Below are 72,089 nucleotides of genomic sequence, written 5' to 3' on the forward strand. Positions count from 1 at the left end.
AGTTTTTATTTCTTCTCCATGGATGTTAATTCCTATTGCGAATTTTTCTTTTGTTTCGTTTACTGCTTGCTCAATATACACATTGAATAACATCGGGGAGAGACTACAACCCTGTCTCACTCCCTTCCCAACCACTGCTTCCCTTTCATACCCCTCAACTCTTATAACTGCCACCTGGCTTCTGTACAAATTGTAAATAGCCTTTCGCTCCCTGTATTTTACCCCTGCCACCTTCAGAATTTGAAAGAGAGTGTTCCAGTCAACATTGTAAAAGTTTCTCTAAGTCTACAAATGCTAGAAACATAGGTTTGCCTATACTTAATATATTTTCTAAGATCAGCCGTAGGGTCAGTATTGCCTCAAGTGTTCCAATATTTCTACGGAATCCAAACTGATCTTCCCCGAGGTCGGCTTCTACCAGTTTTTCCATTCGTCTGTAATGAATTCTTGTTAGTATTTTGCAGCCGTGGCTTATTAAACTGATGGTTCGGTAATTTTCACATCTGTCAACATCTGCTTTCTTTGGGATTGGAATTATTATATTCTTCTTGAAGTCTGAGGGTATTTTGCCTGTCTCATACATCTTGCTCACCAGATGGTAGAGTTTTGTCGGGGCTGGCTCTCCCAAGGTTATCAGTAGTTCTAATGGAATAGTGTCTACTCCCGGGGCCGTGTTTCGACTTAGGTCTTTCAGTACTCTGTCAAACTCTTCACTTCATCTACATCTTCTTCCATTTCCATAATACTGTCTTCAAGAACATCGGCCTTGTATAGACCCCCTATATACTCCTTCAACCTTTCTGCTTTCCCTTCATTGCTTAGAACTGGATTTCCATCTAAGCTCTTGATATTCACACAAGTGGTTCTCTTTTTTCCAAAGGTCTCTTTAATTTTCCTGTAGGCAGTATGTATCTTATACCCTAGTGATATACGCGTCTACATCGTTACATTTGTCCTCTAGCCATCGCTGCTTAGCCATTTTGCACTTCCTATCGATCTCATTTTTGAGAAGCTTGTATTCGTTTTTGCCTGCTTCATTGACTGCATTTTTTAATTTTCTCATTTCGGCAAATAAATTCAACATCTCTTCTGTTAACCAAGGATTTCTATTAGCCTTCGTCTTTTTACCTACTTGATCCTCTGATGAAGCTACCCATTCTTCTTCTACTGTATTTCTTTCCTCCATTCTTGTCAGTCGCATCCTAATGCTCTCCCTGAAACTCTCTACAACCTCTGGTTCTGTCAGTTTATCCAGGTCCCATCTCCTTAAATTCCCACCTTTTTGCAGTTTGAAAATTTCAGTGGCTTCGAATCGAGGCTACGATGACTAAAAGCGTCTTCACATTCCGCTGACAGGAGACTGGCATAATTTCCGTGTCAGAAACCTGAGGTAATTAAACAGTCAATGGAGAACTGCATTTTTTCACCTTATCTAACTTGTAAGCTACGCGCATGGTATTTCACGTCACAATCAGCTATGTAGCAAGTGTGGGCATCAGTGGCGTGGTGGCATAATCCACGCTTTCTAGATGTGCGGAAGGGGCTCTAACAGGTCATCTTCGCGTCTAGTAATGCTAAGTGTCCCGTTGCACCATAGTTCAGAATGCGCGTTATAAACACCATATCCCTTCGTCAACAACTGCTCAGATCCGCTTTAGGTTGAGCCATAGCAGAGGTACAAGTCGTGGCAAACAGAAACGTTGTGGCCATTGAGTCTCCTTACATTAGAAACGTTATTGAATTTAATGACCCAATGATCGTTTCAGATCAGTGGTGTCTTATTTTATTTGAACTTGAGACATCGAAAAAAAAAATTTCTGGACTGGGATTCGAATTCGGATCGCCTCTTTTGTGATAACTGACCCACGTGGAATGATATAGTTCAACCATTTCGTTGTTTTACCAAAGACTAATAACTCCTGGATGTCTCCAAGGAAGGCACATACGTGAGTTCGAATCCTGTTCCGGCACAAAAATATTCATTGTTTCGTTTCAACCCCTATCATTTGTACATCGAACAACTAGTGGTAAATAATTTTCATTGTTAATATCTCTTCATGTGTTGTCAACAATAGGATAGGTGCCGTTATTTCTAGTCAGGTATGGACGCATCTCACTACTGGCGAGTAAATAATTCGTGGATGGAAAACAAAGCGGTGGATACCGGATTTGATTCGCGGTGCGCAAAAACATAGTTCGATACGTAATATCTGATTTTACTTAGTTAACAATCAGATTGAGTACTTTGTTCGAGTGCCAGTCACAAAACTTTACATTATGACACTTCGTTTTAAACTAGAGCAAAATTTGTTACTTGAAATTAGATTAAACGTTTTTCGTGATTAGTTAGCAGGGAGATAAGGGTCTTGGCAGGTTTCCAGGTAGAGCAGAAAAATTTTCAAGGTCATATTTGGTATCTGATACTGGTGGAAATTTCTATACTTCACAACTGTTTATGCACAGTCATCAGTGACGAGCAGCGCCGGATTAGCCGAGCGGTCGCTCTGCAGTCATGGGCTGTGCGGCTCATTCCGGCGGAGGTTCGAGTCCTCCCTCGGGCATGGGTGTGTGTGTTTGTCCTTAGCATAATTTAGGTTAAGTAGTGTGTAAGCTTCGGGACTGATGACCTTAGCAGTTAAGTCCGATAAGATTTCACACGCATTTGAACATTTTGAACCAGTGGCGAACTTTAGTGTGATCAGGACTCGGCAAGGCACAGAAGTTTTACTTAGTGCAGTGGATGTAGGTGCTTGGTTTCAATCCAGATCCAGAACAAAGAAGTTCCTGATGTCGTTTAATGTTCAGACATGTCGACATATAACTGATCAACTATGAGTACAGAGAAATTACTGGTGGTGCGATGTTAATTTGAGGTTTACATAGGGCTCCTGTCGCTGTTAATCGCGTTGTTTTTAACTGGTTGGCTCAACGTCCAGTTTATGACAAATCACTCTCATCAGATGCGACGTTTCACAGGTACGGGAAAACCTTTTAAAGAGCCAAAATACTTCTAACTGCCAAAGAACTTTAGGAGCCCAAATATTGTCTCAAAATATGTTGTTCATAATAATAATTAATTTAATCTGAATGTTGCTGGAATGACTTATGCGACGGAGTTAATTAACTCAAATTCTAATGAGTGTGGTAGTGATCATGAAATGTCACTTATGTAATAAAATTGAGCTTACAGGCGTTAAGGAATTTGTCATCTGTAGTAAAGCGTTTCATAATATTTGCAATATCGTGGTTTGTATTTGCATCTGCATTGATTACCTTAAGGAACAGTGCGCACTTAGTGATCTCTTGTTGCATCCATTTTGTATAGTCAAACGACTGTACTGCAAATAGTTTAGAGGACCTGCAAGGTAGCTATGTTATGTGGGCTGCATGCAAATCAGGCGAAACGCAATACAGGTCGCTGGGAAACTTTTGGATATGATAGTACAAAAGGCATGAGGTTAGAGAAGTGGTGAGTGCCAATCATTTTCTTTATCCGCATTGTTTCTAGGGCATCAGGATTGGCGAAAATCAAATGTTTAATACAGTATGGTCCAACATACAGGCAGAAATAATTCTGCCTTTTGTTCTTCATTTTGCAGGATAGCTTGCGATTCTTACTAACACTTTTTACCCTGGGAGAAGAACCGCCTCTTCGCAGTTCTCTCGCAACTCCTCTGCCATTGCTTTATTGCTCTTTTGATATTTGCAATAACCTCTTTCATAATCTGCCGACGAGACAGATCATTCTTTGCGCATTTTAATTTTTGCTGCAGGGATGCAGAGGTTGTTCACACTCCTCACATCTCTTGAAACGTCCCCTTAGAAAAATTATACAAGACTGTGCTTAAACTCACACACAATATTTTTAGCACAACGCAATCTGACTTTCAAAAATCCCTACAAAAGAATGGCCCTGACTAACACTAACCTATACGTTCCACAAATCACTTACCTCACAGAAATCTTGGTTACTCGAACTACTGCAATACAGCGGGCGCCATACTGCCAGCTAACTAAAAGATTCAAACTACGGAAGGCACTAACTACTGATAGGCATAGTTAGCAAATGAAAGATTTTAATAGAGAACAAACAATGTATTTACCTTAACGGTCATTATATATATATATATATATATATATATATATATATATATATATATATATATATATATCAGTTCATGACATCCATTCTTACAAATTTCAAAACTCCGCCATCTCTCTCCCCACGTCCACCACCGCTGGTGGCTCACCTCCAACTGCGCAACGCTACGCGCTGTTAACATCCAGCTGCCCAACACTACAATGGCGAGTATTACAACAATGCCAACCAGCCACAGACTGCACATGGCACAGCCAGTGATTTTCATACAGAGCGCTACGTGGCGGCGGCGTTACCAATAAAAAAAACCTAAACAGCTTACTTACACTCTTAACTCATTGTTCGTCGATTTCTGCTGTAGTGGAGAGCACAGAAGTTACATTACGCCTCTCACATTCGTGAGATCATTAAGTGTCGAGTTGTGCAGGTGTTTCAATAATTGTTCCACAAACGTCTCTGTAACGGTCGATACTGGGCCATTCAGTTGTGCACTTCCACATGTACTGCGTGCATCTTTCATGTGAAACCTATTCTCCGCTACAGATAACAGTGGCTCTACTACATACATGTATTCCGCATCTCTTTTTAACTTTTCTACATCACATTTTAGCGAAATATATTCTTCAGTCTCAGTTAGCTGAACCGGCTCAATTATTTCAGATACTAGTTTTTCCTTAAGCGTTTGCAGTATGTCTGCTAAGTTTCTTTTTTTTCACATTCAGTCTTCTAGTTTCTGAATAAGATAGGTGACCTTTTTAACTACTCTTCCTATTTTATATTGCGCTTACACCATTGCCTATTTTTATAGCTCTCTGACCCATTCATGAAAAGACTTGAATGTGTAATTCTAACTGTGCATCTCATCATCCACAAGTAAAGAATCCTGGCAGAGTCGCCATGAAATGTTACCTCCTTCTAGATTTCTCTCTTGTATATTTGTTTTGTTATGCTATAAGACATTCTTGGGTTTCGCAGTGGTTGTGCAGTCTGCCTGCAATACTCCTTAACTTACCAAAAATTAAAAGGTGAACTCTCCCACTGATTTCATGCTTCCAAAATTCGCATAGAATACAACACTCAAATGTTTTCACTAAGAAGTCATCAAATTGATCTCAGTGGGGTCACTTGTTTGGCCAAGGGTCGCCAGCACAATAAATAGAGATTGAAACATATCAATATGTCTTTCAGTAATAGATTTTCAATAATGAAGAGTCGCCTGTTCGAAGTTTTGAAGTTGAGCGAAATAAGCTAAATTGATCACTATTAATAAATCTAGTTGATGTTGCTGATGCAGATTATACAGTATAATCTGAGGTCAATGACACTCATGACAAATACAATTTGTTACAAGAATGGTACAATAAGGAAAAACTAGCTTGAACCTAAAAATCTTGAAATCTTAAGTATCCATAAAAATGCTAAAAAAAGCTTGAAACTTAGGTGTGCAACACCATTAAATTAATTATTAGCCAAAAAACTCGTCACAAAGAAGATCGATTTATCAGACCAGGTTATACCCCAATTATTTATAAGCAACTAATATGAGAAAAATGTAAGACTGTTAGTGGATGTGCAGATGACATTCCAATATGTATGAGCAGCACATAAATTTAATTAAAGGAAACTATTCAATACGAAATCCCAACTCTGAATTAATACAAATTAAACACAAGTGGTAATTTAAAGGAGATGTAAGTTGTGAGTTGCTTAGAGGCAAAAGGACTGAGAAACTTCGACACTTCCTCAAACAGTAAACACCTCCAAGGCTGCTGACCAGCGTTTCGGCGATCGAATATCAGACTTTGCGGATCCACGCACCACTCTACACCCTTGCTACTACCACACTCTCTCTACAGAACACCCCGTCGTCGAGGGAAGGGTCTGTCACGATTACCAGCCTAGCAATCCTGGATTTCTCTTTCCAGCACAAATCGCCCACTGCATATCCTTTAGTTGTTGGCACACCAATTACTATCTCTTGGCTAGCGAATACTTCTGGGACTCAACGGAACTTCTTGAGTTCAAATGGCGCGCTTTGTCCTGGTGACAAACAAGAACGGTCACAGGCTTCATACGTGTTCTTTGAATTTCGCGGCCCTTGCGAAGCTTGGGAAAAGAGCCCTCTGTTCTCAGGTGTGAAACTGACTCCCCTCTGCTGTTTCACACAAGAAAAATTGTGACTTGGCTCTCACAATCACATCATGTGTCAGTTCTCCCAGTACAGTTAAGAAAACACAGATATAATGAAAAAAATGAAATTTTCACTCTACAGCGGAATGTGCACTGGTATGAAACTTCCTGGCAGATTAAAACTGTGTGCCGGACCGGGACTCGAACTCGTGACCTTTGCCTTTCGCGGGCATGCAAATTCTAGAAACATCCCCCAGGCTGTGGCTAAGCCATGTCTCCGCAATATCCTTTCTTCCAGGAGTGCTAGTTCTGCAAGGTTCGCAGGAGAGCTTCTGTGAAGTTTGGAAGGTAGGAGTCGAGGTACTGGTGGAAATAAAGCTGTGAGGACGGGGCGTGAGTCGTGCTTGGGTAGCTCAGTTGGTAGAGCACTTGAAAGGCAAAGGTCCCGAGTTCGAGTGTCGGTCCGGCATACAGTTTTAATCGGCCGTGAAGTTTCAAACAAAAAAATCGTTCTGAGCACTATGGGACTTAACTTCTTAGGTCATCAGCCCCCTAGAACTTAGAACTACGTAAACCAAACTAACCTAAGGACATCGCACATATCCATGCCCGAGTCAGAATTCGAACCTGCGTCCGTAGCGGTCGCGCGATTCCAGACTGTAGCGCCTACAACGGCTCTGCCACCCCGGCCGGCAGTTTCAAACACAGATATTCTCAGATAGTACAAAGATATCTTGGCGACATGCAAAAGACCAGTTATGTTAAAAGTTGTCCCGTGTGCAGTGAATGTGGATGAATTCCTATCTTTTACAAGTACTGATGTAACGCATTCGAGAGAGGACATTGGTACTTCCTTGCAGGAGAAGTCGTTTTGGAGGAGGTGTGAAACTGAACGACATTATGTTTTGAAGAATTGAAGACGAACACCTGCACTACACCTTATTCAGAAAGAGAAGTTCAAACCATGTGCACATGGCATAAGCAGCACAAGTGGTTCAGTGCTTACCCTACAGAACGAAAATTATTCTGCTGGCCACGTTTGCTGTTAAGCACATGGAAAACTGTGTAGTCCACTGAAAGATTCAACAATCTGGTGAATCCTTTAAAAGGTTTAGCGCGGCATGCTTCTTCGAAAGATCATCTAAGTGGTTTAATTCCATAAAAAGCAGTATCCAGGCAAGTGTCTCGTATTTCAGATATACTTAATTAACATCATAAGCTGATGAAAATCAGACACAACAATGAAGCGGAAACGGACAGGGCCATCATGAAAATTCTAACTGATGTCACATGTAAGCAGGAGGTAGCTTTCAGAGGTCATGATGAGACATCAAATTCCCTGACTCGCAAATTTTAAACAGAAACTGGAAATCTGAAAGCACATTGGAAGAAAATTAGCTATTTCCAGGGATTTTCAAAAACTATATAGAACGAACTGGTTGAATGTATTAATGAGGAGATTTGTGAATATATACGTTCAAGTTCGCATAGAACCTTATTTTATGCCTACATTGAGGATGAAGCAACAGAAATCTCAGACAAGCCACAACACTCTATTGTTGAGAGACTAATGGACTGCAACGGCAACATTAAAGAACGTTTATTTGGTTTTAATGATGTTAGCGAAGCTAGAACTGCTGCTGCTTTATTCACTGTACCGACAAGGCACCGTTCCCAGGTGCCAATAAACGCTCTTGAAGAAACTCGGCAGGTGTGTAGAGGGGGAAAGATAGAGCAATATGTATTTTTTGTTCATGCCCAATTTCTCTTTTAAAGGGTAAAACGCATCCCAAAAGGGAAACGATGATATATAAAACATGTTTTCCGTATAAAAGTTGATATGTAGTTAATGTTCATGAAAACTGTATAGTCAACTTTCGTATCATTTTGAAATTCTGTAAAATACTTCACCACCACTAACTATTTCCTAGCACAATAATGAGTTATTTTTCATTTTCATTAACAAAATATACGTATTTGAAACAATAAACTAAAAAACAAAATAAAGCAAGGATCTATAACTATAATAACTAATTAAAAGGTAAAACGATAATAAATATCACAAATACTTGGAACAGTAATGGATGTTTAGATATTTTAGCTATGCATCTCGAAAATACTCTGACAGCACGTTAAGTTGGTTGGTTGGTTGGTTTGGGGAAGGAGACCAGACAGCGTGGTCATCGGTCTCATCGGATTAGGGAAGGAAGTCGGCCGCGCCCTTTCAGAGGAACCATCCCGGCATTTGCCTGGAGTGATTTAGGGAAATCACGGAAAACCTAAATCAGGATGGCCGGACGCGGGATTGAACCTTCGTCCTCCCGAATGCGAGTCCAGTGTCGAACCACTGCGCCACCTCGCTCGGTCGTTAAGTATAGCTTATTTTACAAAATGGTGTTTAACAAACCTGCTTCATTACACAGGTGTATCTGTGACTTGAAAACTTTTTGATTTATGTTATAACAAAAGCTTTTGTTTCAAAATTTATTAATGGTGGTGGGGTATTTTCCAAGATTTCAAATTATTACAAAAGTTGATTATACATTTTTCATAAACATTAATTACATATAAACTTTTATATGAAAAACATTTCTTTTATATCATCGTTTCGAAAATATTTCTTCTAAATATAATATGCCGGGGCCGGTCGGGGTGGCCGATCGGTTCTAGGCCCTTCAGTCTCGAACCGCGCAACCGCTACGGTCGCAGGTTCGAATCCTGCCTCGGCCATGGATGTGTGTGATGTCCTTAGGTTAGTTAGGTTTAAGTAGTTCTAAGTTCTAGGGGAGTGATGACTCAGAAGTTAAGTCCCATAGTGCTCAGAGCCATTTGAACCATTTTTATAGAATGCCAAATTATCTTTTAGTGTGTGGTTTACCCCTTTAAAGTGGAACTGGACACAAACAGGAAAAATACGTATTGTACTATTTTGTCCCCTCTACATATCCGCCAAGTTTCATGAAGATCGTTTATTGATGCTTGGGAATGTTTACCTATGACGGTATTTTCGTTCTGGCAGAAGAACTACATGGCCAAAAAGCTAAGGGCCGTGAAATTGCTCCCCAACCTCTCTTTGCTCACTGTTGCGCACATCGTTTAAATTTAGTTTTGCATCAGAGCTGTCCTTGTATGAAACCGGTAAGAATTGTTTTCTCCGTGCTTCAGGGTATTCCTACTTCCATCCACGGGTCTTCGAAACGCACAGTATTGTTGGTAATGCACTCCTTCGAACAGTGAGATGGAACTGTAACGCCAGAATAACATCTGCCATTCACGAAAATCGTCCGAGTTTAATTGAGTATTTAAATGGAATAATTAACGGTCCACGCTGTAGTGCAATGACTACAAGAGAAGTATTTGGTTTCAGAAATACCCTCCTAGACTTTTACTTTGTTTTTCTTCTCCCTGTTCTTCAAAACATATTTTTAAAGACTGCTTTCCAGCATTCTTCAGAAAAAAACAATGATGCATAGTTTTGCAACAATGATATCTCAGAGTGCAGAGCTTACGTGAAAAACATAAGAAATTAAGACAATTTCTTTTCAGTTCCACGAAACGGTCGAATCCGCAAGCTGAAATTTCCTCGAATAGAGCTGAAATGATGGATGAATACATTGGCAATGCATTGATGTCAGAATGAAACAATATTTTCACATTGTGATAAACTGCTTTTTTCTTAAATTAGGCGATAGTACTCAGTTCGACAGTTATGGTAAGCATTTCCCTGTGGACGGTGTGGATTCATTATTACAAACCCACGAGTCGTTTGCGTTTGCATATAGAATTGGAGATCGCATTTTCTTCAAAGCATAAAGAAACGTTTCACTCCGTCAGCTTTAGAGACGTTATCAAAATTATGATTAAAAATGAAATGCATCAAATGCTTCCAGAAGGTTTCAAACCAGTTTGCCTAACTGATATCATTCCCGCAACAAGTGCTTTAGCTGAAAGGAGTTTTTACTGTCTAAAACACCTCACAACGTATCTGAATTTGAGGAACGGTGTGGCTCAGGATCATTTATCAGCTCTTGCTTGTATTTCAATTGAAAATTCAGTATTGTGAATACTTGAAGGCCGAAACACATGGTGTAACGATGTCATCGAAAGATTCGGGAGGGAGAAACATCTTCGAGTTAACTTGTTTTGAAAGTAAAAAAGCTGAAACACCACTCAACCAGTTCATTTGTAAGTAAAAGTGAGTGTCATTATTATTATTATTATTATTATTAGCAGTAGCAGCAGCAGCAGTAGTAGTAGTCGTTGTGTACGCTTGGCGTGGGTGCATTGAAAGAGAAGGAAAGGGGATTCCCCCTCTGTTTCCTGGCCACCTCGGTATTTAATTGGATAATCCACCATCGAAATTGTCAATCTTTTACTCTGGTGTCTGAAATTTATTTATGTCTATTTGTGGTCCAATAGTATTTGTTTTTTAATGTTTTCGCCAATTCGACCGCGGTACCAAGGTAAACGGACCACAAACACACAGTACTAACGCTCAGTCTCGCAGAATTGCACTAATATTTTAGCTCAGTATGCTCCTGTTAACGGATATATTTACATACAATAACAACATAAAATTTTTTTGTATTGTTCACTGAAATAGTGAACCTCCTGCTAATTAATTATGGAATAGTAAATATCCTTGACTTTTTCCTTAGTTGTCACTGTAACAAAACTTTAATTCTTGTTATTCAAAACTTCATTACAGCTTTGTATGTAATTTTCCTACAACTAAGAAACTTGTAGTATATTGTAAACATCTCTTTCACGATCTTCAGTTTACAACGCAATAGATCGCCAGTCAGCTCACATTTGGATGTCTAGACATATAGTTACAATTATTGGTACTTTTTTGTGTATTTGATATTTCACGAAGAGTATCTTCTCGACGGCATCGTTGAGTGACGGTGACGTGTGTACTGGTGCCGCTGTGACGTCAGGGTAGCGAGATGGCGGGCGAGCGATCACGTGCTGGTTTGCCGCGTGCCGTAGTTACGGCCCATCTCAGCCGGCGAGGTGTCAGTTGGTTCTGCTCCGTGTTGAGATGCTGTTCTTAGTGGTAGAATACATGAAAAATTTATACAGTAGTATGAGATTTCTATAATACATAACTTATTTTACTGTTTAAGGAAAGTACTGCTCTACTGCGTAGCGTCCTTATTCACTAGGTTTTAAAACTCTTTGTTAACTTTTTACTTACCTCGTTTTGCTCCGCATTTTGAAACAAGGGTTTCCATTTCGTATTTGTTATTATGATTACATTTACCAAAAGTTTGTCTTTTCTTTTTTTCACGATCAAATTATTCAGCTTTTTATTTATACGTAATGTGGCGTTTGTTGCTAGTTTGTGTTCATGAAGCTGAATTCGCCCCATAAGCACTATTTGTAATCATCTTTGCATTTCTTCATTTCTACTCAGTTCGTAACTGTAGTATTTCTACACTTTTTCGTATTTCGATGAAACAGTTGGCGGCCGCAGCTAATCCCATTGTCAAGAGCGTACGGCGTTAGCTTAGCAGCTCATAGTTGCCGTCACAGTGCGTAGTGGTATAGTGCGGGACACATATCATCATGAAAAGTGCCTCACCTTTAATCCAAGAGTTCATCCGTTGTAGAATCTGCACTTACTCTGTACGACACCGCTCACCATTCATCAAAGGTAAGTGAATACATCGTTAATTATCTTTCTTTACTTCTCGTTGCACCATAGCACACATCTCGATTAACCTTCATCACTCACTATAGCGTTCATGATTGTCCTTTCGTGTATTTAAACAAACATCTCACTCGTGTTTCGAGATCAAGTGTGACACAACTCTTCTCTGTATTGAACACCTAGTGTTTATTATTAAGTTTCATGTGATCAGTATTGTTTTGTTACTGTTGCCCACACATCACAGTTACTTTTATCTTATTAACAATGCTTTTGAAATATTTTCAAATCGGTTACATGCTTAAGATTCTAACATTAATATTTAAATTTCAGATTATGATGTGTATAGTCACCTTCGGTTTATGTATTGGACTTACAGTCTCATACACACAGATTTGTAAAATCGCATTTCATTTATTTTGATTTTATGATTTTTATGGTATAGTCTATATGTGTATATGCACATTTCAAATAATTCCCTCGCTCTGAGCAAGACATTTTTGGTTAGCGATACAAGTGTAGAAATCTTCATCTCGACGAAAACAACGTTTGTAAAACAATAGCATATAATAGCATGCTCATAAAATCTCGCATTACAACAAATGCGCTATATCCTACTTGATCTAGTTCAGTGAATCTTAAAGTTACAGGCGAAAAACCATCATAGCCCACCTATATATGCTATGCCGATGTCTAGCTTAGAAAACACTCATAATAGTTTTTAGCAACTACCAATTAAAATTAACCTTTACTCATTATATATACAAGAGTTTTTCACTGGTTACAATTTGTACTCATGTCATCATTGTTCTTTTTCCGTGCATAAGAGCTGAAGCTAAGCATTCTGTAACCTTTTACACATTGGTTCTAACCCACATCTCTATTACTTGTCACTAACATCAGTAATGAGCACATATTTCCCTCAGACACTTATGTACTAAAACGCATATACTCATATTATCACATACACATGCAAATAAAGTGGTTCTTACACTATATCCGGGTATTTAAAAATAACTCAATTCTAGTTTGCACTAATCTCTGCCCTTGTTCATTATTTACCTGTACCATTAATTACCTAGTACAGTATTAAAAATTCATTACTAATTATCACTGCCTATGTCCCTCCTACTCTTACTTCTCTTACCTTATGAATCATCACACACATATTTACATAGTGAATATTAAAATAATTGTAAATCTAATGTTACTACGTATTTGCATTGTCACGTACTTAACTTTATATATAAAAATAAATTTTCTTAAAAATATTAGTTTGTTCATATTTTTAATCTTTATGTGAGTGCAGCCCTTTTTTTTCCTGTATCCAGGGGGCTTTTAAATAACAGCCTGCATGCAGGGTTCTAATTATTGTAAATGAGCCTGTGTACATTAACTGCCACTTTCTATTTCTTTACAATCTTAATGAAGGTTTTGGGTGTGTCCTTAGCAACACCTTATCTACTTTGCTGTATTCCTTTATCCATTGCAATCGTTTATTGTAAGCTTCTTTTCTTTTGTGTGATCTCTCCATCGAAGAAGTCATTGTTTCACGAACCTTCTCATACTGCAATTCGTTTTCTCATTGTAGTTTGGGTAAGGGATCCAGCCGTTCATTTCTCTCTTGGTTGGCTAAGAACAGCTTTGCAGGTGTACGTGAAGTGGATGGGTGCAGTAAATAATTGACAATTTCTCAAAAAGCAACCAAAACTTCCACTCATTTAGTTTGCTTGCTTGAGGTGTAGGTGCATAAAAATCTATTCAGTTCTTGAAATATCCTGTCAGATGGATTTCCTTTGCAATCCAGTCGTGATATTGAAATTGTTTTTATTCCATATTTAGGCAAGAAAGTTTTCTATTTCCTTCCATTGAAGTTGGTAGCAGGCCTGGTAACATCTCTTACAGTTTTCGGAAGTGCAGAAGGCAGTCGCTTATGATCCTCTTGTTGACTGACGATGAGGTTGCTGCTTTGTTAACATACATTCTTATATACGGTGAGAATAGATCATACAGTAGGACAATATACTCAAGGGGCATGAGGCATGAGCAAGGGGTTCAGCTACGTCAACTGCGAAAATTTCCAGTGATTTTTCCGTAATAATCGGATATAATTCGATTTTATTGCTCTTGCTAAGTGATTTGGCCTTTTGACAAATTATACATGTGCATATTGCCTGCTTTACATTCTTAAGGAAGTTGAGAAAGTAACAACCAACTTCCGATTTTACTAACACACTTCACGACTCGAAATTCCACAGGTGTAATGCATAAGCTTGCAGTCGTTAGACTGGGATAAGGTGTACAGGGAATCGGATACTAATTTAAAATTTAACCTTTTTTATGATACCTGATGATGAAGATTTGTCTGATGTGATAGAAGAAGAAACAGGAGTCGATTTAGAAGAGATAGGGGATCCAGTATTAGAATCGGAATTTAAAAGAGCTTTGGAGGACTTACGGTCAAATAAGGCAGCAGGGATAGATAACATTCCACCAGAATTTCTAAAATCATTAAAGGAAGTGGCAACAAAACGACTATTCACGTTGGTGTGTAGAATATATGAGTCTGGCGACATAGCATCTGACTTTCGGAAAAGCATCATCCACACAATTCTGAAGATGGCAAGAGCTGACAAGTGCGAGAATTATCGCACAATCATCTTAACAGCTCATGCATCGAAGCTGCTTACAAGAATAATATACAGAAGAATGGAAAAGAAAATTGAGAATGCGCTAGGTGACGATCAGTTTGGCCTTAGGAAAAGTAAGGGCACGAGAGAGGCAATTCTGACGTTACGGCTAATAATGGAAGCAAGGCTAAAGAAAAATCAAGACACGTTCATAGGATTTGTCGACCTGGGAAAAGCGTTCAACAATATAAAATGGTTCAAGCTGTTCGAGATTCAGAAAAAAGAAGGGGTAAGCTATAGGGAGAGACGGGTCATATACAATATGTACAACAACCAAGAGGGAATAATAAGAGTGGACGATCAAGAACGAAGTGCTCGTATTAAGAAGGGAGTAAGGAAAGACTGTAGCCTCTCGCCCCTACTTTTCAATCTGTACGTCGATGAAGCAATGATGGAAATAAAAGAAAGGCTCAGGAGTGGAAGTAAATTCCAAGGTGAAAGGATATCAATGATACGATTCGCTGATGACATTGCTATCCTGAATGAAAGTGAAGAAGAATTAAATGATCTGCTGAACGGAATGAACAGTCTAATGAGTACACAGTATGGTTTGAGAGTAAATCGGAGAAATACGAAGGTAATGAGAAGTAGTAGAAATGAGAACAGCGAGAAACTTAACATCAGGATTGTTGGTCACGAAGTCGATGAAGTTAAGGAATTCTGCTACCTAGGCACTAAAATAACCAATGACGGACGGAGCAAGGAGGACATCAAAAGCAGACTCGCTTTGGCAAAAAAGGCTTTTCTGGCCATGAGAAGTCTACTAATATCAAATACCGGCCTTAATTTGAGGAAAAAATTTCTGAGGATGTACGTCTGGAGTACAGCGTTGTATGGTAGTGAAACATGGACTGTGGGAAAACCGGAACAGAAGAGAATCGAAGCATTTGAGATGTGGTGCTATAGACGAATGTTGAAAATTAGGTGGACTGATAAGGTAAGGAAGGAGGAGGTTCTACGCAGAATCGGAAAGAAATATGTGGAAAACACTGATAAGAAGAAGGGACAGGATGATAGGACATCTGCTAAGATATGAGGGAATGACTTCCATGGTACTAGAGGGAGCTGTAGAGGGCAAGAACTGTAGAGGAAGACAGAGATTGGAATACATCCAGCAAATAATTGAGGACGTATGTTGCAAGTGCTACTCTGAGATGAAGAGGTTAGCACAGGAAAGGAATTCGTGGTGGGCCACATCAAACCAGTCAGTAGACTGATTACCAAAAAAAAAAAATGATACCTTTCTGAGTGTATCTGAAAACAGATTCCCTAAGAGAACTGTGAAACACAACTGTAATAAATGGCTTACTAAAGGTATAAAAAATACTGTAAATAGAAAAGGGGAATGAATTTTTAAAGCTAGAAGGAGTAATGAAGCAGAAAAAGTTAAACATCATAGAAACTATTACACTGTATTGAGACAAGTTATTAAAAATTTCATGAGTATGTGCATTATTTTTGAAATTAGCATCTCTGATAGTAAAATTTAAGCAATTTGGAACTTTGTTAAAAGAGAAACAGGACAACCGAGAGCACAGAAAGGCTGTATTTCTATCAAACTGAAAGAAAAGATTGTTAACAAAACCTCAGAAATGGGAAATATTTTTAATAACCAGTTTTGAAGTGTTTAGAGCAAAGAGGAGCCAGCTGTTCATTAGAAAATGCAACGCAATACCTATGCAGTTTAACAAAATTGAAATTCAGCCCAGTTCTCCTACTGACATTAGAAAAATAATAAATTCACCCAAAAGTAAAAGCTCACATCGAACAGAATACTAAAACCTTGTTCCCAACAGATAAATAGGACTCTTGCATAAAAAATGGGATAGGTCTGATGCTAGCAATTACCCTCCAATCTCAGTCGTGACAGATTTACCCAAAATTCTTGAAAAAGTACCATATTGAAGAGTAGCTTCACATATTTGTAAAAATGAAGTACTAACAAAATATGAGTTTGGTTTTCAGACAGACTTTCCAACAGAAAATACTATATACACTTTCACTGGACAAATATTAAATGTTGTGATTACCTGAACCTCGCCCATTTGGATTTTTTGTGATATCTCAAAGGCTTTTGGCTCTGTGAATCATGAAATTCTTCTTGATAAGCTTAACTATTGTAGTGTGAATGGGACAGCGCACAAATGTTTTAATTCATAATTAACTGGAAGAAAGCAGGAGGTTAAAATTAACAGTACAGATAGTCTGCAAAAATCAACAGATTCTAACTGGGGAGGTATCAATAATGGTCTCCCACAGGGTTCAGGCTTGGGGTTCTTATTGTTCTTAATATATATTAATGACTTTCTACTCTATATTCATGAAGATGCTAAGCTAGTTCTTTTTGCTGATAATACAAGTAATCACCTCCAACAAATAAGAATTAGCAGAGGAAATTGCAAATAATGTCTTGCAGAAAATTATTAAATGCGACTCGGCAAATTCACCTCACTATATGGACAGCATGTATCGCTTAAGTAAATTGAAGCTCAGCTTTCTGTGATACGTGCAGGTGTTATGACTGTGATAGCTATTTCCACAAGCTGTTCTAGTTCGCTTTTGCATGCATACCATTACCCTGGTATAATTCCTGTTCATCTTCACAGTGACCAAACATCGTTAAACACAGTAATTTCTTTTGAATTAACTTCATTCTGTTCCTTTGGCAGTAGCTGCCTTGTCATGATTTTTCCCGTAACAACTCTACAATTATGTCTCAGCCATTAATTCATACACCACGAAAGTATTCAATAACACTGTTCCTTTCCTTCATAAACTCTATCCCATTTATGCATCTCACAATTAATTCGTCTACTATAAAAATGTGGAACTTATGGCTTCACTACCTATCATTAATGTAACCCATGTCTGCCATCTTACATGTTTTTACATGACGCCAATAGTGCCTGGAATCTTACAGTTCTGCATTGGTAAAGTAACAAAAAATTTTCTCACTTAACTTACCATATGGACTGCTATTCATGACAATGACCATCGTTCTTGTACCAATTACGAGAACAGTGATAAATCCTGCAATATTCGCACACACAGTTATTGGATATTCCATTTGTTCATTCAATGTGTCTCTATCATCACACAATTCCTCTCAAATATCAAGTTCTTCACTGTACTGCAGCATTTCTGCATTGAGGTCATGTCTACTGCCCTCACACTCTTCCGCGACATGTACTGGAGGGCTAAGCAGTGTCGCCTTAAGCTTTTAGACTTGCTTAAGTTTTTGGAACCTGCCCTTCCGTCATCTGCACTATCCTAAGCGAACTGTTTCGCGATGGTGTCCAGTCTCGATTGTGACCAATTTGCGATATTCGGTGGTGACCAGTTAGGGCTGTTATTATTTTGTTTTCTTGTGTCGTGTATGTGTTTCACGAGTGGCGGAGTTGCATACATTTGTCTGCTCTGCCCCCACACGTTCCATAGGTGGTTTTGTCAATTCTGGCTAGTGGTCTCCTGTGAATGGCCGTTAATATAATGTCCCTGCTTCCACCTGGTGTCGTTTCTCCTTCTTTGTTATAGTAAGGGGCGTTTTTATAGTGTGGCGGTTTGTTTGTATTTGCGACTTGGCGTAGAATTGGCTCAAATGGCTCTATGCACTACGGGATTTAACATCAGAGGTCATCAGTCCCCTAGACTTAGAACTACTTAAACCCAACTAACCTAAGGACATCACACACATCAACACCCCAGGCAGGATTCGAATCTTCAACCGTAGCAGCACCGCGGTTCCGGACTGAAGCGCCTAGATCCGCTCGGGCACAGCGGCTGGAGACATGGAATTGTTACCCATTGTGGCAGCCATGATTGTCCCTGGCATTACTATGTGGTGCTGGGGCATCACTGCCAATGTAAGAGCTGCCGTTTGTGGTCTGGGAAGGACACAAAGCAAATCTAACGAGTCCAGTACTGACATGAATTGTTCTTCGCTATCTTCCTACACATGTATAAGTTTCTCTTTAATGTGTACCGGCAACTTCGACTTGGACAATTTAATCACACATTTCTTTGACGTCTGCAGTTCCCAGTACCAAGTTTTATTTAAATAGTACTGAAAATATTTTCTGAGGTTGTCTTGTTTTGCACTGTAAGACACCAGGTCATATTCTTGTCTTTTAATCTTTTCTGAATCAACATGGAGTAGTATTGATTTAGGAACGCCTTCTGAAACTGTGCGTAAGTTGTGTTTTTTTGACTGTACCCATTGTCCAAAGGGCCTCACCATGTATATATGCCATGATAAGACAACTTGCTGGGATGATTTCATATTAGGTAAGAATACTTGGAATTACCTGTGATTTAATAGGATTACTTCAAGTAATATTGAAGGTAAAGTTGGTCCTGTCAACAACTGATCAAATGAATTAGTCTGACGTCATCCTTTCACTGTCTTTCGCACAATGATGAAACCATATTAGTCACATATATGTGTAGGTTCGTGTACTACATTTCTTACAACAGCTATTTCGTGTTGGAAATCCATGACTTATGCTTTGACTTAGTCTGTTTCCTGTTTTACTTCATTGTTAGGGGCACTGTACTCGAGTAGTATTTCCTGATAGGCTCTATGCAGTAGCACATGGCTCAGAATCATTTATATGTTTTTCCTGTATCTTCTATCATGTGTCAGTTCCTGACATTGTGCATCATAATCTTCTTTGCTTTGCTTTCGTGTTCCATAGCTACAGTGTGGAACTGGCTCTTGAGCTGTTGTATTAAAGTTTTGCTTCTGACCTGATCTGTTTTCATTGCTCCTACCTCACTCGACATTTGTATTGTATGCAGTAAACTGCGCTATGCTTCTTTAATTTATCTTTGTCGGTACTAACTTCTGTGAAATTTGTGGTGATTTGTTGTTACTGCTCCAGCGCGATGTGGTGAAGTCCAGCCTTTATTTGTTAAAATTGTTCTTTTGTTATCTCCTCGAAATTCCGTTTTATCCATGTGTCTACACTCCTGGAAATTGAAATAAGAACACCGTGAATTCATTGTTCCAGGAAGGGGAAACAATATTGACACATTCCTGGGGTCAGATACATCACATGATCATACTGACTGAACCAAAGGCACATAGACACAGGCAACAGAGCATGCACAATGTCGGCACTAGTACAGTGTATATCCACCTTTCGCAGCAATGCAGGCTGCTATTCTCCCATGGAGACGATAGTAGAGATGCTGGATGTAGTCCTGTGGAACGGCTTACCATGCCATTTCCACCTGGCGCCTCAGTTGGACCAGCGTTCGTGCTGGACGTGCACACCGCGTGAGACGACGCTTCATCCAGTCCCAAACATGCTCAATGGGGGACAGATCCGGAGATCTTGCTGGCCAGGGTTGTTGACTTACACCTTGTAGAGCACGTTGGGTGGCACGGGATACATGCGGACGTGCATTGTCCTGTCGGAACAGCAAGTTCCCTCACCGGTCTAGGAATGGTAGAACGATGGGTTCGATGACGGTTTGGATGTACCGTGCACTATTCAGTGTCCCCTCGACGATCACCAGAGGTGTACGGCCAGTGTAGGAGATCGCTCCCCACACCATGATGCCGGGTGTTGGCCCTGTGTGCCTCGGTCGTATGCAGTCCTGATTGTGGCGCTCACCTGCACGGCGCCAAACACGCATACGACCATCATTGGCACCAAGGCAGAAGCGACTCTCATCGCTGAAGACGACAAGTCTCCATTCGTCCCTCCATTCACGCCTGTCGCGACACCACTGGAGGCGGGCTGCACGATGTTGGGGCGTGATCGGAAGACGGCCTAACGGTGTGCGGGACCGTAGTCCAGCTTCATGGAGACGGTTGCGAATGGTCCTCGCCGATACCCCAGGAGCAACAGTGTCCCAAATTTGCTGGGAAGTGGCGGTGCGGTCCCCTACGGCACTGCGTAGGATCCTACGGTCTTGGCGTGCATCCGTGCGTCGCTGCGGTCCGGTCCCAGGGCGATGGGCACGTGCATCTTCCGCTGACCACTGGCGACAACATCGATGTACTGTGGAGACCTCACGCCCCACGTGTTGAGCAATTCGGCGGTACGTCCACCCGGCCTCCCGCATGCCCACTATACGCCCTCGCTCAAAGTCCGTCAACTGCACATATGGTTCATGTCCACGCTGCCGCGGCATGCTACCAGTGTTAAAGACTGCGATGCAGCTCCGTATGCCACGGCAAACTGGCTGACACTGACGGCGGCGGTGCACAAATGCTGCGCAGCTAGAGCCATTCGACGGCGAACACCGCGGTTCCTGGTGTGTCCGCTGTGCCATGTGTGTGATCATTGCTTGTACAACCCTGTCGCAGTGTCCGGAGCAAGTATGGTGGGTCTGACACACTGGTGTCAATGTGTTCTTTTTTCCATGTCCAGGAGTGTATTTTACTGTCTAAGTGCTACACCATGATCCCGAAATTATTTTTCTGTTGCTCTGACTGTTGTTTGAGATGTGCATTAATGTACTCTCAAGTGTTTGTACCATAAGTTTGAAATTACTTTTCATCACATTTCCTAATTTTTGAAATAGAGATGTTAAGGGACTGGGCTCACATGCGGTTATTGCAAAACAGTTTCCACGAGTTCTGTATGTATTTCCGCCTCGAACTCAATGGCACCAGTGCCTATAACTTCAGCGTTTGGGTCCTCCATGTTGTCATTTTCAAAATTTTCAAGTGGCTGAACTACATCTGTGGGATCCATGACTACTCTTTTAGCAATTTTAGTCATAACAGAAAATATACTTTAGAATTAATTCCACTCGGCTTGCCTGCAAACAAAGTTCATATAAATGCTACAGTTACCAACATTAAATAACTGAACTCAGATCACGAAAGAAGTGAGTTGCAATCTCAAACAAACTAGCGTCACATCGATATCTCTACTGAAGTATGTGTGCCAGCAGCCCTCTTGATCTAACCAATTTTAGGGCCAAAATGCATGTATTTAACTTCTGTTTCAAATTAAAAATTGATATAATTAGTGATGGAATACGAAAGTTTTCCCATAAACTTCAAGATCTGTGACCTGATAAGCTATTGTTTTATGTGATGACAGGCTCTGATTTCCTACTGTGTTTTTAGTACCTTTCGGTTCCATATAAATATTTATAAAATTGTATGTCCTTGTTTTTCTTTTTCTGCCTTTTACGTTAGTTTTCCTCTCACCAGCCATCGCATCATCGCATTACATGTAACAGAGAGATGGTTTGTCATACACATAAAGACGGTAATTACAAATCATAGAACACGAACAAAAGTTTTAAAAATGCCATTGTAATGTATCCTTTGTATGGCAGTTACGAGCAAATGTAAATGATAAAGATACTTAAATCTGTTCAACGCTTGCAGTGTAGAAATTAAAGATTTACCATCGAAAGGACATGCTACAAAAGCGCCAGCATGATGTATTTGTGGTATCAGGTATCTACACCACTGCATGGGCGTCATAGCAATGGAATTGCAAGTTTCTGACTGACGCCGATAGTGGTCATGCAGAACTGGCGGACCCAATGAAGCACGCCTGCTGAGCCATACCTCCAGCAATTTTGTACCATGACCACCCTCTGCCACTACGATATAGGTCGGCCAGCGGCAGCTACTCAGCCCACTCGCACATGGAGCCACTTCATTTTCGGATGCTACACAGAAGCTCCTTTGACTCCATCATTGTTACTCTTGTTGTACCCAGACTTGATTTCTTGTCACGTCATTTGTAATGAGTCTTTGTGCGTTTGGAGAAATATAAGTTATGCATAGCATCTGTCTGCTGTGTTACTTATAAACTACTTATATCTGTTCCTGTCCAGCTTTCCTGCGACATCTGAAAATATTAGTTACCCCACTGACTACTAATTTAACTTCCTGGAAAGAAAATGAAATGGCTGTTGCTTACTGATGGATGAGTATATCAGGCCATGGGTGCTGATGAATGCGCCATTATTCGATAAGTGGACTGACTGTTAAGAGCATTAATATAGTTTCCACCTTAAATAGTGGTAGTAAAACTGAGTCAGACTTTGTACTAAAAAAGATGCAGGTTCTATATAAATGAAAATGCTTAAACAGCAAAAAACCATTCATGACTGGTCTCTCTACTTTCTAACATAATATGTTACCCTTCCTGAAACATCTTTTGTAGAACAGAAAATACATGCTATGGAAACACTTTTCGAAAATCCATAGAGGACTACAATAATTGCAGACACCATTCTATGGATGTAATAAGTTATTATTCAGAATATATCACATATCAAGATTGGTCACTTACTGAGTACATTCACAGTCAGGGTTAAAGGGAACTGTAACTGATGTGGAAGGAGCCTCTTCTCCCATAAGATTTCTACAGTCTCTTTGTTAACAATTGATAGCAGATTCTCGTTACAGATCGTTATAATTCTGGGAAAATGTTTCATCAATGCATTTCACCACTAATTTCACTTATTTACAAGATTATAAAAGCTACTACTTTACATTTTCACAGAAACATCACACTGTGACAACAAGAACAAAAAATCAAGGACAAATATCATTTAATTTTATTTCTTGGGCTTCGTTCGCCTGGTATTTCATTGAATGGAGTAGAATCGTCTTCTATGATTATTCCTGATTCGAACTTATACTGATGAGCAGTGAAGACGTTTCTGGAGACGTCCCAGACAGCGGTGGGGTACCAATCTGACTGTTGCCCACCATACGACCTGACAACCAGGTGTGATTGTCTAGTGTACAACTTTTGTTGCCCTCCACAGGACCCTTAGCGTTAAGTGGTACATCGACAATTGTTTTCTGACTGGGTGATGGTGGGGAGACCATACATGGCTAGGCTGCAGCATGGAGCGGGCAGCAGGTGACGTCGTTGGTGTAGCAGAAGATCGTGGTCCTGCCCCGAACATGCCTTCGAACTTTTGGTTGAACTCTGGAAATGGCGAGAGATCCCAGGTCGGCAACGACTGGAGTAATTTGGCTGCATGGGCTGGACAGATACGGTCCCTCCCTCATGGCCTGGTGCTCACAGAGCTACAAAGATGATGCACATGGAGACAGATTGGGCATCATTTAATGTGCACATGGCCAAAGGCACTCATAGGCTGATAGCGCTTCCACACATTGATAGCTGCAGAAGGTGTGTGATTTAGGTGTCATTAAGAACCATCTGGAACCAGGAAATGTGGTACATTAAGTGGTACATCGACAATTGTTTTCTGACTCGGTGATGGTGGGGAGACCATACATGGCTAGGCTGCAGCATGGAGCGGGCAGCAGGTGACTTCATTGGTGTAGCAGAAGATCGTGGTTCTGCCCCGAACATGCCTTCGAACTTTTGGTTGAACTCTGGAAATGGCGAGAGATCCCAGGTCGGCAACGACTGGAGTAATTTGGCTGCATGGGCTGGACAGATACGGTCCCTCCCTCATGGCCTGGTGCTCACAGAGCTACAAAGATGATGCACATGGAGACAGATTGGGCATCATTTAATGTGCACATGGCCAAAGGCACTCATAGGCTGATAGCGCTTCCACACACTGATAGCTGCAGAAGGTGTGAGATTTAGGTGTCATTAAGAACCATCTGGTACCAGGAAATGGCAGAGGTTTGACGTAATCAACAGAGTGCATCAACGATGTGGAACTCAGTCAAGTTGGAGAGGCTTTTCGAACACTGACCCTGGGGTACTGACACCAAGAATGGCGTTGTGGAAGTCTTGCTGCTAAGGGGTACCGATCAAGCATGAGTGTCAGTCAACAGTGGACGATGTCTGTTGCTTGTGGCATGATTTTGGCTCTTGTGATCTGATGAGGACAGAGCTGATCACGCAGTTGAGTGACCAGCACATGCTGTCTGGCTGTGTCCTAGTTGCAGTCCTTGACTACAACTTCCGCTCCAAGTTACCCATAACAAATCGGTTCCAAGTCAAATAATGCTTCCATAAAGGATAGAGGTGGACCAGTGTCTTTACTGATTTGTTCATGCAGATATAGTTTGGATTTTTAGGATAAGTGTTCAAAAATAAGAAATATTCGGGACATTTCAAGTAAATATCGTTGAAAATGGCCTAAATTATGACAAAAAATTTTCCATGTTTTTCCCCTACATATGAAAAAAGTGCAACAAAAATTGTTATCACAGATTCACGAACAAAATTACGCGTCTTTCGCCCATTTACAACACTTGTCGATCATTTGTCTAAAATATTTTCATGATTTTTTGAATATTTCCGATGTACGGTAGCTGTGGGGCTCAGGCGGCTTGTCACAGTTCGTGTGGCTTCTCCTGTCAGAGGTTCGAATCCTCCTTCAAGCATGGGTGTGTATGTTGTAATTCGTGTAAGTTAGTTTAAGTTAGATTAGATAGTGTGTAAGCTTAGGGAACGATGACTAAGCAGTTTAGTCCCATAAGAAGTTACCACAAATTTCCAAATTTTTCGAATATTTTCACAATTTTTGCAGTTTTTTCACCACTTTTTTCAGAACTTTTTCTAATGACCTACCATTTCCGAGTTTTTTTTCCTTTTCTTGCAAACTGAGCGTGAAACCCCAACAAACAAAGTTTCTATGTTTTCCCAAAATATGAAAAAATCATAAAAAATGTTATCACAGGTGCACGAACAAAATTACCTGCTTTTGCCCTATTTTCACCACTTGTTGATCTTTTTTCTATAATATTTTCATCATTTTTCGAATATTTTCACTATTTTCCAATTTTTTCACCACTATATTCAAAACTCTTTTTAATGACTTATCATTTCCTATCATTTGGCCAAATTGCCTATCGCTTTTCGCAATATTTACTTGAAATTTTGCTATTTTTCGTTTTCTTGCAAACAGCCATAAATCCCAAACTATATATACTCAAACAAAGAACAGAGAAAATGTTTCAAGCTTTATAATTGAGGAGCATAATTGTAACAGATATAGTGTTTTATAAAATGGGTTTTTCTATTTTCACCTAGACAGATTTATTTGAGCTTTTGAATTTTTACATGACAACTAGATCTCACTGACATTAATAAATCATTGTAATCAAATATATTGAAATTTAGTTTTTACAACAACATAATATGAAGTAATTTTTCAGTTTTTTCAAAAGTCGATAAATGCTCATAATTGTTGCTGGTATGAGTTATGGTGTCTTTTTTAATTCTGTTATTTTTTCACAACTAATTTTTAATGTGGTGTAGTGTTTATTATATGCCTGAATTGCTGCAAAATGCATATTTTTGCATTTATTATTGCACATACCAATTTTTCAAATTTTATAGTTTTTTACTTTATTTTGAATACAAACAATAATAATATAAATACAACAGCATAATACAATAACAGCAATGATAACTGTTTTAATGTAACTGTCTAGTTTATATTATTGTGTTCAGTACTAAATGAAGTATGAAATTAATAACATAAAAACACTGCAATTAGAATCCCATTGTTATTGTTAAGTTTTCCATCCTACAGTTATCCATTAGTTGTTTAGTATATCTTTGTAAAATGTCTTTGCACCATTTGAAATTTTGAAGTATTTAAGCAAGGCAGACACATCTTTCTTCTCTTTTTTGGTTACCATATTTTGTTGCGGTAAAAGGCTGGCTGTTAGCACTGTTGGATGGCGTGGTTTCTTTCATATGGATCTCTAGAGTATGTCTCACTTACTGACACATTAAAAATTTTCTTTGCTCTCTTGTGTGTGATGACCTGCTGGCTGTTCATTTTCGGTGGCAGCTTGGATCCTAGAACATTCTGGACATACTTTTTTTTTATTTTTTACAGTCCAGGCTGTTTTCAGAACTTTGCAAGTAACATGCTTTTCTAAAATATTTCAGTATTCTTTAGCAGACTAGGTGCTTTCTTTTTTGTGTAAGACTTCTCCAATCTACCAAACACTCGAACTTGAGGCATCCAGCTATGAACACAAAGAAGAAACAAGTGAAGAATCTTACTGAACTTTGTACTCTTTTTCATGAAATCTGTAAGCATCATGATACAACTGTTTTTATTTTGGTTGCACTTAGGATCGAAGAATAGATTACAGTACTGAAGCAATTATTTGACTGTTATTTTATCTAAGCCAGGAAGGAAACCCAACAAAGCCAAAACAACTTGATTGCTTATTCTTGAAGATTCTATCTCCAACCAGGTGTAGAAGAGGATGCGTTTCTTTATTTGCTCCTTAGCACAGATCATGTTGTACAGAAAGTATAATCATATGTGTCTAACATAGAAATAGGGTAATTCTGATGGATGTCAAAGTAAGTCCTAATGACAGCTGGATTATCTTCCTTTATAATATAAAGAATCTGCTTTGCACAAATTTTATGTAATCAGTGCCTAGTTCATGGTTCATTCTTCTTTTGTAGATGTTTTTCTGCTTTTATTTCTATTAAACCCACCTTACAAGTGGAGTAGTTATCGAAATAAGGCTTCCTGAATGACAGATTGAAATGTTTGTAGTAAGATATATGCTTGTATTTTGATAAGGAGCACTGTTTCAGAATTTTTTCTGTTTTCACCAAACAACGAAGCTGAAAAACAAATTACTCCACATCGTCATTCGAAAAAATTTGAATATGTACCTACAATTGAAAAGTCATCGAGTCAATCAGAAAGATATATTAAATAAAAGTAAAGAAGAGATAAAAATCAATAAGGACAGAAGCTAATAAAATAAATATAAGTGAAAGAATGATTCGATATATTAATCATAGGGAAGATAAAGATTTTGGTTTAAAACCTGCTGATAAATATGATGATTAATTAGTAGTACAATTTTCTGTAGATACGTTACACATTGCTGCAAGAGAATACAAAGGTACCGATTGTGTAATGAATCTTGTCATTAAAAATGTTTTACTATACACCATATAACAAAATTAGATTCTATTTATTACTGACATTTTAAATATAGTATTTCATTTGGCAGTTCTATATCCTGATAAGAGTCCAAATATAATCAAATCAGGTAAAGGTATTGAATACTGTAGTTTGACAAAGGAAATTGTTGAAGGTTGTTTTCCAAAATTAAGACAGTTAAGTAAAGATTATTCAGAAAAAGGGAAAACACATGAAGGAATAACAATAAGTATGAAGAACACTATTTGAATGTATGTGGATGAATGATGTACATGAATTAATTGATAGATTAATGATAATTCAAGGTGAAGAATTGATTGTAAATTAGAATTATCATAACGAAAAAGCTAGTATACCAAAGATGTTAACAAGTATCTTTAATGATTTTATTATCAACAGTTCCAATGGTAGATTATATGTAATAAGATTATCGAACAATCTACTACATATATTTTGGAAAGATAAAAAATATTGTACAGAACTGGTTTACACATTAACTAATGAATTACCATTTCAATGCATCGCTCTGGCTATAATTATTATGCCTCAGAAACGAAATTAGGGGAATGATTAGTTAGAGGATATCAAGAAGTAAATAAGTTGGCTGAAGGATGAAAAAATGACATTTTTACAGAGATCTTAAATATTTTGAAATTAGAAATGGAGTAGGTAAACAGCTTCAGAAATTTCAAAATTAAGACTGTATGCCAATAATGCATCATTTGGAGAAAAAGAAAATGAAAATGAGAACTACTATTAGTAATTTTTGATATTGGTTGTCGATCATAAAATTTTATATTACTTTTGAATCAGATTTACTGTTGTAGTATCATTAAATTTTTATAAAGTTTGGTCTATAAATTATGAATAATTTCATTATAAATTATTTTGTGCAACTGAGTGGTAAAACTAAAGCTAAACCAATTAAAAGTAAACTAAGTTACGAAAAATTAAACAGCATCACTGATTATTTAACTGAAGCTCAAAAACAGGAGGGATAAGAAAAAAATTTATAGAAATTTGCCCATAACATGACATATGTCATTTATGAAAATAATTATTGGTTACCTGATGTGTAAGAAGAAACTAGCACATTTAACAAACATGAGGAAGACTCTATATATTAGAAACATTAGAAGTATTGGTTCATTAGCTGGTGGAGCAGTAGCTATAGTTAAATCTTCATGACTAATGAAAAAAGATGCTGAATTAGAAGGACATAAGAGAAATAAACATTAAAAATATGGGAAACCTTTATAAAAGTTTGCCCTACAAATTCTAGTTAAACAATTGAAAATTAAACATTTTCATAGAGGTTTTATGAATGATCCATTACCAAATAAAAGAAAAACTGCGAGAGGGGAATAGTTAAAATAGATATTTCATATCACTTTGGCACACATTCCACTTGTTTCTAAAAATAAATAATGAAAAAATATATTTTGTGTCAGTATACTGATGCAAATAGTAAAATATGTAAGTTACAATGTATTATCTTGAAATAACAGAGGGTTATGATCAAGTTCTATGTCATCATTTGGGTTACTTGTGCTAAGGTTGTTGTCAGATGAGGGTATTGTCAGATATTTAAATATTTAATAATATTTTGAGTCTAATAACTGACAGTTTAGGAAATAAAATGTATGTGCAAAGCACTATAGAAATGGGATTAGCAGAACGAGAAACAATTATAAATGAAATTAAAAGACAATTTGATAGAAATATAAGAAATCTAATAAAATAATTTCGTAGTAACTTTTCAAAGTGACTTAAAGTTAAATTGACTTTAAAAACACAAGATAAGTGAATGAAAATATGTTAACTGAAAAAAAGATGCAGTTAACGAAAATATTTAAGAAATGAATTAAATTATCTAGTTATTTGATGATAAATACACACATAATATAAAACGATTTAGTAAAACATATCTCAATGGAAAAATTAAATACCTACATAATGATAATTATGTCGCTATATTAAATCTTAATGGAATGATTAATAATCTAAACAAAGATTTTATTGGTGTACTAAATATAAGGTACATGATAAAGAAATAATAAAATTATCAGTTATTAAAAATTGTTTTATTGCCTTTGGTAACGATATAAATGAAGTTTCGAGGTTTGATAACTCTGATATTAATTAAATGTAATGATAATCCATATGAGAACTGTCAAATTAAAAGACAGTTAATACTGTACCAGTAGAAGTAAAAAGTGTTAAATCTGATAAAATTCAAGTCACTTAACAGGATATCGATATTTATTTTCAGTCTTTAAAAAGAGTAATATTCAGCAACTGCAGTGACAAACATTTACTGATTCTCATCATCCTCAAAGAACAATGAAAAAATAGACTGCAAATGAGTCAAAGAATTTGTGCAGTTAGGTGAATTATAAAAAGCAAATTCGTCAAAAAAATTAGAAAGGCTCATGAATTATTTATGAATTAATAAGCTAACGAAAAAATTTTCTAGAGAAGGAATATTGTTTCACTTCATTTAGACGAATTATGGTATTTAGATTTATTAGAAATAGATTCTGATCAGTTGAAAGGAATTTCAGAAGTAAATAAAGGAGGTAAATAGTCATTGACTAGTAACTGATGTTTTTTTTCCAAAATAAGCTTGGGATATTTTATTAAAAGACAAAAAAGGTATAAACATTCCTGAGGCTTTTATAATTTTTTTAGAACGCCACAAAATCTAGAAACAAGTCTTAGGTATGAATTTGACAATACAGATTTTCAGGAACATATGACAAATATGACACTAACTATTACTCAACTTTCCCAGAATTAAAAGCATCTGTTGAAAGATTTAACAGAAACCACAAGAGAAATGTGTAAAAAAATGTGTTCCTGAAGATCATTACAGCTCAGTTTATGAAGTTAGAAAATTGCTTGAGTAATGTCACAACACAAAACATTCCAGAATAACAATCAAAAGTTGTCAATAATTATAATTTAAATATCACTAAAATTATATTTCAAAACTACAAACCAAATTTTAAAATAGGAGATAAGAAGAGAATCAGCAAAATGAAAGGAACTATTCAATAAAGTTATACTGGAAACAGGTAAAAACACATTTTTGAAGCTAAATGCATTATATTTTTAGATCCGGTTATATACAAAAACACAATAAAAAAGGAAATGCTTATGAGCAAAAAATACAAAAACAATATTTTCAGATGTATACCTTGTAGAAAAAGTAATAAAACATAAAGATGATAAACACTCTTATGTGATTACACTTCCACAACTGACCAAATTATTGCTTAAAGATACAATTATTTTGAAAAAATTGTGTGTATAAACTGATAGTCTCTCAAAATAGGAACTAGAACTCTCATTTTTCTCTGTGTTTGTTGCACTGGTGGTATAGCTCAAGGCCCACTTACATATCTACATACATAAGTCACTAGGCCGATAAAAGCATCAATTATTTATGTGATGTACATTGTGATGAAATTTGTACTCTATATAAATATTACAAGTGACAGACTGATATATGCATTGAATTTTATTCATAAGTTTTTCATTAGTTAAATTAAACTTTTGCCTATCTTACTTATTTTATAACCATAATTGTGTGAAAGTTGTTCAGAAAATTTTATGATTATTATATCATAGTTAGGGTATACTGCGTAACATTTTTATAGCTTTTTTTAATTTCTTATCCTGAGAAAATCTAATAACATTTTACTAATTATCTTGTTAACTTTAGTTGTAAATCTTGCGATATTTCAGTGGCCATATTTCCTGAAGAGATATCAATATGTTGCTAAATATTTTATCTCTAAGTTCATCATCATTTAATTTTAATTGATTTGACAGGAAATCACTCTGTCTGTCAATAGAAAATCCAAATAACATTTTATAGCATCAAAAGTCACATTGTATAGTTATTTATCTTCTCTAACGTGTGTGAAATAAAAGTAGATTTAAACAGTTCTTCAACAACACAATAATTAACACAAGCTCATGTGTAATAATAGTCTAACTTATTATCAGAAAGAGCCATGGTATTATATGCCGGTAATCTAGTTTTTTTCATTTTTCCACCAACCTTATAACAATGATCTTTTTGTAATAGTTTTGAAGGTACAACATAGATAATTTCATGTGTATTATTTTTTATATTTTTTATTAGTCTTATTTATCTTCAATCTTTTTCTTTCATTTCTTGTTGTTCTTTGTTTTTAGTCTGTATTTCATTCCCTTTCATTTTTAGTTTATTGTCAAATTCGATTCTAAGATGTTCCTTTTGCTTTTTGTAACTTACATATGTCATATCTTCTAATTGATGGTAAAACATCTTATGTTACCTATTCTTCATTCTTGATTTCATAATTAATGAAAATAAATGTGATTCATTGATAAAACTTGACTTTAATTTTATATAATTTATAGTATATTATTCTCTGATATTATCAGCTAGAGTTTTTATAGAGGCAGAATAATTTAAGACATCCCAAATATATTTAGCTTTAAACCATTCATTAATTTTTTTAATCTACTAACTTTAACACTTGTTTGTTGCATACTAAAGGTTGTCACTGACGATATCTATGTATGACTCAATTTCCTAGAAAACTTTTATCAGAAATTTTTTCTGTAACTTTCGCATTTTCTTGATAAAATTAATCTGTATAAACTGGAATCATTGATAACATAGTTTAAATTATTCATATAAATAATTTAATTCCTCTGCAATATTATTTAAAAAAGCAAAACTTAATTCATTAATAAATTAATAGGATTTTTCATTTAGTGTTCATAAGTCCAAATTCAACAAATTTAACTTTGCTAACATAATTTTAATCTAAATATGTTGATTTTATTATTTCTACTTCATAATTTTATAAACCAATCCATATTATATTTTAGGTATATTAAAATGACACTACTTTTTCATGTAGCTGTTAAAAACAATATTTTCAGAATATAAGGCTAAAGCAAGAAATTTTTTTAATTATGTGACATAGGAGATACTTTAAACAGTCAAGTTAGTCATGATGTGTTCCCAGTTAACATACAATATTGAAATGATTGTTGAATTAAGACAAGACAAAAAAATTATATGACTTTGTGTTTATTTGGTGGATAAGATTCATTTAATATCTTCAGAAGAAGTATGTAGATGGTGTCCAGAAGAGGACTCCCTGATTTCAAAATTAAATATCTCGAAAACAAAGATCGATAGAGGAATGCAGTTTGAAATAATAGTTACGAAAGCTGCTAACAAATGGCGCTGTAATCGCCATACATAATGCCTAGTATAAATAGTGATCCAAAGCCCAGAGCCATCAGTTCCACTATTGAAACGTGAAAGGAGGTTAGCGTACCGAAGGAAGAGATTAAAACCATATACTCCATTGAACAATGCGTTTTTTTGGTGCTAGAGTACCAGAGGTTAGAAGAAAGTCCTACGGCAACAAGCCAAAGTTTTCAAGCACGATTTATTGTTCCAAAAGGACCCGATGTGAAAACCTTTCATACGCTCTTTGCAAAATTTCAACAAACAGGTAGTGTAACTGATGATCTAGTGGGGCATGTTGGCTACAAGCAAACTGCAGTTACCCCTAAAAATATCGCCAAAGTTTCTGGAATTATTCAGCGAAATCCAATATCAGCCGTCCATAGAATTTCATCTGAGACTGGTTTGAAGCGTTCCAGCACGCAGAAAATACTGAGAAAGAGCCTACACATATTTCTATTCCAATGCACCAGGCCATACCCATACGAGCTGTGCAACAAAGGGTTGCCTTTGCTAATCGGGTGCCCACAATAATTGATAGTAAATAATTTTATGTTGGGTGTATCTGGTTTACAGATGAAGCACACTTCCACCTGAATGGATACCTGAATAAGCAGAACTGGCGATTTTGGGGTTACGAAAAGCCATACTGGTGTCAAGCATAACCTCTGTATTCTCCTAATGTTACTGTGTGGGCTGCAGTATGCAGAAGAGGCATTATTGGCCCTTTTTTCAATCGAGAAACGGTCATTGGTGGACGTTACGTAGCAGTTTTTGAACAATTTGTCGCCACAAAGCAAGCATTAGAGGATCGACCAGGTACTGAATGGTTTATGCAAGATGGAGCCCGACCACATCGGACCGAACAACTGTTTCGCTTTCTTGAGGAATACTTCTGGAATCGAGTCATTGATTTGGAATATCCCAAATTTAATGGTGCGGGCATGGATTGGCCTCCATATTCGCCGAATTTGACTCACTGTGACTTTTTCTGGGGGCACAGTGAAAGACATGGTCTACCCGAAGCATCCCTCCATGCTGGACGAGCTTGAATGGGCGATCTCTGTTTCATATGAATCCATTTCGATTGAGACACTATAAAATGTGATGGCGAATTTCATTCTGCATTTGCGCCACCTCTATAATGCCAATGGTGAACATTTTGAAAACAATGTGATGTGATTGTTTGCAAAGATTGTTTTCATACGATTATTTCACTTATCTATGTTGGTATGAGCTGTACAGCGTACAGCGCCATCTGTTAGTAGCTTTTGTAACTATTATTTCAAGCTGTTGTATAAACTTCTTACAGTTCCACAATAACCACACTGTTTACTGCATTCCTCTATCGATCTTTGTTTTCGAGATATTTAATTTTGAAATCAGGGAGCCCTTTTCTGGACAAACTTTATAAATGGAATAAAAAAATTATAAAATAGTATTATAAAGGAGCAAATAAGAAATTATTCCAAGTAGCAAAGGCAGCATTTAACTTATGGCGAAAATATATTGCTGTTCAGTTCGATCATGCTGACAATAGCACCAACATTTTAATTATAATAATAAAATGTCTACATAAATACGAAACAGATAAAACTATTCAATTTCAAAAACAATTAGAGGGAAAAGTTAATGTGTCAGCACATGCATTTTGTCCAGATATTAAAATAATCAAGTAGAAATACATTTGGATCAACATCAAAGAAGGTACCGAGCGAGGTGGCGCAGTGGTTAGCACACTGGACTCGCATTCGGGAGGATGACGGTTCAATCCCATCTCCAGCCATCCTGATTTAGGTTTTCCGTGATTTCCCTAAATCGTTTCAGGCAAATGCCGGGATGGTTCCTTTGAAAGGGCACGGCCGATTTCCTTCCCAATCCTTCCCTAACCCGAGGTTGCGCTGCATCTCTAATGACCTCGTTGTCGACAGGATATTAAACAGTAACCACCACCATCAAAGAAGATGTTTGGAAACTGATGTTAATACACCAAAAAAAATGAAATAAATCTAGTACATGAAGTTGGTACTCATTAGGCTTATAATGTAGAGATGTTTTAGGACTGATAATATTGTTGTTGTGGACTTCAGTCCAAAGACAAGTTTGATGCAGTTCTCTATGGTACTCTATCCCTTGCAAGCCTCTTCATCTTTGAGTAACTACAGTGTATCAACATTGTAATGAAACAAGTTTAAATTGATTTAAAATGACAATGATGCCATTCAAAATTTATATGGTAAAACATCAGTACACACAACACAACCATCAATACCAAAAATTATACCAGTTCCCTTATTTACACCAGTTGAACCAGTTCATGCATTGTGTCAAATTAAAAATGTTGACCCCTTATTATTTATAAATGGAATTTTGTATATATTTATCAGAAATAGATGTGTGTAATTGAAGGCAAAAAAATTCATCTGTTAAGTAGTGAAGTGTTTTATGTGTTCATACTACGATATATAAAAGGAATTTACATATATCACAGTTAATTTTCGGGTGTCCTATGCCAATATCTAGTACATTATTATGTGAAAAATTTTTATTTAATGGTGTAGTCAACGCATACTTAGGTAGAAAATTTTTATAACTTATTGAATTTTTCCATGCTGAATTGTATGAATATCGTTTCAAAAATAAAGTACATGAAGTTATAATTAGAGAATTTTCTGGATTACCTGTAAGAATCAATTATGAATTTGAATATGTTAATAAAATTTTCTATTCTTTTAAATGTAATAATTATAAGAGTATAAAAAATGAACAAAAGTAAGTTGTGGAACAACTGATTTATCGACATTTGGTATAGATAGTGTTAATCATCTGAACTGGTTCAAGAGGTAAGAAATATACAAAAATATATTACATATATATGAACATTTAAGAACTATAGAAATATTTTATCTAACAATTTCTTCCTATTAAATGGAATCGGCTGAAACTAAAAAGTATAAAACATTTGAACTGAGAAGTCAGTTGATAATTATTATTAACAGATATCTACAAAAGGTGGTTATAGGACAATATGAGAAATATTTTAATGAGTATTGTAAATACAGTGTATTAAACGTTTTCTTTTTTATATAGAAAGAATGTTTTTGCATATTTCCAAAATAATCACTTAAAATGTATTTATGTGACAAAAATTAGAAGATATATTCTAAAACATTATTAATGATAAAAATGATGATGATTAACAATAAACTGGATGTAAAAACATTTTAATTACGAAGAAAGAATGGATTTACAATGTTTTAATCAAAATCGGTCACATAGATGTAAACATTCAGGAAAATCTAAAAAATGCACTCAATAATATGTCAATAATAGGAAACAATTCAAAAAAAGCTCAGCTGCCTTTCTAGCTTAAAACATATATATTTGTCTTGAACTGAATTAAAGCTATTTCTATCCTATATCAAACTAATTTTTATGCTTACATAATTATTTTTATTATGTATATTTTAAAGATTTAGCCAATTTTTCATGAGCTTATAAATTTTATACTAATGTTAGCGTTCACTGTTTTTAGTTTCCTTCAAAAAAATTCTTATAAGTATAATCTTAGTAATTATTGTAAAAGAAGTGATTTAAATGTATGCTATAATTTAACAATGTTTTCTTAAGCATCATAATATTAGGACAACTATTTGGGAACAGTTACCTTATTTTTAAATTGAAAATCACAACGAAATTTTTAAATCTGATAAAATTAAACTACTGAAAGTCATCAATTTCCAAGTATTATACTTGGTAAGAAAGTAGAGTAACAATTAATCAATATCTAGTTAATAAAGCATTTGAAAACTGCTAATGAGCTCTTAACATGCCAAACAATTTTAATATACTCGATCCAAATTTGTTTTTGAAAACATCAAAATGAAGAATTTTTGGAATAGTGGGATGAAATTTGAAATTAAATAACTGGTTGAAACTAAATTTAATGCTTTGTAAGATGAAATAGTCAGATTCTAAAAAAATAATGTTATTTAAATTTCAAACCACAATTGCACATTATAAATGAAAGAGATTCGATTAAATGTAATAAAACCGGAAAATAAAAATAATGTCACAAATGTCTGATTTTAAAGTTGAAGATACAGGTTGCAGAGAAGATCGAGTTACTAGATCACAATTAGCTATTAATAAATATCTTCCATTAAGTATATCACTTTGTGTCAAATCATTAGAAAAATTGCAGAATAAGGAGCATGTGTTGATGTTAAAAATAGTGATAAAAGTTTTTTTCTGAGGTCTGTAATTTCTGGAATATACCCTACAGATAAAATTGTAGAGAGTTACAACATACAAAAATGTTGTAGTCAAAATTGATCATAAGCTGAAAAATGTAATTTTTTTATTAGACTTGAAGAAATCATAAAACGTTAGACTAATCTTAGTTAATTAATACACCCATTAATGTTTATTTATCTGATTAAAATTATCAAGTATATCAACTGAACATAACCAAATGTAAAAAAGATTAGCACATTAGTGTATTATATTTTAAAGACGGAAATTATTCGCAATATTATTGGATTAAAGGTTTATATCGAATTATTTCAACTCAAATCTCAAATCATAAAGAAGCGATATTTATTTATGGTATGTGTTTAATGCATTTTAATAAAAATTAATATTTACATACTAGTATTGTAAATTGTGCAGTAGACATTCTGTTAAAAGCAGAATTATCAGAAAAAGGTTTATATGTAACTTTTAAAAATCATCACCATTAAATGAAAGTTCTTTCTGTTGTTTTGGTAATGCTGTAAGTTTTAGTGCTTGAAATAGTAGCTGTCAACCTGATCCATGAAAACCATACTTCAATTAAATATCAAAAATATGAACAAAGTGACAATTCTTATTACAGAAAATATATGAAAGACATATCAAAACTCCTGTTGTATGTGGAGAACCAAACTGTCTTAAAAATGTATTGTTGTATAAGAAAGAAGTTGAGGAAACTGGTAATTTATATTCTAAAACTAAATACAAAAATCCCATAACATCTGAAGGACACTCATACTAAATAAGGAATAAACCAAAATTACATTAATTATCTATATCTGATTAATGATGGAAAACCAGAAAGACATGAAGAATGATGGATAAGTGAAAAATATGTTCATTTCATAGATGTCATTAGTCATGCAAAAACATAAAATTTCTTAATCATGATAATTTAACTGAAAAAATAGATAAATTCATTAGCTAATAATTGTAAGTTTCTACTAAATACTCCAAGTTCAGTATTATTTATTTAGTCAATCTCATAGCATATGTTTTTCATTTCCACATTTAGTTAAAATAAAAATTAAATCGGTTTTAAACCAAAAAATGAAGATGGATTTATTATTATTGCTAAAAAATTCAAAATGAGATTCATTGACACATTTAAATCATCATCAGATTTAAGAAAGAAACAAATAAACAAACATTTGAAAATATATTCCAAGAGCTCTAGTAAATTTAGTAATTAAAAATGTTGTATATCCTTATGGATATATAAATAGTTTGAATAATTTGAAGACACAAGTTCTCCATCAAAACAAAAATTAAGTAATGAATTACATTGCTATTATATTAGTGATAATGATTATAAACATTCAAAATCAGTTTCGCAAAAATGTCACATGAAATATCTTCCTGAATTTCATGATTCATATGTTAATGCTTATGTTTTGTTGGTATCTGCTGTTTTGATAATTTTAGAAACACTTGTATACAACATTATCACTTAGCTCTATCTTGGTATTTACAGCACCAGGTTCTAGTTATAACTTGAAGTTACAACTGCCGAAGTTACAATTATTAGATGATTATGATATGATGTTAGAACTGAAAATGGATTTAGAGTTGGCATATTTCTATGTTTTAAAAATATGTAAAATCAAATAATACATAGTGAAGGGTTGTAGTGAAAATAAGAAATCAGATTATTTATATCAAATAATTTATATAGCAGGACTGTGGTTAGTTTTTAGCACATGGAAATTTTGAGTCGAAAAATAATTTAAATACTGATATGATACAGTTCTTGATAATTCTGAATATGGATATATTTTTTGAAGTAGATTTAATTCAGAATATAGATATCTTTTTGAAGTACATTTTATATATCCAAAAAATTATATCATTCACATAAACATTTTCCATTAGTTTCTGGAAATGAAATTGTCCCCAAAACAAAACAAAAATTTATTTACAACATTGAATGACAAAAAATTTAATTGTTCATTATGATAATCTTAAACAATAGTTATCTCTAGTAATAAAAAGAACAAAAATACATAGAGCATTAAATATTAACAATCTAATTGGCTACAATAATATACTGATCTGAATACAGAAAAGAGAACTAAAGCAAACAATTGATTTTGAAAAGATTTTTAAGCTCAATCCTTTCTCAGTATATCGAAAAACGATGAAAAATATTAGAAATGGAGTAGATGTAAAATTAGTTTCAGATGCAAAAAGTGTGAAAAACTTGTCACGTTACCACATTTCGAAGGAAGAACAAGATTCAATGAAAATCTAGCTGCAATTAAGGTGAATACCACAAAAAATTATCTTCAGAAAGCCTTTTTACATTGGAATGACCATACTCAATTTATCTAATGAATAGATGGAAAAATAAAGGAAACATTTTGAGGTTTAAGACAAAATGTATGCTTATAAAATTTATGATGTTGAGAAAAATCTATCAGAGTTGAGTATTATACTGCAGAACGTAAAGTATGCAGACAAGACTACAATAATTTTGCTTGTTTAATAATATTGAAAAATGTAGAACTGAAATTAATAGAAAGTGATTTATTCTGTTGAGGTTAATAGAAAACTATAAGTCCTCACAATGATAAAAGAAATGTTTTTAAAAATTAAATAGATACATTACCATTTATACATTATCAAATAATTAGTTGGTAGAATTTCTGAAAAATTTACACTCACAATATTTTTTATTTTTCTAAAATTCTCAATTTATACATTTTTTAAACTGAAAAATAAAACATTATACATTTTTTGGTTTCTATGGTACATTTCCAGCTATCATAATCAACTTTTAAACTCATAGTGTTACTATAATTTGGAAACATTCTCTCAATACAGAATATGTAAGTTATAATTAACACTTTGATAAATTTAACATCTGATATATTTTACATTTCTTTTAAAATATATTTAAAATTAAAATTTTTAAACTCTTCCAAATCATTAAAGAGACCCACTTATATTGAAAAAATATTTTCATACTAAATTGTTTAGGATTAAATGAGTGAAACCTTAAAGGTTTTTCCATTTCCTCATCCACAGGTACAAGAAAAGAGGAGGCGAAAATGAGGAGGTGATTAAAACTTTTTGTATCTAGATTCTATGTTAGAAACGGTTTAACTGATTTTTGTTTAAAGAGAAAGCAATTTTTAGTAGATATAGTTCAGGGTTTCTGTCTCAGTTTCCAAGAAAATGAAAAAATCGCAATATTGCAGAAGTGATAGAAAATTATATTGGAATGCTTGGCTATTAAAAAACTATTTTGAAATACTGGTGAAAAACTTAGAAATGGTGGAAATATATGAAAATGTGATGAAAATGTTCGAGAAAAAGGTTTGAGAAGTGATGAAAATGGGTGAAAAACGTGTAATTTTATCCATGCAAACATGATAATCATTTTTGTTGTAATTTCTTGATATTTTGAGGAGAATGGAAAAATGTGTTGTTCTCCACAATTTTGATGATTTTTGGCGAGATTTACTTGCAATTTCGCGATTTTTCATTTTCTTGGAAACTAATCCACAAACGACAAACTATATATATATACTGTCTCAGTTGGTAAACTTTCTTGTTTTGAATAAATCACCCAATTTTTCTGAAACTGTAGTCATCTGTTTGTTTTTACATGTGCATCACATCTGTCGATTTCCGTTCCATTCATATAATTCCTCCATCTTGCGTCGTTATTTTGTGTTAGGATGTACTTCCTGTTTGCAATCTTCAGTACAAACGATTTTGTACCATAAAATATAGTCTGAACTGGTGAAGATAAGTTTTCGTCATCACACGTAATCTGTGTCTGCCGACATCGATAATGATGTCGGTGAGGTACCCTGATACCTAGGTAATTGTCGTCGATGGAGGAATTTCATCTATGATGGCCTGTTTTTCCTAAATTCGGTGGCGAGACAAGCGCCTGCTAGCTATGTATTAGATGTCTGTATCTGACGTTTATTCTCCCCAAGTTGATCGGTGTGTGTAGTTGCGCGTGAGGCTGGCAAATGTCGATACACCCGCTGTGGACTGGAGGAACAACTGCACTCGACTTCTTTGAAGCCCGCTTGAGTGCCTCAAGCTCAAATTGCCAAGCCTTCTTCTACAGTAAACCGAAAACCAGTGCTGCTCAGTCATCTACCCTAGGATCACAGTAGGTAAACCTGAGACAAAGGATAATGCGAAATCGAAACTTGATTCGAAAGAATATATCCTGAGTGCAAAGACGATGGTCGTAACAATGTCTGGGAGAGATTTTCAGTAGTGACTGATAAGGATGTCCCCTACATGTACTGTAACTAGTGCTCTGTTTCCGAATGAAACACATGCCTCCAGAATTCTACAAAGTTTAAACTCTGAAGCATTACCAGTCCCATTAAAAGCTACAGTAATTAAAAAGGTACGTGTTTGCCAGAGATTTTCGTCCACTTACATTAACATTAGGTGTAGAAACTCCGCGTTTTATGTCAGGAGTTGTAAGCGTCGGTTCAGAATTGGTGTATATCCATGTCTCCAATATTTTGCCTCATATTACGACAGTATAACGAAACAGTGAAGGACATGTCGATGATTATGGGAGAGTATGATGCCCAGCATTATCCAGGTCAGAGGGTATATAACCAGTATATGTAGGAACATGTGGAACCTAACTATTACTATGCACTTTGTATATCAAGATTAGGCACTGCGAAATATGATACTGGTGACAACTCTCTTTTCTGAGAAGGAAAAAAAACTGGGGAATTTATTGACAACTACACTGAGGAAACATTAGTCAAACTGTTAGGAATATATCCTCCGCATTTCATTTGTCACTGACTGAGGTGGTAATATATGCAAGGCATTGCCGCCTTTCAACATTATGCATGCATTACATATGTCTTGAACACAGTCCTGAACCACACAATCGATGATGATTGTTTGATAAATAAGGTGACAGTGGTTTATTCCACAACTGATGCTGCCAAAGAGATTGTCTGTTTCATGCAGAAATCAAGTGATGTGAATTCTATACAGACAAGCTTGAAGACAAGTAAGGGAAATAGGTAAAACAAATTGTTTATAATGCTACAGTCTGTAGTTAGGCAGCACAATAAAATTGAGGAAGGACTACGAGTGCTGAAAGAGCGCTCACTGCGTGTCATAGAGGAGAAAGTCGGAATTCTGACATTCCACAGAATACTGGCATTTCTGTGGTCACCCTTCCGATTATTGAAAATTCTGTGTCTGATAGAGACGAGGCGTTAAATACTGTCGATCAAACCTGTAATGAAATATTAGCTCCTGATAAGCCAGAACAAATTTATAACGTAGCAGTAGTATCTTTCTCTGTTTTAGTGCTATCTGCACATCCCAAAAAGTCTTTGTTTTTAGAATGACTAGACTGTGGGTGTGTCATACTTCATCTACCGACGATATGGACTTTTATTTAACCTTAACGGAAAGCTGCGGTGATGATGACCAGCTTGAGAGGTGACAGCTCAATGGTAGTGTCTTACCCATCCTATATAATTTAGAGAGAAGAATATTTTGTGTTCCAGCCTCAAATGATGTCGTTGTGGTAATCTTCAATCCGAAGGCTGGTTTCATGCTAGTCTATCCTGTGCTAGCCTCTTCATCTCCGAATAACTACTGCAACATACATCTGTATGACTCTACTTACTGTACTCATCTCTTAGCCTCCTTCTACGATTTTACCCTAACACTTCCCTCCAGTACTAAGTTGGTGATCCCTTGATGTCTCATAATCTATCCTATCAACCAATCGCTTCTTTTGGTCAAGTTGTACCACAAATTTCTTGCTTCTCCAGTTCTATTCAGTACCTCCTCACTGGTTAAGTGATCTACCCATCTAATCTTCAACATTCTTCTGTAGCACCATATTTCGAAAGCTTCCATTTTTTTGGTCTGAACTGCTTATCCTCCATGTTTAACTTACATACATGGCTACATTCCAGACAGATACTTTCAGAAAAGATTTCCTAACACTTAAATCTATATTGAGTATTAGTAAATTTCCCTTCTTCAGAAAGGCTTTTCTTGGCATTGCCAGTCTACGTTCTATATCTTCTCTACTTCGGCCATCATCAGTTATTTTGCTGCCTAACTAGAAAAACTCGTCTACTACGTTAAGTGTCCCATTTCCCAATCTAATTTCCCTAGCATCACCTGTTTTAATTCGACTACATTCCATTATCCCTGTTTTGCTTTTGTTGAAGTTCATCACATTGCCTCTTCTGTTCAATTTTGCTGTCTCTGACAGAATTAAAATGTATTCGGCAAACGTCCAACTTTTTATTTCTTTTTCCTGAACTTTAATTCCTATTACAAACTTTTCTTTGGTTTCCTTTAGTGCTTGTTCAATGTACACATAGAATGACATCGGGGAGAGACTACAAACCTGTCTCACTCCCTTCTCAACCACTACTTTCCTTCCATGACCCTGCTGTCTGGCTCCTGTTGTAAATAGCCTTTTGTTCCCTGCACTTTACCGCTGCTGCCTTCAGAATTTCAAACAGAGCATTGCAGTGAACATGGTTAAAAGCTTTCTCCAAGTCTATGAATGGCAGAAACATCGGTTTGCCTTTCCTTAACCTATTATTTAAGAAAAGTCGTAGAGTCAGTATTGCTTCCCGTGTTCCTACATTTCTCGGAATCCAAACTGATCGTCCCCAAGATCAGCTTCTATCAGATTTTCCATTCTTCTGTAAGGAATTTGTGTTAGTATTTTTCAACCCTAACTTATTAATCCGATAGTTCGGTAATCTTCACGCCTTTCATCAACTAATTTCAATGTCCCTTGTGTTATCCAAGGATTTCTACTAGGCCTTACCGGTTTGATCCTCTGCAACCTACACCATTTCATCTCTTAAAGCTACTAATTCGTCTTCTACTGAAATCCTTTCCCGTGTTCTAGTCGATACCGGTCCCTAATGCTCTCTGTGAAACTCTCAGCAATCTCTGGTTCTTTCAATTTATCCGTGTTCTACCTCCTGAATTTCCTACCTTTTCCCAAATTCTTCAGTTTTAATTTACAGTCCACATCTACCTCTGGAAATGTCTTACAGTTTAAAATCTGGTTAATAAATCTCTGTCTTAGCATTACATAATCAGTCTGAAATCTTCCAGTGTCTCCAAGTGTCTTCCACGTATACAACCGCTTGTTATGATTCTTAAACCAAATATTAGTAATGATTAAATTATGCTCTATGTAAATTCTGCCAGGCGACTTCCTCTTTCATTCCTTTCCCCAAGTCCATATTAACCTACAATATTTCCTTCTCTTCCTTTTCCTGCTATCGAATTCCTGTCTCGCTTCACAATTAAATTTTTGTCTCCTTTAGTTATCTGAATGATTTCACGAGGCTTGTTGGCATATGAACTTGTTATACTATGGTAGGGGTGGGCTTCATGTCTGACTAGGTTGCGATAATGAATTCACTGTGCTGTTCATAGTGGCTTATCCGTATTCCTGTATTTTTATTTATTTTAAAAAAATGTAGGAATTACTTAACCCACTCCTGTACTGCCTCTGTATGATATTGTATTTATAACCATGTATTCATCTGACAAGAGGTCGCGTTCTTCCTGCCACCGACCTTCACTAATACCCTAAACTAAACGTCCGAACAGACCTTGGGTGGTCCAACGGTACCGACCGGCCGCCGTGTCACCTCAGCCCACAGACGTCACTGGATGCGGATATGGAGGGGCATGTGGTCACACACCGCTCTCCCTGCGGTATGTCAGTTTACGAGACCAGAGCCGCTTATTCTCAATCAGTTAGCTCCTCAGTTTGCTTCACAAGGGCTAAGCGCACCCCGCTTGCCAACAGCACTCGGCAGACCAGATGGTCAGCCATCCAAGTGCTCGCTGAGCCTGACAGTGCTTCACTTCGGTGATCTGACGGGAACCGGTCTTACCACTGCGGAAAGGCCGTTGGCTCCACTAATACTCACTATAAAAACATCTAAATTCAACCTACTCATTTCCCTTTTTAAATTTTCTAACCTATGTGCCCAATTAAGGGATCTAACATTCCACGCACCAAGCAGTAGAACACCACTTTTGTTTTTCATGATGAAGACATCTTGCCAACTAGCACCGTCCAGAGTTCCGAATGGGACATTATTTTACCTCCAGAATATTTTACCCAAGAGGACCCCATTATTATTTAACCATACAGAAGAGCTGCATGCCCTCAGGCAGAATTACAGCTGTAGTTTCCACTTGCTTTCAGGGATTCGTAGTACCAGCACAGCAAGCTCCTTTGGTTGATGTTCTAAGGACAGATCAGTCAACCACCCAGTCTGTTGCTCCTGCAACTATTGAAAACACTGCTGGCCCTCTTCAGGAACCACACGTTTGTCTGGTCTCTTAACAGATGGTCCTCCGTTGTGGTTACTCGTGCGGTATGGCTCTCTCTACCAGAGAGGCATGCAAGCCACCCTAGCGACGGCAAGGGCCGTGGTTCATAATGGGGCCTCAAATATGACTGCCGAATGAAATTCCAGTGGGGCATGGAACCTTATGTCGGACAGAAGAAGAAGACTTGATCCACAACGAGTCAATTCACTGCAACTGTGGTAACAGAGAAAAAGTTGGAAATATTTTTTTTCCTATTAGATTTATGTTTTCTTAAATGGCCAAGTTCACATACGCACATTTGAATCAAAAAAGCATATGGTGTTATAATAGACAGCAATGTGACTTTTAATCACCATAATTACAAAAGTTGGGAGTTGCATAGAGTCCCTGTGAAGCTCCGTACTGTTTCCAAATTTTCGTTGTTACATAAAGCAAGCTACTTTCTCTTATCGAACACAATGATGTCACGATTAAACACAACCATATGGCATTATACATCTGTAGCTCAACTAAATTTATCTGAGCGTAGCTCCATCAGCTGGTGGGAGTGTATCAAAAGCGACACCAGACTGCAAACACACAAAGCTGCTACTAAAACGGTAGCAACAGCAGCGCGCAGGGCGCTGTCGTACCCATGGCTCTTGTTCGACCACAACCATCCCGATTCGAGCTTTCGCACTCGGGAAAGCTATCCCAGACCGCTGTGAGCTCGAGCGAGTATGACCGAGCAAAACGCCCTGCTTCCTGACTTCTATTGTTTATGGGGCCGCGAAACTGTGATGTCGTCCGAAGTACGTGATATCTGAAAAAAGTTGTTACCTCACGACGGAACCGCAAGTAAGCACAGTGGCTGCCACACACACCGACGAATGAGAGACTTCGGCGCAGACACGCCCTCAAGAGATTACATATGCCTCTGGTGATGAAGACTTTCTTACGTCAGAGTGGAGTAACTCTCAGCCACTCTGCAGTCATCGCCGAAGACGACAGCATCGTCTCGGTACAGAGTAAGCAGCGCGAGAGTTCTGTTGGAAAGAACTACGTAACAAAGTTTATAGTTAACTGAAGGGCTTATTTCAATAGTGCTACAAGTACATTTTTGTTCATTTTGAGATACAGAGCCGTCAAGTTAAATGAGCGCTGAAATATCTTCAGTTGAGATACCAGAAATACACTACTGGCCATTAAAATTGCTACAACACCAAGATAAAGTGCTACAGACGCTAAATTCAACCGACAGGAAGAAGATGCTGTGATATGCAAATGATTAGCTTTTCAGAGCATTCACACAAGGTGGCGACACCTACAACGTGCTGACATGAGTAAAGTTTCCAACCGATTTCTCACACACAAACAGCAGTTGACCGACGTTGCCTGGTGAAACGCTGTTGTGATGCCTCGTGTAAGGAGGATAAATGCCTACCATCACGTTTCCGACTTTGATAAAGGTCGGATTGTCGCCTATCGCGATTGCGGTTTATCGTATCGCGACATTGCTGCTTGCGTTGGTCGAGATCCAATGACTGTTAGCAGAATATGGAATCGGTGGGTTCAGGAGGGTAATACGGAACGCCGTGCTCGATCCCAACGGTATCGTATCACTAGCAGTCGAGATGATAGCCATCTTATCCGCATGGCTGTAACGGATCGTGCAGCCAGGTCTCGATCCGTGAGTCAACAGATGGGGACTTTTGCAAGACAACAACCATCTGCACGAGCAATTAGACGAGGTTTGCAGCAGTATGGACTAGCAGCTCGGAGACCATGGCTGCGGTTACCCTTGATGCTGCATCACAGACAGGAGCGCCTGCGATGGTGTATTCAAAGACGAACCTCGGTGCACGCATGGCGAAACGTCGTTTTTTCGGATGAATCCAGGTTCTGTTTACAGCATCATGATGGTCGCATTCGTGTTTGACGACGTCGCAGTGAACGCACATTGGAAGCGTGTATTCGTCATCGCCATACTGGCGTATCACCCGGCGTGATGGTATGGGGTGCCATTGGTTACACGTCTCGGTCACCTCTTATTCGCATTGACGGCACTTTGAACAGTGGACGTTACATTTCAGGAGTGTTACGACCCGTGGCTCTACCCTTTATTCGATCCCTGCGAAACCCTACATTTCAGTAGTATAACGCACGTCCGCATGTTGCAGGTCCTGTACGGGCGTTTCTGGATACAGAAAATGTTCGACTGCTGCCCTGTCCAGCACATTCTCCAGATCTCTCACCAAACTGAAAACGTCTGGTCAATGGTGGCCGAGCAACTGGCTCGTCACAATACGGCAGTCTGTACTCTTGATGAACTGTGGTATCGTGTTGAAGCTGCATGGGCAGCTGTACCTGTACATGCCATCCAAGCTCTGTTGGACTCAATGCCCACGCGTACCAAGGCCGTTATTACGGCCAGAGGTGGCTGTTCTGGGTACTGATTTCTCAGGATCTATGCACTCAAATTGCGTGAAATGTAATGAGATGTCAGTTCTAGTATAATATGTTTGTCCAATGAATACCCGTTTATCACCTGCATTTCTTCTTGGTGTCGAAATTTTAATGGTCAGTAGTGCATTGAAGCATACGGCTTCTTGCTAGAGATGAATCTTTTTTCTGTTTGTTTGGATGATTAATTTCAGTAGCATTATAGGCAGAAAAGTAAAGGTAATGGACTTGTACCACTATTGATATAAGCCCTTCAATTGTGCATTGAGAGCAGATGCTATGATTCTGTACTGTATCAACTGATACTTTAATGTTCAGATACAATAATAGACGTACAAAGACGGACCTGTGGACATAGGTTGTTTCAACGTTAACTATTTCATCTTGCTAAAGCTATAATAAAGTGATCTAATATTTTGTGTGTGTTGCAGTTTCCATTCGATCTCCTATAAGAACCCACCACACTGCCGATGAGTGTTTTTTTGTCCTGCACAACTGAAACGGCTGCGACTTGATGAAGAGCGACCTCGTCAAGTGTATGGACTTTAGCTTCGTCCCACAGGTCTACTTTAATCATCTTCAGTTGGCTGGGATGAATAGGATTGTTGTGCTAGGCGTCTTGTGCCATCACTGTCGTCGAACACTCTCTGTAGTAGCGTACAATGTGTGTCGAGATCGCCCACAGTGAAAACATATTGGCACGTTGACGTCAGTCCTCCAAATGTTCTACATCTACATTTATACTCCGAAAGCCACCCAACGGTGTGTGGCGGAGGGCACTTTACGTGCCACTGTCATTACCTCCCTTTCCTGTTCCAGTCGCGTATGGTTCGCGGGAAGAACGACTGTCTGAAAGTCTCCGTGCGCGCTCGAATCTCTCTAATTTTACATTCGTGATCTCCTCGGGAGGTATAAGTAGGGGGAAGCAATATATTCGAAACCTCATTCAGAAACGCACCCTCTCGAAACCTGGCGAGCAAGCTACACCGCGATGCAAAGCGCCTCTCTTGCAGAGTCGGCCACTTGAGTTTGCTAAAAATCTCCGTAACTCTATCACGGTTACCAAATAACCCTGTGACGAAACGAGCCGCTCTTCTTTGCATCTTCTCGATTTCCTCCGTTAACCCGATCTGGTACGGATCCCACACTGATGAGCAATACTCAAGTATAGGTCGAACGAGTGTTTTATAAGCCACCTGCTTTGTTGATGGACTACATTTTCTAAGGACTCTCCCAATGAATCTCAACCTGGTACCCGCCTTACCAACAATTACTTTTATATGATCATTCAACTTCAAATCGTTCCGCACGCATACTCCCAGATATTTTACAGAAGTAACTGCTACCAGTGTTTGTTCCGCTATCATATAATCATACAATAAAGGATCCTTCTTTCTATGTATTCGCAATACATTACATTTATCTACGTTAAGGGTCAGTTGCCACTCCCTGCACCAAGTGCCTATCCGCTGAAGATCTTCCTGCATTTCGCTACAATTTTCTAATGCTGCAACTTCTCTGTATACTACAGCATCATCCGCGAAAAGCCGCATGGAACTTCCGACACTATCTACTAGGTCATTTATGTATATTGTGAAAAGCAATGGTCCCATAACACTCCCCTGTGGCACACCAGAGGTTACTTTAACGTCTGTAGACGTAGCTCCATTGATAACAACATGTTGTGTTCTATTTGCTAAAAACTCTTCAATCCAGCCACACAGCTGGTCTGATATTCCGTAGGCTCTTACTTTGTTTAGACGTAGCTCCATTGATAACAACATGTTGTGTTCTATTTGCTAAAAACTCTTCAATCCAGCCACACAGCTGGTCTGATATTCCGTAGGCTCTTACTTTGTTTATCAGGCGACAGTGCGGAACTGTATCGAACGCCTTCCGGAAGTCAAGAAAAATAGCATCTACCTGGGAGCCTGTATCTAATATTTTCTGGGTCTCATGAACAAATAAAGCGAGTTTCGTCTCACATGATCGCGGTTTCCGGAATCCATGTCGATTCCTACAGAGTAGATTCTGGGTTTCTAAAAACGACATGATACTCGAGCAAAAAACATGTTCCAAAATTCTGCAACAGATCGACTACCTGTGCTCTTTTCCAATCATTTGAAATCTTCCGTTCCTCTAGAGACTTGCGGTACACGGCTGTTAGAAGGGGGGCAAGTTCTTTCACGTACTCTGTGTAGAATCGAATCGGTGTCCCGTCAGGTCCAGTGGACTTTACTCTGTTGAGTGATTCCAGTTGTTTTTTATTCCTTGGACACTTATTTCGATGTCATCCATTTTTTCGTTTGTGCGAGGATTTAGAGAAGGAACTGTAGTGCGGTCTTCCTCTGTGAAACAGCTTTGGAAAAAGGTGTTCAGTATTTCAGCTTTACGCGTGTCATCCTCTGTTTCAAAGCTATCATCATCCCGGAGTGTCTGTATATGCTGTTTCGAGCCACTTACTGATTCAACGTAAGACCAGAACTTCCCAGGATTTTCTGTCAAGTCGGTTCATAGAATTTTACTTTCGAATTCACTGAACGCTTCACGCATAGCCCTCCTTACGCTAACTTTGACATCGTTTAGCTTCTGTTTGTCTGCGTTTACACTTGGAGTGAAGCTCTCTTTGCTTTCGCAGTGGTTTCCTAACTTTGTTGTTGAACCACGGTGGATTTCTCCCGTCCCTCACAGTTTTACTCGGCACGTACCTGTCTAAAACGCATTTTACGATTGCCTTGAACTTTTTCTATAAGCACTCAACATTGTCAGTGTCGGAACAGAAATTTTCGTTTTGATCTGTTAGGTAGTCTGAAATCTGGCTTCTATTACTCTTGCTAAACAGATAAACCTTCCTCCCTTTTTTTATATTCCTATTAACTTCCATTTTCAGTGATGCTGCAACGGCCTTATGATCACTGTGTCCCTGTTCTGCACTTACAGAGTCGAAAAGTTCGGGTCTGTTTGTTATCAGTAGGTCCAAGATGTTATCTTCACGAGTTGGTTCTCTGTTTAATTGCTCGAGGTAATTTTCGGATAGTGCACTCAGTATAATGTCACTCGATGCTCTGTCCCTACCACCCGTCCTAAACATCTGAGTGTCCCAATCTATATCTGGTTAATTGAAATCTCCACCTAAGACTATAACATGCTGAGAGAATTTATGTGAAATGTATTCCAAATTTTCTCTCTGTTGTTCCGCCACTAATGCTGCTGAGTCGGAAGGTCGGTAAAAGGAGCCAATATTAACCTAGCTCGGTTGTTGAGTGTAACCTCCACCTATAATAATTCACAGGAACTATCCACTTCTACTTCACTACAGGAAAAACTACTACTAACAGCGACAAACACGCCACCACCGGTTGCATGCAATCTATCCTTTCTAAACACCGTCTTTGCCTTTGTAAAAATTTCGGCAGAATTTATCTCTGGCTTCAGCCAGCTTTCTGTACCTATAACGATTTCAGATTCTGTGACTTCTATCAGCACTTGAAGTTCAGGTACTTTACCAATGCAGCTTCGACAGTTTAGAATTACAATACCGATTGCTGCTTGGCCCCCGCATGCCCTGACTTTGCCCCGCACCCTTCGAGGCTTCTGCCCTTTCAGTCCTTGCCCGAGGCCATCTAACTTAAAAAAAAACGCCCAGTCCACACCACACAACCCCTGCTACCCGTGTAGCCGCTTGCTGCGTGTAGTGGACTCCTGACCTATCCAGCGGAACCCGAAACCCCACCACCCTATGACGCAAGTCGAGGAATCTACAGCCCACACAGTCGCAGAACCGTCTCAGCCTCTGATTCAGACCCTCCACTCGGCTCTGTACCAAAGGTCCGCAGTCAGTCCTGTCGACGATGCTGTAGATGGTGAGCTCTGCTTTCATCCCGCTAGCGAGACTGGCAGTCTTCAACAAATCAGATAGCCGCCGGAAGCTAGAGAGGATTTCCTCCGATCCATAGCGACACACATCATTGGTACCGACATGAGCGACCACCTGTAGATGGATGCACCCTGTACCCTTCATGGCATCCGGAAGGACCCTTTCCACATCTGTAATGACTCCCCCCGGTATGCACACGGGGTGCACATTGGTTTTCTTTCCACTACCAGTAGGCCCACCCTCTGCGACTGCCCGGATCTTGCAGACTAAGGGACAACCTCCGGAACAGGACAAGCAGCCATGTCCGGCCGAAGATCAGTATCAGCCTGAGAAAGAGCCTGAAACCGGTTCGTCAGACCAACTGGAGAGGCCTTCCGTTCATCCCTCCGGAATGTCTTTCGCCCCCTGCCACACCTCGAGACGACCTCGCACTCTACCACAGGTGAGGGATCAGCCTCAATGTGGGCAGTATCCCGGGCAGCCACAGTCGTAGTCCGATCGGGGGATGCGTGGGAGGAGCTGGCCGTCGCCGACAAACCCCCATCCGAACCCCCACAGTGATGCCCATTGGCAACAACCTCAAGCTGTGTGACCGAAGCCAACACTGCCTGAAGCTGGGAGCGAAGGGATGCCAACTCAGCCTGCATCCGAACACAGCAGTTGCAGTCCCTACCCATGCTAAAAACTGTTGTGCAGAAATTAAGAATTAAACTATGTAAGGAATAAGTGGCTAAGAGTATACGACTTGCTGCTGCAGCTGCTTATCCAACGGCGGCAGGGAGCACACTAGCAGTGACCAATCGACACTGGCCGTTCAAAACAAAAACAGAAGACAGACGACTACGCGAATTTACACTATTCAGGTACTAAAACGCGATATACTTGGCGGAGTAGTAGATGTACCAGTGTTCGTCCGATGCTGGGTTGTTTTTGACGGTTGCGGCATAAATCAGAGTTGGACGAGTCCATTCTTTATGGAGCCTTCGACAAGTGGCGGCGATTGGCACTGATTATGGCACTCCTCTTCTTCAACATCTTCTGTTACCTCCTGACTTATGGGTAGACATTCATGGGAGCTATCTCTTGTGTACGTGATCTGGCATTTCTGGTTGCCATAAAATGCCGTTTTCCGCTCTTACAAGCTGGCGTACGAAACAGGCAACGTCATAGTGGTCCTCCACGAATGCCAAAGGGACCACATTCGGGAGTCTGTCATATCTCTTTTTTCTATCTTTTCTCGCTGCCCTCTCACCACTTCATCAATTCCTCTGCTGATGTGATATCGTTTATCATCAAGTGCGAGATTTTTTTAGCTTCTGTCATATTATGATTCACCATGTGGCAGAGGGTAAAAATCATTCTGTATGTAGAACTGTGTTGTAACCCACTGACACTGCGCGCTGTTCTTCAGTTGCTCTTCCGCCAAGAGGGCTTGTTGCTGATCGTCGCCAGATTTTTTCTTCATGTCGACCACACAGTGTCAAGTCGTAATCACAATCAAGTCCAAATCAGAAGCAGGGTCGACAATGAACAACACTTTGCACTTTTGTTACTGACACCAACGTGTAGACAGAACAGAACTTAACTTATCGACAGAGCGTGCAGCTAATTATACAAACGTCGAATATTCCGGAATATACAAACATTACAAACACAATAAATTTAAAAAATATTCCAGAAATGATAAATACTAAATAAGTGCCGGTAGTTGGGTTTGAAGTGGCGGCCCGCAGCACGCCATCCAGCGACGCAAACCACTTAACTACACCGCAGGCAGCACAGCTCGTAGCAGTTTATTTGTGCCTATCATCTCGTGCACTAGTACTTCCTCACCCAAGTAGGCCATAAATTATATTTGATTAGATGTAGTTTTCGTTCCAACTGAACCATCTTCAGGAGATCCTCCTGGATATAGAACATGTCGAGAAAAACAAGAATACACAATAAATGTTTACAATGAAGAACAAATATGCTAACGTACCTCCTACAGATCTAAAATGGAATGATCATCATGGCTGTGGAAAGGGTCAAAATATTTTAAGCATATTTTCATACAGATGGTAACAAACACTGAATAGAAGAACTACTTCACAATACTTATTTACAATTACCCATTACTGCACTTAATTTGCACATAAGCCTGATACTACTAATATATGCATTATTTTGTACTGTTAGTAACACACACACCCAAAATACACACACATCAATTCTTTCTACTAACAAATTCATCAGTGGAGTAAAAGGAGTTGTCTACCAATAAACCCATAAGTCTCCTCTTAAAGTGAAACGTTACTGGTAGTTAAACTTTTTATGGCTGCTTGGAAGTTGTTGAAAATGTTTGTTCCTGAATAATTGACACTTTTTGGACCGAGGGAACTGGCTTTAAATCTTTATTAAAATTATTCTTAATTCTAGTATTAATTCCATGAACCGAGCTGTTTGTATGAAAAGGAGATACATTTTTAAAGACAACTTTCATTAAGGAATAAATATATTGTGTAGGAGTACTTATATCCCTAGTCTCCTAAACAGGCCTCTGCAGGATGTACTTGAGTTCACATCACAAATAAGTCTTATTCCACGCCTTTGTACGTAGAAAACTTTAGCTTGGATTGATGCGTTACCCCCTAAAACTAATCCCATACGGCATTATGGAATGAATGTAAGCAGAGTATGTCAGCTTTTTCATTGTCATAGCCCCTATGTATGACAACAACAGCATTGCAAACGGAGATTTGTTTAGGTGCTACAGAAGTTCTGTGGTGTGCTGCTCCCAGCCGAATTTATTATCAAGCTGTAAACCCAATAATTTAACACTGTCCGCTTCTTGTATCTGTTAGTACATGTACTGGTGGGAAAACTCTTAAAAGTTCTGAACTGCATGTGGTGATTTTTTTAAGAGTTTAGAGACAAAGAATTGGCTAGGAAACATTTATTAATGCCCTTAAAAATTTAATTACCCGGTCTTTCTAAGACTACATTTGTTTTGGTATTTACTGCAAAGTTTGTATCATCTGCAAAAAAAGCAAACTTGGCATCTGACAATGTTACTGACGAAAGCAAGGACGCTAAAATAGAACCTTACAGGATGCTACATTTAATTAGTTCCCAGTTAGATGATGCCTGATATATCAACTCATGTTTCTTTCCTAATAACGCCATTTACACCGAGCGAGGTGGCGCAGTGGTTAAACACTGGACTCGCATTCGGGGGGACGACGGTTCAACCCCGCGTCCGACCATTGATTTAGGTTTTTCCGTGATTTCCCTAAAATTGCTCCAGGAAAATGCCGGGATGGTTCCTTTGAAAGGGCACGGCCGACTTCCTTCCCCATCCTTCCCTCATCCGATGAGATCGATGACCTCACTGTCTGGTGTCCTTCCCCAAACAACCCAACGCAACCCCAACGCCATTTACTTCCTGTCAGACATACAGAAATTGAACCATTTTGCAGAATTTTCTATTACACCATAATATTCTAATTTACTTAAAAGATTACTGTGATTTACACAGACAAATGCCTTTGACACATCACAGAATATACCAGTAGCCAATAATTTATTGTCTAATAAATTAAGGAAATTTTCATTGTGTGTGTAGATAGCTTTCTCAGTGTGAGAACCCTTTAGAAACCCGAACTGGGACTTGGATAATATATCATTTGTGTCAGATGGCGAGTGCACCGTACTTGTCCTAAATTTTTTGATAATTCTGGCAAAAGTGTAATTGGGCGGCTATTTGAAGGTATTTATCGATCTCCTTTCTTAAATAATGGCTTAATTGCAGGATATTTCAACAATTCAAGAAATGTTCCACTCATAACGACTGGTTACACAGATAACTCAATATGTTACTAAACTTAGAAGCATAGTCTTTCATTAATTTTGTTCATATTTTATTACAACCTCCAGAATTTTTTCTTATTTTAAAGATTTCATCATGGCTATTACATCTGCTTGGGTACTGAGGGTCGTATTCGTGTTAGTGTAGTTACGTGTACTGTCTGATCTGGAGTACTCCATGGCAAGATCTACCGAACTTAAAACCGGATCTTTTCAGTAACAGCTATAAAATGTTTGTTAAATAGTTTTGCAACAGTGCACCCATCTCTTACCAATATATCATTTATTCATACTGCTATTTGCCTCTCTTCATGTCTGGTTCTAGCAATCTCCTCCTTCACGATATGCCATATTGTCTTTATTTTGTTATCTGATGTGATTATCTTTTCCTTGTATTGTATTTGCTTTGATGTCCTCATAACTACCTTTAAGATTTTGCAGTGAGTCTTGTAATGTGCTATAACGTCAACATCAGTGCTGTTTCTGACTGACAGATAGTTTCCCTTTCGTTTTACAACAGCTGTTTGTGCCGATGCAGTATGTCAGAATTATGTTGTTTGGTTTCTTTCTCAAATTCAAGGTTTGTTTCAATCTTAGCCTCTCTTATAACTTCTCCTATACCAAGTGAAATGCCCAGTGCGATTCGATAAATACCCATATTGGAAGCCACCAACTAACTTTTCAACTTACTGAGGATATTCCTCACGGCCTCCTGCCAGCAGAATACCTTATCACATGCCACGCACGTCCCTACCAGGCCGTACTTCCTCTATAAGTACTACTCTGTCTCCAGGGATTCTGTCAATTTTACCATTTCTCCCTGCATATTCGTGATTGGGATATACCCACACATAACAGACAAATCCAGAGACGCATTAGAAATTCACTACAATTTAAAAAACAGTGGTACTGGTGAGATACATGGATCAGACTCAATGACAAACTTCTCATTAACTCTTCAAAGTATTTGAAAGAATTTCACTGACTCACTGGTAGTAATCCCATACGTCACTACCCTTTTCTCCAAAACATCCACCCTCCACCTGGAACTTGAGCAAAGCTAACGACCTTGCATCCTATTTGTCTGATATCTTCACAATTCCAAATCACCTTCACCTTTTCTGCTCTTTACATCTTATATTCTAAGAAAGTGCTGATATCAGGTCCCACGTCTTTCTCCCAGTTTCCACTACTCGGACAACATACCACAGATAGATCTGAACACACCGCGCTCTTCTACATCGTAAACTGTGCCCCGGCAAGGCTGCTACAGAATTTAAACTACATATCGACCACCAATAACCACATAAACACAAAGTCGTCGCGCATCCCCTCCCAAGGGTGGTCTAGGAAGAGCCAATGGCAAAACTGACAAGATGGCACAGCTTGGTTTTGTGCACAGGCCACAAAAGCCCGCACGAGTTGTTCAGTATCACGATTGCTTACCAACCTGCATACATGACGACACACTAAAGCCTTCATATGAGTCACGCCCCAGTATGACGCCAGCAGCATCTGGAGCATGCGAGGATGCAACACTAGGGGATGACAACTCAACTGCCTTGATCCTCCATGGTAACGGCAAGGACCCCCCTGGACAACACTAGTCGGTAACAGAGAAGAAAATGATGTACGTCCCGCCGAATCTACTCCAGAAAGAGCACGCTCAGGCCGCCCCACCAGGACAGGCTGACACGATTTTCCGGAAAAGAGGGTTAATGGCCCTAGCTGCCATGTCCTTTCGTGTCATTATAGGGAAATCGTACAAGATCTGCTGCAAGGCATCATCCAAGAGCCTCATGTTTGTCGAACTCCAGATAAGGCCCCAATGGCAACAACAATAGCTCATCTACATTTGAGTTCTGCATGGTGGACTGTAACAGAATGTTATATCTATACAGACTGAAGCAACGAATGGAAATTTGCACCACTATTCAAACTATGTATCGAGTGTCATAAGAATAATTAGTAATGAAAAGCTCTCACCTCTGCAATCGATGAGCAATCCCATCAAGCAATTTCGAAAGAGCGCTGAATACGTAAATCAGTGGTTTGTGGTAGGTGATCAGCAGGAACTTCGTCCCATACAATAAAATGTGATTTTTTTTAACTCCACAAATGACAGTCACTGTCCCTTTTTCCTCTTGTCAACAATTACATTGCGCTATGGAAAGTATATTTGATGCATGCGATTGGCTGCTAGGTGCCATCCATGTTCTCATGGGACATGACTAAACCAATGCCACATTGTGACATGTCGCAGACCAGGGTTAAAGGTTTACTCAGCGTAAAAGAAGTCAAACAGGGAGTGGAACACACCCACTGTTTGAGGGTCTAAAAATCCCATTGACAATCCATAGACCAGATAAATCTGACACTCCTCTGGGGAAGCTGGTTAAGACGATGGCATATGTGCTTGGCCTGGGAAATGAACTTACCATAATACGAAACCTTGCCCATAAAGGACTCGAGCTGCTTCAGATTCTTGGGCACCAGCAAGTTGTGTTGGCTTTGATGTGCTTGTCCATAGAGACAAGGCCATCTTCGCTGAGCGCATGACTAAAAAATGCACCTTTGGGTGAAAACTACATCTTTCTAATTTGCAACAAAGGCCATTCTTCAGAAGGCGTTCGAAAACCGCTTGCAGTTTCCACAAATGCTCATCTCTCATGGAGCCTATGACACATGTCATCGAGGTTTTTCACGCAACAAGGAACATCCTGTATTAACTTTTCCACACGTCATTGATGAATTCCAGGCACTGACAAGATTCAAAAGGCAAGAGATTAATTTGGTAAACCCCAAAGGTAGCGTTGAGTACTAAAAAGTTCCGAGAAGCAGGATCCAACAGCAACTACATGTATCCATTACACAATTCAGTGCATGAGAAATACTGGCCCCCACCAATTTCTCTAATGGGTCTTCTAGTCATGGAATGGAATATGAGTCCACGACACACTGAACATTTGTCGCCTATTTTAAAATCACCATAAAGGTGCAAGACACTGTCTGACTTCTGAATCACCACCAAAGGGGTGGCCCACTGACTCAACAAAATAAGAGAGACGAAGCTGAGGTTCTACCTACACTGCGACTCGACTTTGACCTTATCATACATGGCGAAGGGAATGGGGCAGATGTAACTGACTTTAGATATTGCAGAAGTCTGAAAGAGACACGTGCCTAGATATTTTCTACCTGACCCAAGATGTTCTCCAACAGTTGGTTGTATGAACATAGTAAAGAGTCCAAATTTTCGATGGAGACATTGTACGTGGTCAGCTACCTGAAAGCCAAAAACAGAAAAACAGAAAAAATATATTGAGCCAATGTCCAATTTACCAATACCAATGTAAGATGCCATTCCACTGAGATGGAGAAGTGCCCTCTCAAATTAATTCACTGTTTACTATATCACAGTACTTGATGGAGTGGCCGCTACAACGCAGTACAGTCCAAGAGGCAGCAGATACCTAAGTTAATTAGCCTGACTGAGACTCCCGTGTCTACCTGAAACTCAATTAGACGCCTATCCATCACCAATGACAGCAGAATACGGTGCAGCAATCCTCGCAGTGCATCAGAAGCAGCCTCTAACTCTAGGAAAAGCACCGGGGCCTCCAACGACCACCACACGGCACGCCAGCTGTCACAAACTGTTGCCAAATGGACTATTTTTCGGCAGACCCTACGCATGTCCTCTACATGGGAGCATTCCTGTTGAATAAGTACTGAATGACAATCGAGGCAGGACAGTTGGCTTTCCCATTCAGCAGAAGGAGAGCAACACAAAGATTCCAAAATATGTGGTGAGCATGAATTTCGACACTTTGAATGGTGTGTACCCACTAAGCCCAATGCAGTCGAAGATGCGCCAAGCCATGAAGTAACTGCACTGGAATCGTTAATGGCGGCAGCACACAGTGGCTCAATGGAAGACAAGGGCACCTAGCCCATCCCACGGGGCACTGTGAGCTGTTTACCACTTAAATGTTCAAATGTGTGTGAAATCTTATGGGACTTATCTCCTAAGGTCATCAGTCCCTAAGCTTACACACTACTTAACCTAAATTATCCTAAGGACAAACACTCACATCCATGCCCAAGGGAGGACTCGAACTTCCACCGGGACCAGCCGCACAGTCCATAACTGCAGCGCCCAAGACCGCTCGGCTAATCCCGCGCGGCACCACTTAAATGGGTTGGCTAAAAAGTAGTGGTAACTCTGCTATAATTCATATCAGAATTGTTGACAAATTTTCACCATATTACATACCCTTAATATAATCGCCCCGCATCTCAATCACCTTCCCCAACATAGATGGAAGGCTCCATACACCGTCAGCATCTCCATCTCCGTCAATGTCTGGAAAGGACCACCTTATGGCATGAATGATGTCTCTTATTCAAAAATGGTTCAAATGGCTCTGAGCCCTATGGGACTTAACTTCTGAGGTCATCAGTCCCCTAGAACTTAGAACTACTTAAACCTAACTAGCCTAAGGACATCACACACATCCATGCCCGAGGCAGGACTCGAACCTGCGACCGTAGCGGTCGTGCGGTTCCAGACAGTAGCGGCTAGAACCACTCGGTCACTCCTTCCGGCATGTCTCTTGTCTTTTAGCGCACGCCACGAAGAGTTTCATTCACATTGGGTGAATTCGGCGGATGTTCCAACACCTCCAACCTCCACATATGCAGGAGCTCCTGCACAGGGTTCACCAAAAGGCATTGTGCGTTGTCACCAACGAAGATGGGGTGCAGTCCATCGGTGATCCACATACCGCAGAGAGGCAAGGAGCTAAATTGTCATGTTTTCCATGAGGAGACATCTTGAATGGGACCAGTCTTGAATGAGATTCCGGCCATCCCGAAACTCTGTCACCCATTTCGCCATCATATGAAATGGCAACTATGTGTCACCATAGGCCTCATGTAGCCCATGGAAACATTGTTGTGCCCTTCGACCACATCCCACTTCAATCTCGATCCACACATGTTGTTCATGTTTCCTTAACTTACTTGGTCACCTACACTTTCAGACACCCGCACTTTCAGACAGTGCACCGTGCATCTGATTCAAAAACAGACATTGCCGCTTACTGCACTACTTCAACTGACTTTCTGCTACCACCTACAGACAGTGTACATTGCAGTGGTTGCACATTTTTATGTTACGTCAGCGTTGCCAATACTTTTTATCCAGCCCTAGTAAGCTGAACTTTAACACCTGTCCGTTGGCAGAAAGTATGTCCTTTGCTGCTGCCATAATTTCAAATGGTTCAGCAGTCATAGCGATTTCAGGCCAATGCCCTAGTCTGAAAATTGCAGTTCGGTGTTAATCAGATAATCACATCCCTAATTAGCGAGTTCGAATATGAGGTAGTGCATTGGGGACACTCACAAAGACACTTGCGCAAGAGACCTTATCCACGCCACTTATGACTGTCTGAGAACTTGTTTTGCTGGTTAAACTCTAACAGTGTCGCTACCACATTGGTTTGAAGGGCAAAATACCGCGTAAGCAGCTGACAAAGTGTATCAAAGGTAAGTATCCCAGGGTCAGTAGAGTACGACTTCGCATAAACACACGCTGCCGATCGGCAGCCGTGTCATCTTCAGACCACTGGCGTCACTGGATGCGGATATGGAGTGGCATGTGGTCAGCACACCTCTCTCCCGACTGTATGTTAGTATTCGAAACCGGAGCCGCTACTTCTCAGTCAAGTAACTCCTCAGTTTGCCTCACTAGGGCTGAGTGCACGGCAAGGCCGGTAGAGCAATAACCAGCGCAGATAATTCTCTCATATTTCCGCAGCCTAGTCGAAACTGGTGAGCAGCATGGGAGCGACGAGGACGAAATCATGTGCTGGCCAGGGCAGCAGTCGAACATTTTCTGTATCCAGAAAGGCCCGTACACGACCTGCAACATGCGGCCGTGCGTTATACTACTGAAATGTAGGGTTTCGCAGGGATCGAATGAAGGGTAGAGCCACGGGTCGTAACACATCTGAAATGTAACGTCCACTGTTCAAAGTGCCGTCAATGCGAACAAGAGGTGATCGAGACGTGTAACCAATGGCACCCCATACCATCACGCCGGGTGATACGCCAGTATGGCGATGACGAATACACGCTACCAATGTGCGTTCACCGCAATGTCGCCAGACACGGATCCGAAAAAATGTCGTTTTGCCATTCGTGCACCGAGCTTCGTCGTTGAGTACACCATCGCAGGAGCTCCTGTCTGTGATGCAGCGTCAAGGGTAACCGCAGCCATGGTCTCCGAGCTGATAGTCCATGCTGCTGCAAGCCTCGTCGACCTCTTCGTGCAGATGGTTGTTGCCTTGCAAACGTCCCCATCTATTGACTCAGGGATCGAGACGTGGCTGCACGATCCGTTACAGCGATGCGGATAAGATGCCTGTCATATCGACTGCTAGTGATACGAGGCCGTTGGGATGCAGCACGGCGTTCCGTATTATCCTCCTGAATCCACCGATTCCATATTGTGCTAACAGTCATTGGATCTCGACCAACGCGAGCAGCAATGTCGCGATACGATAAACCGCAATCGCAATAGGCTACAATCCGACCTTTATCAAAGTCGTAAACGTGATGGGTCGCATTTCTCCTCCTTACACGAGGCATCACAACAACGTTTTACTAGGCAACGGCGGTCAACTGCTGTTTGTGTATGAGAAATCGCTTGGAAACTTTCCTCATGTCAGCACGTTTTAGGTGCTCTGAAAAGCTAATAATTTGCATATCACTTCATCTTCTTCCTGTCGGTTAAATTTCGCATCTGTAGCACGTCATCTTGGTAGTGTAGCAATTTTAATATCCAGTAGTGTAACTAGACTAGCCAACGGTGTTTTCACTACAAGCAGGAAAGCTGAACCCGAAAAGAGGGAGCTAATGTCGGCATGAGATTCAGTCTACAGGGGAGCAGTGCGTCCGAACACCGCATAGAGAACGAGCATGAAGGGAAAAGCAACAAGTGATCAGCGCAAGTGATTGACAATGGAGCGCTCAGAACAGGGCACTTCACGAAGCTAAGACTTGGTCCTCAGAATTGAAATGAGCGTTAGAACTGTCGAGCTAGTGTGTTGCTGCCAGCAGGTAATAGCTGGGTCACTGGCTCTACTCATGCCATGCTTTGCACATACGCTCTGCTGGCAGCATTCTGTACTACTCTCCTGCAATACCCATGCTAGCTCCTCTGCATCCATCTTAACATCATTTGGCGAGGATACTAGAGACGGTATGTGTTTACAGCATTTATTCGACACATGTACCATATACACTCCTGGAAATGGAAAAAAGAACACATTGACACCGGTGTGTCAGACCCACCATACTTACACCGGACACTGCGAGAGGGCTGTACAAGCAATGATCACACGCACGGCACAGCGGACACACCAGGAACCGCGGTGTTGGCCGTCTAATGGCGCTAGCTGCGCAGCATTTGTGCACCGCCGCCGTCAGTGTCAGCCAGTTTGTCGTGGCATACGGAGCTCCATCGCAGTCTTTAACACTGGTAGCATGCCGCGACAGCGTGGACGTGAACCCTATGTGCAGTTGACGGACTTTGAGCGAGGGCGTATAGTGGGCATGCGGGAGGCCGGGTGGACGTACCGCCGAATTCCTCAACACGTGGGGCGTGAGGTCTCCACAGTACATCGATGTTGCCGCCAGTGGTCGGCGGAAGGTGCACGTGCCCGTCGACCTGGGACCGGACCGCAGCGACGCATGGATGCACGCCAAGACCGTAGAATCCTACACAGTGCCGTAGGGGACGGCACCGCCACTTCCCAGCAAATTAGGGACACTGTTGCTCCTGGGGTATCGGCGAGGACCATTCGCAACCGTCTCCATGAAGCTGGGCTACGGTCCCGCACACCGTTAGGCCGTCTTCCGCTCACGTACCAACATCGTGCAGCCCGCCTCCAGTGGTGTCGCGACAGGCGTGAACGGAGGGACGAATGGAGACGTGTCGTCTTCAGCGATGAGAGTCGCTTCTGCCTTGGTGCCAATGATGGTCGTATGCGTGTTTGGCGCCGTGCAGGTGAGCGCCACAATCAGGACTGCATACGACCGAGGCACACAGGGCCAACACCCGGCATCATGGTGTGGGGAGCGATCTCTTACACTGGCCGTACACCTCTGGTGATCGTCGAGGGGACACTGAATAGTGCACGGTACATCCAAACCGTCATCGAACCCATCGTTCTACCATTCCTAGACCGGCAAGGGAACTTGCTGTTCCAACAGGACAATGCACGTCCGCATGTATCCCGTGCCACCCAACGTGCTCTAGAAGGTGTAAGTGAAGTACCGTGGCCAGCAAGATCTCCAGATCTGTCCCCCATTGAGCATGTTTGGGACTGGATGAAGCGTCGTCTCACGCGGTCTGCACGTCCAGCACGAACGCTGGTCCAACTGAGGCGCCAGGTGGAAATGGCATGGCAAGCCGTTCCACAGGACTACATCCAGCATCTCTACGATCGTCTCCATGGGAGAATAGCAGCCTGCATTGCTGCGAAAGGTGGATATACACTGTACTAGTGCCGACATTGTGCATGCTGTGTTGCCTGTGTCTATGTGCCTGTGGTTCTGTCAGTGTGATCATGTGATGTATCTGACCCCAGGAATGTGTCAATAAAGTTTCCCCTTCCTGGGACAATGAATTCACGGTGTTCTTATTTCAATTTCCAGGAGTGTAATTAGATGTATAGCTTAGAATGTTCCATCTTTGTTCTATTAATGTGCACAAATGGGACGTCATCTCACACTTTGTCTAGTGCTTACATTAAAGCCTCACAACTTCTGTTGCAACTTCCGGTCTGACATATGGATGTAACAGTAGACAGCCAATTATAATTGTTATGTTATGAAGGATTTGTGTGGTAACACAATCGCATATTTTCCATGATTTGCATCCCAGTGCTACCCCTTGTCATTACTGGATTAGCGAAGTGTACAAGTTGACTACTCTCAGATCGCAAAGCGATTATTAATAGAGGGTACACAAATAAGTAGTACCTGCCTAAATGTCTTAACATTACTACTCTGTAGAGAATAAAATGGGGTTTCTTGACCCTGTGGAAGACTGTCTACATCGACGAATATTTGTATTGTGCAGACTCTTGTTTGAGAATTCTACGTTTTGGCACTGAAATCATGGTTCTCTAATGTTGATCAGTTTTTTCGAAGGAAGTTCAAAGATCATGATGTAACCATAGCTATTGTATTAAGAGTTGACACATCTAGGTACGACCTGTATTGATATACAATGGTGTGCGAAACTTAAGGACAAAAGTAACTTTCACGCTAAGTAACATAGCTTAGTGAAACTTCGACCGTACATAGAGTGATTCGCTGCAGCTAACCGAAATAAAGACGTAAGGAGATGAACTGAAATGAAACTTTTATTCAAAGACAATAATTACTCTGAAGTTACCGCAATTCATGGTGGTCACCTGGACATTATAAAAGGTGGGGTTGGGTTGTTTGGGGAAGAGACCAAACAGCGAGGACATCGGTTGCACATTGTCAACCATAAAAATGAAGTCAGGGCTAAATACACTTCTGAAAATATGCACATGGGGATTGAGTGCAATGTCTCAATAATATTGACCAGTGGCTATACAATATTCAATGATCTGGAGGGAAATATACCCATGCAACATTGTGTCTCCCCACATCATAACACCTGAACCACCATGATGCCCAATGCACTTTCGTTAGGTGGTCATGGCGCGAGATTTTGTAAGAATCAGTAAGCACAACGCTGTATTTAAGGTAGCTAAAATCAGCACACTTACCTGTGATGCACTAACACATTTTAATGCACTACAACTTCACCACAATCAATGTGTTTTCGTGTATACAGGGTGAACTTTAATAAAACCACCAAACTGCAGGGACGGATTTCTGATTGGAAATGGAGGGAAAAAATATCCTATGAACATGTTTCCAGAAATGGACAGTGTTCATGCAATGCCTACAAATAGTCTCGGAACACAGTACAGAGCTACATCGCATACATGTCACAGTAGATGTTTAAATGGCCTCCATGGGCTTACAGGTGATAGGAATAGTAGCCGTTGTTATGTAGGATATAAATAATCGTACTTTAGCTTATACCATGTTGACAGACCAGTTGCCTGGAGCTTGTACTGGAGTTCGTCTCAATATCCTGTAGAATCCAGTCCTCCAAATCTGGTGTACGCGCAGTCCGCCACCTCCCTCCCCGATCGTCTGTCTGAAAGGACCCATGATCACACCAACGCCCAAATGGGGTTGAAATATTGTGTGATGTGGCTAGTGTCTGTGAGGGTACTAGTTTTGGTATAGCCGTACTGCCTCTGGACCGTTTCCATCTGCTTGGCCGTACACAGACACCATCATGACACGTTGCGACACTAATACTGGACCATTCTGCTACTTACAGCACATTGGGTCAATCACACAGCCTGTAATACTCAAGGGCACATGACACATGGTTAGAGGAACCGTCACTTGTCAGCACTACCTACTGTGGCAACAGTGCATTTCTGGACACATGTATATATGACCTTTCTTCCTTCATTTCCAATCTGGAATCCGTTACTTCAATTTTGCCGGTTTTATCAATATTCATGCTGTATAAGGGGCGGCTTTGGCATCACATCTGGTAGGATAACGAATAAGGAAACATATCTTCTTATAGAAAATATTTATTAATTTTTGCACCTACATGCAGATGAAATAAGGAAAAATCTGGATATGAATGGAGATTGGTTCAAATGGCTCTGAGCACTATGCGTCTTAACTTCTGTGGTCATCAGTCGCCTAGAACTTAGAACTAATTAAACCTAACTAACCTAAGGACATCACACACATCCATGCCCGAGGCAGGATTCGAACCTGCGACCGTAGCGGTCGCTCGGCTCCAGACTGCAGCGCCCAGAACCGCACGGCCACTCCGGCCGGCCCTATGAATGGAGAATGCAGGTTATATGCGTTTATTGTAACTAGTCATGGAAAGTAGTCACATGTTGGTGTACTCGCAGAATATGAAGGATTCAAGGATGTTTCCTACATTAGAGGACATGCGAAAAATTGTGTTCATACATCTCACTTCCCATTTGGATCTGCTAAAAAAATGCAGGAATTGAAACGCAAAATTAAATTCCCCAAATGCAATCAGTTACTGGCATGCATAGTGTATGCATACTCTTTAGTAGTTGCGTTACAGCTTCCAAGCAGTCCTGTAATAAAATGTGGTACTACTGTCACATGTAGCAATATGCATCAGTTTACAACGTACTACAGACATGAGAGACATGGAAAATATTCAAGTAATGAAAACCCGAGGTACGAATATCAACAATGTAGGAAAAGATAGATTGCAGTTTACCATAAAGAAGACACGTCAAGTTGCGAACAGGCACAATTAAAAGGCACTCACATATAGCTTTCAGCCACAGCCTTCATTGGTAAAGAGAGACACACACACATAAGCAAGCACACCTCATGCACACATGACCACGCACTCCAGCATCTCAGATGAGAATACCGGCCCGAAATGATGAGTAGGCGGTCGTGCGTGTGTGAGATGTGCTTGGTTGCTTCTGTGTGTGTGTGTGTGTGTGTGTGTGTGTGTGTGTGTATGTTGTGGATGTATCTCTCTTTGCTGACGAAGGCTGTGACAGAAAGCTCTATGTGAGTTTCTTTTATTGTGCCTGTCTGCAACTTGATATGTCTTCTTTATGATAAGTAGAATCTACCTTTTCCTACATTGTAGACATAGAAGATAAGCAGACGTTTTAGATATTCTATATAGTTTACATTGCATTAGAGATACACAGTCACCGACCCAACAGTAGATTTAGCAAAATGATGTTAAATTATATAGCCCGCATCTCGTGGTCGTGCGGTAGCGTTCTCGCTTCCACGCCCGGGTTCCCAGGTTCTATTCCCGGCGAGGTCAGGGATTTTCTCTGCCTCGTGATGGCTGGGTGTTGTGTGATGTCCTTAGGTTAGTTAGGCTTAAGTAGTTATAAGTTCTAGGGACTGATGACCATAGATGTTAAGTCCCATAGTGCTCAGAGCCATTTTTTTACATTATATACGTCCAAGGGATGCAGTTGTTTTCTTAAAAGTGAGACACCACACATCAATATTCTATATCGAGACTGATAATACTTAATTACGTCAACTCTTAATATGGTAGCAATCATTGTATAGAAAGCACAATACTCCCTTTGACAAAACTGATCAACGTTGACAAAGATTTCAGCTCGAAAACGCAGAACTGTCAGGCAAGAGTCTACACAATTTGTCTTCCATAGCGTTAAAGAATACCATTTTATTCCCAGCAGGGTACTATTGTTAAGAGCCCACCCTGTTAGCCATACGGTCTAACGCACGGCTTCGCGGATCGGGAAGGGGCGCCTGGTCCCCGGCACAAATCCGACCGGCGGACTTGTGTCGAGGTCCGATGAACCGACCAGTCCGTGGATGGTTTTTAGGCGGTTTTCCATCTGCCTCGGCGAATGCGTGCTAGTTCCCTTTATTTCGGCTCAGTTACACTATATCGGCGATTGCTGCGCAAACAAGTTCTCCATGCACGCGTCCACCACCATTACTCTACCACGCAAACATAGGGGTTACACTCGTCTGGTGTGACGCTATAATCATTTCTCATATGCGACTTTTCAGAGCTGCATTTGACCCTGACTGCATTTTTAGGGATGACACTGTGTAACCTCGTACAACTGTGCAGGTGAAGGAGCTCTTGGAACGAGAGGATATCTGGCGAATTGACTGGTCTACCTGTTTCCCAGGCTTAAATCCCATCGAGAGGGTGCGGGGTGCGGTAGAGAGATGTATTGCAGCACGTCCATATGCATCAACGAGCATGCAGCGGTTATCAGCCACACTGATGGAGCAACGCCTTACAACAAGGACCTCGTGGCCAGCATGGGAGCAAATTGTAGAGCATGAGTTGCAGTCTGTGAGAGATCACATATCCTTTAATAAACGTATCCCGCCTTTTGTAACGGCGGGGCAACCATCATGAACGCGGTAACTTCAGCGTAATTATTGGCTTTGAATAAAAGTTTCATTTCAGTTCGTCTCATTACGTTTTTATTTCAGTTATATGCTGTAACTACAGCAATTCTTTCTAGGTATTGTGTAAGTTTCATCAAGCGATGTTACTTGGGGGTGACACATCGTATGAAAGTTACCTTTGTCCTTAGGTTTCGCACACCACTGTATATCGAGACAGGTAGTACCTAGATGGGTCAACTCTTAATACAATAGCTTTGGCTACATCATGATGTTAGAACCTCCTTCGAGAAAACTGACCATCATTAAAGAACCACGATTTTAGTGCAAATACGTAGGACTCTCAAACAAGAGTCTGCAGAATAAAACCAATTGTCGATGTAGACAGTCTTCCGCACGCTTAAAAAACCCATTTTATCCCTGCAGAATACTAATGTTAAAACTTTTAGGCCTGTACTGCACGGTTCTGTATCATGTAGTAATAAGCGCTTTGTGACGTGAGAGTAGTAAACTCCACAGACCCAGTAATGACTCGAGGCCGCACTGGGATGCATACCGTAGAATATATCCGATTCTCTTACCACACCAACCCTCCATAACATAACAATCATACTATATAATCATGAGAAAGTTACTTTTCCTCTTAATTTTTACCCACCAGTGTTTATTCTGTCATCTTGCAGCTAGCGATCACTAAGGGAGGTATTTTAATACACGTTTTAACGTCATATTCCTGCTGTTGTGGTGAGAGTCTTCGATACATTTAGATCTCAAGAGGTAGGATTTGCAATAGGATATCGAATGGATGTTTGAGGTTTGAAATAGTAGAACAATCAGCAAATTTTTTGTCCTAATGAGTGACTTGGTACCGAAAGCAACGAACTTATGCCAAAATCGATTCATAAAACAGATTGTTTTACGTTTCCCAGTAGTATTCTCAATTACAAGTAAGCAAACAAAATTAACCTGCTCTCCAGTTACCATCCAAGTGCTTGTCGTAGTATTCATAGGCTATTTCTTTATTATTTAATCGCTGAATGTTATGTGGCCCAGAAAACTGAACAAAGTGAGCATTAAACACCTAAATATTTTCGTGTGAGATGGTTGCTTCTGTCACTTTCACCTGCATATTGGAGTTCTATCTGCTAGGGTAACAAATCTGACAAGAAGCTCTTATTTGTGTTCGCTAAATGACTCGGAGTAATCAAGCAAACTATCCTCTGAGTGGTATATAGATCTACATGGAGAAAAACAAAACAACCAATACCCAAATCACTGCGTGCGAGAGATGATTTCTCTCATTCAATTGTGATGGCCATTTCTCCTTATGTAGGATGAAGTTATCAAACTATTTTGGAATTATTGATTGTCATCCCATGACACTTTCTCGCCTGTGGATACAGATGTTAATTATACAGGAGTAGGTTGCTTATCGCGAACAAAAAATTCATTTCATTTTCGTTCCTAAGTAAAGAATGCTATTTCCATTTCCTGACTGTCTGCATTATTTTGTCAAATAAAATCGTCCTAGTTCTGCTAAAACTGATATCAAAGTCACCCATACATTACAGTGAGCCATAATGCCACGAAAACTTTCGCGTTAACAGTTGGTTGGCATTACCTTGATCTTTTACTTCAGTTGTTCTATAGAGTTGCTTGGGTGGATTTAATGTTCGCTTGGGTGCGACTATTCACATAAAAAATGATGTCATAAATATATGCAGCGACGTTTCCTCCGTAAGTAGATATTAAGGGATGTAGAGTAACACTATGTGTACAAAAGTACATACATCTTGCTTGTCGTAATACACACCTGTGACTCAGATCACAATCAAAAATGTTGCAAATAGATTGGGGCTTTGCAGTATGCGTTACTGCATCAAACAGTCCAGATCATTGAACATGATACACTCACTGATCAATGTTATTGTGACACTGTAATCATTTCACATGTGCGACCTTTCAGAGATGCATTTGACCCTGACTTTATTTTTACAGATGATGATGTGCAACCTCATTGAACATGCAAGGCTGCTACGTAGCTCTCGAGATACAATATAAGTTGTGGGTGATATCAATTTAATAAATACTGCTGAATTTCTAGGTGTTTTTCAGGTGCAGAGTAACAGGATGTGTACAAAACACATGCTTAATTTTAATGTGCAAGTATGACTACACATCACTGATCATGAATGAAAAACAAATCAATCTTACATCAAAATAAAATTGTCTCTATTATTATTTATTAATATACATAATATTTTAGTACAGAACAGGCATGGCACTACTATCGTAACTTAATTGTTCTGCCGCAGCAAAAAATGCACGTACATCACATATTGGCACTACAAATGAAATTTTGTTACATGACTGCCATACAAAGGTGTGCCACCATACCACTGGTGGTGTCATACCTGTGATGGAGATGCACCAATATAAATAATGCAGTGGGTAATGTCGGATGCTCCATGAAGCTGGTCACAGATGACTCAGTTGTTGATAAGAAGATAGAAACACCAGCAGATTGTAGCAAATTGCAGGAAGAAGTGGTTTGTAGAAATCTTGTTCGATCAATTTTTGAGTATTGCTCATCAGTCTTGGAGCGTTACCTCATCGCACTAATAGAGAAGGTAGACAAGATCTAACAAAAGCTGGTACACATGTGATTGTTTAGTTAGCAGAAGAGAACTATGGAAATGCTAAACGAACTCCAGTGTAGACGCTACAAGAGAGATATTCGCATCGCGGAGAGGATTACTCTTGAAAATCCGAGAGAGTACGTCGTGAGAGGAATTGGGAAATATATTACTTCCTACTACATGCATCTCACGAGAAAATCATAGAAACTAAACCTAATACGAAAGTTTACTAACAGTCATTCTTTCCACATGTCACTAGCAAAAAGCACAGACAGCATTATGTAATGAAAGTAACCTCCACCACACACCATAATGTGGTATGTGAGTGTTATGTGTTTGATTTTCAGTACAGTCTTTATATAGGTCACAGAATTATCTGGGAAACACTTTATGAAGTGTACAAGGTCATCTATAGAAAGAATTAATGCATATGAGTTATAGATGGAGGAGTAAAATGATCGTGTCCCCCTCTAAGGAATCATCAATCTTACCTGCTCAAGATTCCATACCATGCACTAATACTTTAAAATAAGATTGACCGGTATAGTGTATGTAATCGATTTTAGTAGATTTTCTGCATCTTCTAAATGTTCCAGCAATAAACCGTAGTTGCCCTTCCACATGCCTAAACACAAGCAGAGTTACTAAACACAGCCTTCCGAAATGCCTTCACAAAAGAAGACGATGTAAATATTCCAGAATTCGAATCGAGAACAGCTGCCAACATGACTAACGAAGAAGTAAATACCCTCTGAGTAGGGGAGCAACTTAAATCACTTAATTAAAGAAAGTCTTCTGGTCCAGACTGTATACCAATTAGGTTCCTTTCGAAGTATGCTGATGCATTAGTTCCCGACGAAAGATCCTTACCCAAAGACAGGAAAGTAGCACAGGTCA

This window comes from Schistocerca gregaria, chromosome X, assembly GCF_023897955.1.
Source record: "Schistocerca gregaria isolate iqSchGreg1 chromosome X, iqSchGreg1.2, whole genome shotgun sequence".
Taxonomy (NCBI): domain Eukaryota; kingdom Metazoa; phylum Arthropoda; class Insecta; order Orthoptera; family Acrididae; genus Schistocerca; species Schistocerca gregaria.